This window comes from Bombus vosnesenskii, unplaced genomic scaffold (assembly GCF_011952255.1).
Source record: "Bombus vosnesenskii isolate JDL3184/JDL3185 unplaced genomic scaffold, Bvos_JDL3184-5_v1.1 scf7180000013621, whole genome shotgun sequence".
NCBI classification, from domain to species: domain Eukaryota; kingdom Metazoa; phylum Arthropoda; class Insecta; order Hymenoptera; family Apidae; genus Bombus; species Bombus vosnesenskii.
In genome coordinates this window covers 35,390-107,478 of record NW_022883152.1, presented here as the reverse complement: position 1 = coordinate 107,478, position 72,089 = coordinate 35,390, and the positions used below count along the sequence as shown (strand labels likewise).

At 41.0% G+C, this 72,089-nt stretch overlaps 2 protein-coding genes across 4 annotated transcripts; one reads left to right on the top strand and one right to left on the bottom strand.

Annotated features, from left to right (window-relative positions):
• The first annotated feature begins 35,453 nt into the window (after positions 1-35,453).
• Positions 35,454-36,452, top strand: LOC117238826. The gene is made up of 2 exons (XM_033504037.1): positions 35,454-35,758; positions 35,837-36,452. The coding sequence occupies exons 1-2, from the start codon at positions 35,472-35,474 to the stop codon at positions 35,901-35,903; spliced, it is 354 nt and encodes a 117-aa protein (XP_033359928.1). The 5' UTR covers positions 35,454-35,471; the 3' UTR covers positions 35,904-36,452.
• A 5,581-nt stretch (positions 36,453-42,033) lies between these two features.
• Positions 42,034-48,634, bottom strand: LOC117238823 (RRP12-like protein). 3 transcript variants are annotated; one of them, XM_033504033.1, is made up of 23 exons: positions 48,499-48,634; positions 48,234-48,411; positions 47,986-48,112; positions 47,113-47,295; positions 46,871-47,030; positions 46,613-46,785; positions 46,308-46,543; positions 46,057-46,224; positions 45,878-45,986; positions 45,644-45,808; positions 45,437-45,558; positions 45,239-45,353; positions 44,933-45,169; positions 44,641-44,867; positions 44,430-44,553; positions 44,054-44,342; positions 43,816-43,973; positions 43,461-43,723; positions 43,224-43,387; positions 42,968-43,153; positions 42,753-42,863; positions 42,524-42,683; positions 42,034-42,452 (listed from the first exon to the last, which is right to left on the bottom strand). In XM_033504033.1, the coding sequence occupies exons 1-23, from the start codon at positions 48,632-48,634 to the stop codon at positions 42,362-42,364; spliced, it is 3,882 nt and encodes a 1,293-aa protein (XP_033359924.1). In that variant the 3' UTR covers positions 42,034-42,361. The 3 variants fall into 3 exon arrangements, with proteins under 3 accessions (XP_033359924.1, XP_033359926.1, XP_033359927.1); XM_033504035.1 differs by having other exon boundaries at positions 42,524-42,680; XM_033504036.1 differs by having other exon boundaries at positions 42,816-42,863.
• Between the last annotated feature and the right edge of the window lie 23,455 nt (positions 48,635-72,089).

Sequence of the window (72,089 nt, the reverse complement as noted above, 5' to 3'; positions counted from 1 at the left end):
AGGCTCCCGAAACTCATCATGATCTCGAGCCGATGTAATTTTCACGACATGTCGAGTAGATACCCGCACTTTTGGCCGCTTGTACCGCTATTATCGCGCATCTACTTTCGAAATAGCTATTTCCGTATCGTTAAACAACACCCTCTCTTTATTTTCTAACCAGCCTCCCGGAGTCCCTATTTTCTTAAACTTCTAGGATCTCAATTTTCTCGCCACGATCCGAGTTATCGCAGCTTTACGTACGGAATCTGCAATTTTTTTGAAATCAAAATAAACCATATGGCCAGTCATTGGCCCCTTCTTCGTGTCTTTTAGCCTTTAATAGCATTAATAAATTTTCATTAAGTTTGAAAACTAATAAAGAGGAAGATCGATATCGAAATACTGTTTTTGTTTTTATTTAAAATTTTCACCTTTGGCATTTACCTCCATTCCCTCGTAACTTCAATTTCTCAATTACTTTCAAAACTGCCTGAACAAATACGAAGCAGAAAAAGAAGGGGGTCATTATATAACAGCTCCTAAACCTGGGGCGCCGGACCCGGACGGAATTCCGGACCGGATCTAGGGGGAAGTGATGGGCGTCATGGCTCCCAAACTTTGGCGCCTCTACACGAGATGTCTGAGAGAGGGAGTCTACCTCCGGGCATGGCGGGCGGCGAAGCTGGTCTTACTCCGTAAAGAGGGCCGACAGACGATTTCGCTGACAGACGATGAAGGCTGGCAAAGCCACGTTGCCGCAGCCAGGGAGGACCGTCGGGACAAGAGTCCCGCTTACGTGAGTCCTCTACGTACACCGCAGGGAAGGTCGCCGGGAGTGTAAGGCGTTTAAGTACAGTTACACTCTCTCTACGTGGCCTTGGGTAATAGCGCACCTACGATCCTGATGCCAAGGATGGGACCATCGGGATAAGTTCCCGGGTACTTTGTACCTTGAGGCCCCCGCTTACGTGAGTTCCACCTGTAACTGCCGAGCACAGCTAGCAGGACGCCGGCCGGCAGTGACCTGGCCGTACATCCACACGATAGACCCATCAATGACTAAGGATGGTACCACGGGGGTCGAGTAAAAGCCCGGAAGGAGTAACGACCCCTCAGCTCGACCAATTATGAGTTTGCAGTCGTGGTGCCGCTTCATCACCGTCCCAACGGACCACGACTAGTTTCTGTTTTAACCCGTTACGTTCATCCCTTTCTCCGACGATACATACAAACACTTGTCTTTTAACTTTTACTATCTGTTATATACATCGGCCAAAAAAAAGAACTACCACTACTACTACAAATAATAAAAGCGGGTGTAGTGACAAAGTAGTAACAAGAATGACTTTCCGTGCTCTGGATAGTCCAGAGAATGGCGAGTCATTGGTACTTGCCCTCTTCTATGGCAGTTTGCCGGGCCTCTTCGGCTCGGAACCTCTTCTTTCTTCGGGCGCAATGCCCGCTGAAACTTTCATGTAAGCTCCAGACTTTCAAAATCGCAAACCAAAAAATAAAGTATAAAGGTGAAATAAAAACATAAATCGCGGAAGCTGATCCAAGTGTACATGGATGAACAACGATCATATAGCGATCGCTGTCCTTTCGCATATGCATGCTCGAACAATATTAACGTTCGTTTCGAAAACCTGCGATCACGACCGCGAAATTAAAAAAATCGACGGGCAATGCCAGAGACGATGACATGTTCCATTCGTGCCAGCTTTACCGTCGATTATTCGAATGAAATTCCCCGAAACAGGTTGGTCACTCGAAAACACGTCTACCCGACCAGAGGTCCACCTCCACGGTTCTCACACATAACACCCGGGCGCAAGAGCCTACACTAGAGAGAACGTCCCGGGACGTCGCCGACACCCAAGCTGAACACACAGTATGCACACTCTAGGATACATACCTTTTTCCTGAAATCGACTGACGAAGGCTAGTAACCATAAAACGTGATAAAACACGTCTGAGGAAATGATATCGTTAAAATAAATATAAGTAAACTTGGAATTATAATTGTAATTTACAGCAATATTAACAGCGTGGTTACACTTAATCGTGTAGCTGATATTACCACGAATTGCGATTGTATTGATACATGATTTGAATTAATATATGTCTCCACATTTTTCGTATCTTAAGTTGTAGCGAATGAGAAAAACGACGCAATTCCACAGTGTTACGACCGTTCGCGGAGAGACGCGGTCGCAAGGAAAACGCGTCAGCGAGAGGCGTAAATTCTCGCTACGATTCGGTTAATCGACGCCGCGAAATAGTCGTTCCTCTGTTTCGGTCAAGATAACAGAGGTGGTTAAATGAATATGACACAGTATAGTAAGTTATATATCACCGTTTATTCTAACAACTCATAACGAAGGCAGTTACGCTGGTGCGTATGTACGAGATGAGTGAGTGACTGATCTACGGGTGTGTATACCCCGTCAAAAGATGTTGACTGTTCGAAGGATGTAAAATCAGTGATGTTCGGAGACGATGCCGTGGCGGAGGAAAGCTAAGGATGGGTGTGTCTAGCGCACGGGACCATCGGATTTGTTGGTGACGATTTTAGTTAAGAGAGTGAGGGAAATAGGCTTCGTTGTTAATTGGTTAAACGAAGGGTCTTAACCGCCCTCGAGAGATTATAGTCATTTATAGTCAATTATAGTCATCGTGCCCAATGTCTTTTTCCCATTCAAGTAGCACCTCGGCACGTGAACGAGATCCTGACAATGGGAACGGAAATTGTTAAATCGGGAAATCCTAATCTAAAAACATGATTAGTTCGTCTCATTTGTATTTAACGGACTAACGTTCTTTGATTTTACATTTTATTACTTCGTTTCGGATTATAATAACTCTGCTTTATTAATTTAATAAATTACTGAAATTTTAATATTAACAAAAAAAGTAGCATTAATTGAAAAAAAGACTAAGACTCGATGAAATAGAATAATTGTCTCTAAATGTATTACCAAGATAGAAATAATCTCCGGCAATCTCTTTGTCAAAACTCATTTCCGGAAATGCAGAAACAGTGTTCAAAATCATTGCTTTGTTTCAAATATCTGCCTGTCGCGAAATTTCTTCTTGCACATAAAATTTCACACATTCTAGTACGGAAAAAAAATGAATTTTAATTCATATTTTTAATTCTACTTACGTTTATTATATCTAAAGTCAAATAAAAGAATGTGACTTAATATTGTCACAAAATGTATGTATCGTGTATTGCATGTATCGTCATAATCATTGAGTGAAAATTGAATCTTTCATTCCAACGAAATCGGAGGACATCCGATTTCTCCGCTATAAAATGCTCAAACGAAATCGCTTCGGTATCTCTTATTTATACTAAAATTCATTGCTTAAGATTGAGTGTATTTATGTCATACAGGTATATTCGTCTAGATATTTGCCGTTTGCAAATATTTATGCCGAATACTATTCTGAATACTATCCTGAACTAATAAATAAAGATATGAAAAAAAATGTAACTACTCACGGATATAAAAAATACCCGCGGTCACTATGCACACAAAAAGTTCTAAATAATACAACCAGTCACCCGTGCCGATTCGGACCTTTCATCCTACGACATGATTGAGTGACCGGAGGAACAAAAATGCATGCGACTCACCATTAGAAGCGGAGAAACGGAATACGTTGCTGCACTATCTCAGCAAATATCATTTCAAAGACTAACATCAGGTAGGAACTGTCGAAAATCCAATGGTGGAAATGGAGGTTGTGAAAAATCTGTTACAAAACAAAATAGGATAAATGATCGCTGATTATTTGGAAAGTTGGAGATGAAAAATGGAAATTTATTACATTTGTAACTTTTGTAATAATAAAGATTGAAATTCTAATAAACATCCATAAATGTAAAAACTGAAACTCTAATAAAAAAAACTTTAAATCCAGAAATCAAGAATCTAATGATTTTTAAATATATTAGTCATTTGTTTTATAATTTGGTATTAAAACTCTTTTTATTTTAATAGAAGAATAATCTTAGGAAACCCTGACCTTTTTTTTATACGTGGAAAAATCCTCATGGACATCTCCCAGCTTGGATGCGGCGGGGTAGTGTTCGGGGTAGTGTACTTTACCGACTAAAACTCCACGGTGGACCGCCCTACGCTCAGCTGGAATGCCCAGGAACCAGAAAATTTTCGTTTTACTGCCGGAGCAGTCTACTGTCTTCTCCTTTCTAAGGGAGTCGTTCCTTGATTAGTTCGGGCATTGGGAGAGATTACCCCTCTCTACGCTGTCCCATGGGCCGTCGTGCAAGTCTGAGAATGTTCAGATTCTCCTCGGCGTGTCGGCCTGTATGACCACCTAGGAAGGCGTAGGGCCGTCCTCCGGCGCGGAACCCTGCAAAGGTGGTATGTTCTCACTCTCTTCCGCTCTGTTCGTTCCTTAACGAGTATTATGCTTTCGCAATATGAGCTATTGTCGCCCCCTCAGCATCGCTTTCACAACTGACGAGGGGTCTATCTTTCGCCAATCGTCAGCCGTAGGGTAAGACGTGGCGCCTCCCACGCCGGACAAAATTCTAACATGAGCTGGGCAGTGTCCTCGCCCTCGCCGCAGTGATGGCAGGGGCTCGTCACCTCTCTTACGATTTTCTTCAGGTATTCCCCGAACACTTCATGACCCGGGAGCACCTGCGTCATTCGGAAGGACAGTGGAAACCCTCCGCGGTCTCTCCAAGCCTCCCAGTTTCGCAGTGCCAATCTAGCGGCTCGGAGGCCCCAGATCTGGTCTTCGATGACTAGGTGGGAGCGCCACCGCTCCCACGCCTCTCGTCTAACTTCGCTCCGAACGACTCGGGCCGCCTGCTCGGCGGGAGCTTGAACGGAGGAGACGCCGCCAGGACAGTCGTCGGCGCATTTGACATCGTCCGGAATCCGCTTACGATTCTGATGGCGGTCGTCCTATGCAGCCTCCTCAGCAAAAGTAGACTGTGTCAACTTGTCATTAGATCCTCTGCCCACACCAGGGCCCTGTACAAGGCCCGAGAATGGACGACTCCCACATACAGTCGGCGCACTCCGATTTCTGCTCCACCGATGTTCGGCAGCAGGCCACATAGAGTGTTGGCTGTCGTCGTCATTTTGGAAAACAGGAGATTGAAGTGCGGCCTGGTCGTCCATTCTCTATCGATGATGAGGTCCAAGCATTTCATCTGAAGTCCTACTTCAACCTCCTCTCTTCTTATGTCCAAACACAGGCCAGGCAGAAGAGTCCCCTACGTCGGTAGTCATAAAACCATATGGCCTCCGACTTGGCTGCGGACACCCTCAGGCCCAGCCTGCGTATAGCCCGTATCACGCAATGGGCGGCAACCCATATCTGCCATCAGTTCATTATCACCATTATTACGGCCGCCCCCACGGGCCAGATCCGACTGACTGGACGAGGTCAATCCAGCGTCGGGTCGTAGCGATCTTGATCCTCCGCTGTAGGATGCGTCGCGTCTCTCTATATGTCTCGTAGCAGAGAGAGATCTTTTCCTCGTCATGAAACCACCGACGGCGGGCTCTCTACAACCGCCTGCGGGCCCGAATGCACTTCACTCGTATCTCTGTGATCTCCGGGGTCCACCAGTTCACATTCCCATTCTATCTAGCCCCAGACACAGAGCGCGGCATTGATGCATCACATGCCGCTTCCATGTCTCAGCGCAGGTTCTCCGCCTCCTCGTCCACGCTTGTCTCCTCTGTACGGGCGTCCCAGTTCCAGGTCGCGACAATGGCTGCTGCCTGGAGCATCTCGCTGTCTCTATCCTTGAGGCGCCATCTTAGTGGCGAGCGGGAGCACTCCCTTCACCTAATGCCGCGGGCCTCTCTCGCGGGCATTGTGTCCGGCCCGACCTTCATGAATATATACAGGTGGTCTGAGAGAGTTTCAACCCCTTTCGCTACTCTTCAGCCTAAGACCCGTCGGAAGACAATGGGGATACCTCATGTAATATCGACGACGGAACACTTTCTCCACGCCACACATGTGCTGGTCGAGCCTCTGTTCAGTAAGTGGAGCCCGTGTAGCGCATCCCAATCTGACAGCATCCGGCCACGAGCATCTGTCCTTATGTTCCCCCATTGCGACGAGGATCTTTTTTTTGTGCGAGGAGGTGAAAATGCTATTACACATACCCAGTGGCCCGTGTCACCAGGTTATGTGGGACTCGGCAAGATGACATCGCCATACCCACTGAAAACCCCTCCTCATTCTCCCTGTACTAAGGTACTCGAGGTACCAGCCCGATACAGTCATTCGACATTACTTCGGATTGGCCTCTACACAACGTACCCAATCTTTTATCTTCTCTCCTCGACAATGGTCCTTCTTCTCCTGACATTCATCTCCCTTTCTTTAAAAAGCATTTCTTCGCCTTTGTGCAGAAATCATACCACCTATTCCACAACCGCTCCTCCGCGGCCATCTTCTGAACGACTCGGTTCTCCAATCTAAAATCTTCACCGATCTCGACCTCCAACTCCGTTATCCCTTCCGTCCATCTAGGGCACCAAAAGAGCACATGCTCGGCGTTATCCAGCACCGCACCACAATCCTGACAACTGGTATGCGACTCTTTGCCGATCCTATGACGGTACCAGCTAAAAATACCGTGTCCCGTAAGGATCTGCACCGTGTGGTAGTTGATCATCTTCTTTCTTTTGTAGAAGATTAGCGGATCTTCTACCAGTCTCCTAGTCCAATTGTAGGGGATGTGGTGCGCCTACTCCAATCTCCACCTGTCCTCCGTCTCCGTCTCCAAATCCTTCATTTCTTCATGCCCAACGTGCCATTTCTTCAGGGCTCTCGTTGATCCGCTTCTTTACTCCATACTGCTTCCATCACAACCATGCCTTGATGTAAATCGGCATGCTACCGGTAAGCACACACAGAGCCCCATGTGACACCGTACGGTAGGCGGTAGACGTACGGATCAACGCCGCACTTTGCGCCCGTCTCATGATCATCCTATTTGTTTCTCTTCCCAGGGAGGAGGTCCATATCGGTGCGCCATATAGTACCACAGACTCGCAGACGCCATACTACAGTCTTCAGACTCAATCGTTGGGCCCGCCGACGTTTGGGAGTAGGCTCCGTATTGCGCCCAAAAACCGTTCCGCTTTATCACAAACTGCATTGAGGTGGGGGGAGAATCCCCTAGCACTATCCAACACTACCCCTAGGTACTTCACAACACGGCTAGTGGAAAACTCCCCTCCCCCTCATCCCCCACGACAAAGTTAAAAATCGTCGGTATCCTCGTCCTTGTTAAGAGGATAACCTCCGTCTTCTCCCTGGCCAGGTGCAATCCAGCCTCGCGGCACCACCTGGTGGCCAAGGCTATGACCGCCTTTATCTTCTCATTGATGCCGTGGGACCCTCTGACCTTGAGTAGAACCGCCAGATCGTCGGCGAACGCTACTGCTTCGGTATCCTTCTCCCGGTCCAGCGCATCCAGCACCCCGTCATACACAAGATTCCACAGTAACGGCCCTAAGACCGACACCTGCGGAACCACCGCGTAGACGTTCCTCCTTACGACACCGTCACGACAGTGTACCAGTATTCTCCTCTCAGCCAGATAGTCCGCTAACAACTCCTGTAGCCGTCCCGATAGCCGTCTCCTTCGAACCCAAGAGTCCCCCTCCTTCTCCTGAAGCCATACTGGTCCCTATGGAAGAGATCCTGACCAATGCTCCTCTCGATGAGCATTTTCAGCGTGTGCTCTCACACCTTGCTCAACGTCGGCAGTATACTAATCGGCCATCTTTGCCAGGCTTGGGTACTAGTACCACCCTAGCCTCTTTCCACACCGCCGATATTTTTCCATAGGTATTTATTCCGTTGAGCACTGTCAGGAGAACGCTAGGTCTTTGCTCCGCCAATAACCTCACTACAGTGCCAGGAACCCCATCCACTCCAGCCGCCTTCCTGTGATCGCATTTCCCAACGGCCATCCTGAGGTCTACTTCCTCGATGATTAACCCTCCTTCTTCGCCAGGTAGGATCGATGTCCCCTCCTGTGTAGGCAGTCGCAGTTCCTGCCTGGTGACAAGGAGGTCATCCAGGATTCCCTCCACTCTATCTCTTCCAAGGGGCTCCATTGGCGTCGACCGCATCATTTTCTTCCTTACTACACGATACGGCCTGTCCCATGGATCCTGATCTAAGGTAGCGCAGAACCCCTACCAACTCTCCTCCTTGCTACGCCCGATCGCCCTTTTCAGTCGCCTCTTAGCATCCTTGAATTCGGCCACCAGGACCTCGGCATCATCCTTGCGGGCCGCCACCGCTCGCTGGAGTCTTCTTCTAGCTCTTAGAGTTTCGCACCTTAACGTAGCGAACTCATCGCTCCACCAGTAGTTGGCGTACCTCTTCGCACTCGCCGGGTATCTCCTCTTCAAGTCCACGGCACACGTATGCTCCAGACACTCCTGCAGTCGTTTGCCGCATGCCGCCTCGTCAAATTTAAAACCACTTTCGTCATAGACTCCGTCAAATTTGTTTAAAAAACTCTCTACATTCATCTCTTTCGTCGAGTATTTAAGGGCACCACCCTTCACCCGCTTAATATTATCCCTAAACTTATGCTCAATATAAAAATGGTCAGAGGCTGAGTACCAATCTAGGACCCTACCCCCCTCCAACTTAGCCTCATTCATCTATTAACACTAAGTATATCCGGGAGACTAGTCTCTCCATTTCTCAGGAAGGAGTAGTTTCCCGTTGTCCTAATAGATATAAGCTCGTTCCTCGTTGTAACGTCCAGCAGGCATGTTACCCTACGTTCCCTCTTAGAGCCGCCCCCCCCCTCAGCACCGAGGATTTCGCATTAAAGTTACCGGCAACCATAATCGCCGGTGCTCTTTTCCTACCCTCCTTTATGACCCCTTCCAGTTCCTTCAAATAATCGTTGAACTGGTCCTTACTCTTATTAGGGGAACAATAACCACTGACGCAAAACACGTCACAATCCCTGACCTCTACATTTCTTATCAGGGTCTCAGGGTTATCAGGATCATTTCTTATCTCGCTCGCCGCATGTTTTCCATTAAACATCTCCCTTATCCCCTCATCCTTATTTTTGTCCAACTTCTATTTCTTCATCACCACGTTGAACATTTTAACCGCTCCTGCCAGGGCTTGCGTGAGCCCTTTCAACTCAGCCCTGGAAATCAAAACGTTCTCGTCATCAACGTCGCTCGTCTGCGTATCGTCTCTTGCACTATCTTCGGCTTCGCTAGCCATAGCTGATCTCGCAGATTTCGCGCTGACGTTCCTCCCAACCACCCTCCTGGCCAGCATTTTAGCGTAGGCCAGTCCTTTCCCTGCTAGCGGCGTACTGTGGTCGCTCCCTCTAATTCCAAAGGAACCCTCCGATTCCTCCACCACTCCTACCTCTGTCCTTTCACTAATCGTAGAACTCCTCCGAAGCCTCTTACTCGGTTTAAAGGAGTCTCTCATTCAGTCTTACATCAGAAACCATCCTCGGTTTCTCTCCTCCCACTATCGCCTTCTTTAACTGCCCTTCTCCTTCTCTTTTCCGTCTCCTTCTCCTTCTCCCCAGTAGCTCTTACCACACAAGAGGGTGCCCGGGGTTCACCTCCCCTCCGCCGTTCTTCCAGTAACATGATGACCGTCGGGTCGAGCCCGGTAAGCCACTCGTGTTCCCGACGGGGCCCGGAGGCTCCGAAACCCCCTGCGCTGTACGTTTATTTACTTTATTCACCTTGTCCATGTTATATATGTCGGGTTTACATTAGAATTAGGGTTAGGGGCGTGAAACGAATCTTCGTTTGGGTTACACGTTGTCGTTATGCAATAGAGAAGACATTGACTAGTGCAAATACGATTATTATAGAACCGGACAAGTAACCGTGGTAGTTAGGTACTCGAGAAACTAATAACAATGATCCTAGGTTCAATAACGAATCCGCGGTCGACGGGATGATAGATGAACCTACTCACAAAATCTAAGTCGGACGCGTAATGTTCACTGGTCGTAAAGGGTTACTCCTTTCATCAATGAGATCGCGAGCGAGAATGCCTTTCCCGTCCCGATGATGCCACAGAGGAAAACTATAATGGGGTGTGTCTAAGGATACGAGATCATCGGATTCGTCGAGAAAAGCCTTCGTTCAGAAAGTAAGGGAAATTGGCGTTGTTGCTAATTGGTCAATCTCCATATCGGTGGTTAGAAAAAGATGCTAGCCGCCCTCGAGGGAAAGTTGCTAGTGGGAGACGCCGCTCGTTGAAAAATATGTCTCCCCTATCTTCCCGTAGTTGGGACAAAGACTGTTTGTCTGTTTGAAGGACTTTAGTTAACTAAACCTTAAGATTTATAACGGGCCCTCGAGCTAGCCGAACATGTACTGCGGAGACGCATCGACATCTGGCAATCATCTTACTCGAAGAATAGGGTCTGCGTGTGGCGAGCCACGGGACAGAAACCGTTGGAATGTTTACTGTCGCGTGTCGCCACGAATATTTCTTTTAAGGAGAGCTATAGAATTACTCCATACCTTTGTTAGACAAAGCGTTCATCCCGTGACCGCGGCTACGTTCGGCGACTGACTGTCGCCTCGAGCCCAAGCTCATTATCACAACTCTCGAACAATTACAATCCGATTGAATAACTACAATTGTTCAATTACAGCTATAGTAGACTCTAGGTTACAATGTTGCGGGATTATCCAAAATTCCAAAGGCTCCGATGTTCTTTCATCTCCGACATATATAATTGAATAATCCATAGACATCGCCAAGTCGTCAACGTCCTGCCCATATACCATCCGGAAGTATGCAATCGTTGTCCATAAACTCGCCTGGCCGACGACGAGGACCTGACGTGAATGGTATAGTCTCACGCAATCGCCAATCCCGTCCAGTAACCCCTCAAACGCGACCAGGCCACTGTTCGGGGAGACACATAAGCCATCTACCACCATCCCAGTCAACTCAATCGCGACATACCCCTTGCCCTGCTAGAGCAGGATCTCTGCGGCGGGTGTGCCCGATGCTCACGTCCACGTTATAGCGACTAAGCCGTCCAGGTCTTCAACCTAGTTAGGGGTGTCTAGTATACGATAGGGCTAGTATAGATCGCCCCAAGTTAGTTTGGGGGAACCGCGTGAATCTACATTACCAAGTCCATATCAATGTCCTGCCCCGGGTCATCTGCCACACTCGTCATCCCTTCCTCTTCTTGCGGTGGATATCTCGCGTTGTCACCCTACCTTCTGTCCGTAGGAGGCTCCCGAATCCGGCAGCTCTTGGCCTGATGCCTCCGCACCTGTAGCATAACTGCTCCCGGTCTACCCCCCGGTCTAAGTGCGACGCTGCCGGCGAGCGTCCTTACCTGTCTTCCTTACTGCTTCGTCGACAAGGCTAAATTTTTTTTTTCTCGCTTTATTGTTTCATCCAGTCCTTTCCTCGCCAATTTTCTTGCGCACTTTGCACACACGCACTGGCACAACACTCTGGTCCACGTTTTTTGTCACCTTTCCTTATTTTCACTATAATTTATTCTGCAGAGTACGGAGCGACGTAAACAAGTTCTCTCTGCATGCCGCCATCTTTCCCACTCAGAAAACCCTAGCCTATGAAGGTTTCAATCAAATTGTATTTCTTAATCAATAGTATTCAAAGCAAAATATACAGAATACACATAATTCAAGTAAGATATGTAGAGTTACTTACATTCTTGGCTTTTGAGCCACCGTTGGAACATTCTCAAAGAAAACAAAGAAGTTCAAGCTGTGATATGTCTATAACAAAACAGAAAATATTATTAATATCGTTAATACACGATGACAAACATTGAACTTTAGCAATAATAAGGACTAAACTCTAATAAGTGTATAAATTGAAACTCTAATATAAAAGTTTGAGAATAATACATTCACTGATTTTTGATACGTATCAGATACGTACAGTTTTATTGTACTTTAATGTTAAGATTTTAAGACTTTATTTCAATTAAAAAGGACATTTACAGCTTTCTAAATTATCAATCATTTTTATTGTATAATTAACAATATTTCAAACAAAATATAATAAATAGAACAAATTGAAATACAATATATAAAACTACTTACATTCATGAGCTCCTGCAGAGGCTTTGTCCTCTTGATACACTGACTCTAGTATCGAAAAAGAATGTTCAAAATAATATAAAATAAGACCACATTACCGCGACCACTAAAATTATAACCGGCGAACAAGAGCTCTAATGTGGCGTACAAAATTGTTTGATAAAATTGTATTTGAATTTGTTTGTAAAATTGTATACTTTCGCTTGTGATTATTTAATTGGATTTAATCAAAACGACCGTGATTTGAAAATATCGAAAAATACTTTTGCGGAGCAAACACTGACTGTACAAACCGCATTACACGCGGTCACAAATATTCCCTAAAAATAGAGTTGTTTATGGGTGGGGTGGGATGAGGAGTTGAAAAGAAGCGAAATATTGTTTCGATGTTTTTCTTCTTTTCTCTATCGAACGTTTATTTAGAAAATACTGCTACTTTCCTTTTACATATGAAAAATATTAATTTAAAAAGATAAGATATTTCTCGATATCTGCTATAAACCCTTGCGATTGGAATGGACTCACTCTCCCAATGAAACTAACAGGGCGATAGGCCAATAACAAAAAGTGAAGAGAATAATACTCTTAACAATGCAGCTTGTTATATGGCTCTCGATACACCGTAGTACCCTCTCAGCTCCATAGGTGTCACTCGGTACTCGAATACCTAACTGTCGTGACTAGCAATAATCCGCAGAAGGCACGGCGTGTTCCGTATACTCGTCTAAGACTACATATCGTAACTTGTACGTACATCGTATTGGTGGCACCAGGCTGATGATTCTATAACTCTGCCCTGAGTAACCGGGCCCCCATACCAAGATGGCGACTGCCTGACAGACCCGTGAGCGTCTCTTCACGTCGATAGCGTTGGCTTTCGCGATAAGGAGACCTACTGTGCCAAGTAAGTGCTACCCCCCATCTACGAGATCCAAAAACTCAACACACCACCGAGCTTCCGACGCTCTTTATGCATCGTTCGACCGTGTCGAAACCAAACGAGTATAGAGCACGAAGAAAGAACCCGTAACCAAAAACAAGACTATTTGATATTGTAAACGGCACTCTCGTCCGACGCAAGCGCAGCAATTTCAGAATCGAACTCCACGGATCTTTTTCACAACATGGTGCCGAATGCCAGTCCCGGTAAACGTCGCCTCTGCTCGTGCCGATCAAATGCATTACAAGAGGTATTATAAAGTGGTAGAATCATATTACAACAGCCCAAACGTCAGCATTAGTCGTTCGACTTGTTGCCTGCACTCAAACCGGTACGTATCATAGGCCCTCGTGCAGCCATTAGTTAAAATCACCCAATACTATTTATTTAATTAGTTGATTTCAATTTAATTTAATTTAATTTAATTTAAGGACAGGCCCTGCAGTTCTTTTAATAAATATCTAGCTGGTATTGCCACCATGGCAATGTGAGCCAATATTTACATATACTATTATACTCGTAATAAAACTTTTCAAATCAAATTTCTGCATTATTAGATTAACTGTTTTAACTATAATCAAAATAATACTGTTACTATTTAGTTTAATATTACTGCATTCTTCTACAGATTTCTTCAAACATCAAATTTATTTAATGTTAGGGTCTACAAACCTGGCCCTGTCAGTGATAACGAAATTTATCCTCTTTCACGTTGTTAAGGTAAGATGAATAATATAAATAACTAATTTTTATTTACAATTCGCAAATCCTCCTACTGTTTTTCCAATTTTAACCATTACCAGCTCTTTATACCTAGTCAGCGACTACCACTTTATTTAGATATTATACTTTCTAACTCAATTTAATCATTAAATTGTTCTGACTTTTTGAACGGCGTAGTGAGCGCCATCGATACCAATCATTCAATCTCTTTGACATATCAGTACTGCTAACCAAAAATAAGAACACTACATCGTTTAATTACCAATTCTGGACCTACATATGCATTATATATGTCGGATCACGATTCGAATTTTGGGCGCGCGACGACTCTTCATGTGGACTAGCCATCGTTTCACAAAGCCGAGATTTTATTTACACGTATATACAGGTCTATCACTAAGCTTAACAAATAATAAGTACAACTAATAATAAGTCTAACAAACACTAAGCCTAATGAATAATACGATCTACGAATAATTAAATCAAATAATACTATTAGCAATGTTTGAGTTCAAACGAATCCACGGTCACCGGGATAACTCCTTACTAAGCGAAACTAACTTAGACGCAAATGCGATCGTCGAAAATGCTCGATGTATCACTCTCCAAGGCAATCGCAAGAATGCCAGCCTCGTGGAGATTTTTCTCCCTGTACGATTGCATTTTGTTTTCTATACCCGTTTGGAAGCATCGAGAAGGTTCCAAACGCCGTTGCTAGGCACACTCGTTGGAAGCATCGAGAAAGTTCCAAACGCCGTTGCTAGGCAGTTTCTGCCTGGAGTTTTGATTACTAATACAATGTATGTCCCATTGCATCGGCACCTCCGAGGCAACATCACACGTGGCTAGGCCCGCTCTCGAGGCCGCATGCCGCCACAACCACATTTCTCGGAAAACACATACAACCACTCCAGACCTCCGTTAGATAAAACATCCATCCCGTGACCGTGGCTACGTTCAGCGACCGATTGTCACCTCGAACCCAATCTCGCTTATTACAAATCTTAAGCAATTACAACTATAATAAAATCTAGGCTAAGGTACTAGAGGATGTTCCCAAAATTTCCAAGGAAAGGCTTCGGTTTTCCTTTCATCTCCGACATATATTAACGGTTATCACATGACCCAACCAAAACAAAACTAATATTTTTATAAAATTGAATTTTATAAAAAACCATATCTATTAAATATTTATGATATATTTTCCGGCTGGACATTGGATGTCTATATGCCATTGTTGGTCTATCATAAATATTTCCGTTGTTGTTTTTAGTACTAGATAAACCAATCATGACCGAATAGTCATTTATTATAATTCGGTATATCCTGTTTTTGTTTGTTAGTTTGTCTCCTTTATTCTAAGCTAAATTTATTTCGAATAACTTTAACCTTGATTTAGTTATAATTAACTTCCTGTGTATTTGTATTATGCGGCGATATGAACTATCTACCATATACCGCGGTTAATTTAATTCTTTTTATTACTTTTTAGGACGAACTCGCAGATGTTTATCTACACCTGGCTTTATGGTTCATCATACTATTGGTCAGTTAATCTCTTAGGGTAAGTACCAAATTTATTTATTGATTTCTACATAGATTAGTTTACTATTATCCTGTAATCTTACCATACTTTACTAGACCTTAATTACAGCTTTTCTACATCTATCAATTTATTATCTTTATTAAATATACTGTATTTACTTTATTTTTATTTTTATTTAGGCCCGGACCATCCCAATCGCGCCCAATGCTATCGTCTTTGCATTCTACATGTTCATACCCCACTTAAACCTAAATTAACAATGAACTACGATCACTTAAACTCTCAACTTCGGCATTTAACACAAGAAAATTCACACTCTACACAAAATTAATTTTGATGTTAACTAAATATTCATTTTATTATACAAATGACTATATTGTATACCCTATCTTTCAGTCTATGACCTACGTCCACCTTATCAAGAAACTCGTAGTTATTCCTTTGTTATTGTTCCTGAGCTGTGATTGTTCTTTATTTCAATTCCTATTTAGTAAAATCCTAATTTTCTTTGCTTTAATTTAGTCAATATATTAACCAAATCCACTAATCGCTTACTCTCCTAATGACAGCAAACAAAGATCACTGTACGCACTCATGACCCCCTCGCTCTTTCACGGAATCCGAACGATTCCCTTGGACATTGTACTTTTCCGCCATTTTGCCACCACAAAAAGGAATTATCCAGTACTACCTTGTTACGTCGCGTAACACTCTACCTAGCCCAGGCCACACACCGCGGGCAAGATGGCAACCAGATGTCTTCGGACACTCACTGCGTACCCTCAATAGTCACAAGTATCTTCCATAAATCTCAGGAATTTCCTAGTCGAGGTCCTTCAAACCAAACAAACGTCTGTTTCCGAAGCATTTCTAAAGACTATTGTCTACTACAGCTTGACAAGGGAAAGTTAGTTTTTCTCACGTATGATATAACTTTCCTCCCACTAACCACTTTCTCTCGAGCGCAGTTAAGACCCTTCGTTTAACCGATTAACAACGAAGCCTTTTTCCCTCACTCTCTTAGCCAAAATCGTCACCAACACATCCGATGGTCCTGTGCGCTAGACACACCCATCCTTAGCTTTCCTCCGCCACAGCATCGTCTCCGAACATCACTGATTTTACATCCTTCGAACAGTCAACATCCTTCGACCGGGTTTACACCCGAAGATCAGTCAGTCTCTATCAAGCATCTCGTCAAGCAGTCAACAATTCGAATACAGTGAGTCGACAAATCCATCATTATACGCGATAATCCGACTAGAGACTCAGGTCGCACGCATTCGTAGTCATCTCATAGCAAATATTCATTCTGTGTTACACCGAAGTTGTTGGTTTGTGAAAATATATAATAACCTTTTAGCAGCAGCGTTATCTTTCATTTAACTACCCTTATTATCCCAAAAGAAATAAGGGATCGAACGATTCGCGGCGTCGATTAGCAAATCGGGAATTTACGACTTCCGTTGGCGCGCTTCTTCGAGATCGTGTCTCCCCGCGAACGTGCGAAAACAACCTCGCTAGTTAACCATTGATACCTCTCAAAAATTTTAAGATTAATTCCACCCGCGTTATGTCAGGTCTACACCAAGCCATCTACTATTTCAACTAACCTGTGCTCACGAACGGAAGCTCGTGGCAAACACGTCCGCACGTAACGAAATCTCAAATCAAACTGAACTTAACCCAACCTAACCCAACCTTTTTTTGCGCGAGGAGGGGAAAATGCATTACGTATACTCAGTGACCCGCGTCAACGGGTTATGTGAGACTCGGCAGATGGTAGGGCCATACCCACTAAAAACCCATCCTCTTCCCAATTCTTCGTAGAGTGGTGAGTTTCGCTGGCACCACTAAATAAGCATTACTTCGGTGAGACACCATTCGATGCATCAACTTCTTGTGTAGTTAACTCACATCATTCTCTTCGATAGTTGCTCCTTGCAGTTACATTTGCTCTTCTCCTAACCCGATTATTTGCGATTTCCTGTGTTTGCATGGACTTCATCACCATCCCACAAAATTCCCGGAACTTTCCTCAGATATGGTCGTTAACCGAGACTAATGCGATTACATTATTCGCATTGAAGATATCCCCCAACATGTTCTCAATCGTGGTGCGCTGAACTGCCCAACTAGGACACCTTAATAACACATGTTCGGTGTCATCTGGGCTCGAATTACAATCCCAACACTTATTGTCAGTTTCTTTGTTAATCCTGACCCTATAATTGTTAAAGATCAATCTACATCTGCATGGTGAAGTGGTCGGAACTCCTCTTCCTCATCCGAAAGGTGGCTGCATCATCGATCAGCCTTCTCGTCCAGTTATTGGTGTTATAATTGGACCATACCGTTCTGCACTCATCCACAGCTTCCTCTTCATGCAGCTTGAGGTGATCGAGTATCACTTCCGGATCCTCGAGGTCAGGTCGGACTAATTCCTTGACCTCAAATACTTTACCATGCCACCGCGCCCTGATATGATTGGGCATGGTCCCCGTCAGCACGCACAGCGCCGCGTTCTAGACTGTCCTGTAGGCCGTCAAATTACTTATTAGGGCACTTCTCTGTGAGAGTTCTTTCACAAACTTTGTCTTTCCCAGCGTATCCACCCACACAGCGGAGGCGTATAGCATGACCAACTCCCATACCTGGTAGTACAGCTTCCTGCGGGCATTAGAGGGGTCATTTACATTCGGTAACAGCCCTCTGATGGCCACTACAATAGCATCCACTCTAGCACAAACTGCCTCTATGTGTTCATCAAAGTTCCTCCTGGTGTCCAACAGCACGCCTAGGTATTTCACCCTTTCGCGTGTAGCCAGCGACTTTCCTGCAAGAGTTACGTTAAAAATCTTAGGAACTCTCATCCTCGTCAATGATAAAATTTCAGTCTTCTGCATTGCTATCTGTAGACTCTAATTCTCACTCCAGTTGATGATCGTTCTCATGTGGAGATTCACAGTACTCTCCACACTTTCTTGTTTATTCAGGCCTACTACGATAGCAAGGTCGTCCGCGAACGCAATGACTCTCAAACTGATACGATTGTCAAATCTGGCCAACAGGCCATCGTAAACTATGTTCCATAATAACCACTGAGACCTGAGGAACTGCTGCAAAAATTTTCCTCTTGATCAGCCCACTCGGGTCGTCCAAAACAACGACTCAATCCTTCAAGTAGTTTGCGAGAACCCCCGTCAATTTATAAGAGAGGCTCCTACGTTTCGCCTCCTTAAAAATGACCTCCCATCGCAAGGTGTTAAAGGCATTCTTAATGTCAATGCATATCATTAAGCAAATTAGGCCCTTCTTCCTACCAGTATCGGCAAACTTGCTGACCTAAGATATGGCTTCGATGGTACCTTTCCTCTTGCGAAACCCGAATTGATTTCGGTGAAACGGATCCAAACCCAATTCATTTTCAATGGCCGACTTAAACGTATTCTCTCAGACATTACTAATCGCCGGTAGAATACTGATTGGTCGGTATGACGAAGTAAGCCTTGGATCCTTTCCAGGTTTATTTGCTAAGATCAACCGGGCCACCTTCTATTTAGCTGGTAATCTTCCGATCTCATATATAGAGTTGATCATGGTAAGCAAATCCTGCGCTCTATGCCTAAAGATCAACTTGATAGTTGGCCCCGGGACCCTGTCTATACCGACGTCTATTTCCTCTTCATCCGAAACACCCGTATCCTCTAATGAAAAGAAATTTGCAATGGTGCTTACGACCTGCTCCCTCCCAAGATTCTCGTTCGGCATACTCCTGCTCAGCCTAGTTATGACCCTCTTAAATGGCAGGCCCCACGGATCACGGTCGAGGGTGGCCGTGAACTCTTACCAGGCCAGCCTGTTACTCCTGAAAATAGCAAGCCTAAGCTCTTTCCTCTCTTCTTGTAACCAGCCCCCATCTGTTCGGCACACTTCTCGTTCCTTAGTCTTGATCTCTGCGCTAATATCCTCTTCTTAAGAGTCTCCCCCAGGAGTCGCGTGATCTCATTGTTCCACCAATAATGCGATTTCCTACTCCTCCTAGGGGGAATAACTTTCTTGAGCGATACCTCACAAGTTTCCTCGATGATTCTCTTCAGAGAATCCTGATTTTCTGTCACGTCTGTCCGAGCTCCTAATGACTTAAACTTCCTGTCGTCAAAGTTTTTAACAAACATCTAAGACACTATGTCCTTTGTCGAATACCTAAAACGCCCCCTACTCGCAGGCATAATCAAACCTTTAAATTTCTTTAGCACATAACTGTGATCCGAGGCGCTATAATCCCCCAGGACCACAGAACGTTTATGCCTCTTAAAGAGCCTAACCAGATCATAATCCAAGGAACTCCTCCTAGTACCTCTCCGATACGTGGAACCCTTACCGACCCTAATAGGAGCAAGGTAGTTCCTATTCAGAACCTTCTACAGCATCCTTCCCCTTCTGTCAGTCTTGGAGTCACCCCATGCCTTAAATTTTGCATTAAAGACTCCTGAGATGATAGCTTCCTTGCATCTCCTCACGGCTGCCCTAATGAACATGTCGAATCTCTCCACATATTCGTCAAAGATGTTCAGGCTGACGTTTGGCGAGCAGTAGCCACTCACGCAGTACGCTTCCCCTTTCTTGATCCCGACATATCCCTCCTCTTCAGCCAACGTACCTTCGCTGGGGTAGAAGCCATTAAATCTTGTTGCCCAGATGGACGCATCCCCTTCGTATCGTTATACGAGTTATACCGCTTTGAGATGATCACAACGTCGACCCGACGCTCCTAGGCAAACTGCTGCATCAGGTCCTGCGCAAGCTTACTCCTATTGAGCTTGATTTGCAAAACATTAGTCATTAGACATAGTCCGTGCCTCGGGCCCCTTACTACATATCGTGCACCTTGGATCATTACTGCAGTTTTGAATAGTGTGATCCATCGCGCCGCATTTGCGGCATCGCTCCTTGCCAGGACTAATCGTGCACTTATTAGATATATGTCCAATCTCGTGGGACCTAAAGCATCTAATTATTATAATTAGGTAGGACCCTCATTGTGGCTATAGTGAGGCCAGTTCTTATTTTCATGTGCACCTCCTTGCCTGTATAAGTTGCCGGCACCACTGCAGTCGCCGTCTGCGTGCCCCACGTTGCCGCTCTTAACGATTTAACCTTGTTCTCGCTGACATTCTTGATACTCAGCCCACTAACGATGTCCTATTTAAGATCCTCCCTACTTTCCAGCGGGTCGATGTCCCTAATTTCCGCCGATACCCTACTTTGAAGAGGGCAAACAAGGACCTTGTACCCTGTTGCTTCATTTATCTTGAGGGCAATGTGACCCCCATTGACTCCCGCTTTCAGTTCCACGAGGATATCCCCGCTACTCATGCATCTGACGCCCGTGCTCTCGCACATCGCCTCCTTCGCTAACATAAACCTTACCCTTATACCCTTATACGTCTGGAGCCATTCCTCACCCTCCCGGACTTTCACCAAGAGGGCCTCAGATCTGTTACGAGTTCTCGGCAACCTTTTCCTCTGCCCTACGTTAACCGATGGCCTCCTTTCCTTGTTCATACTCTTCTCTCTCTCTCTCCTTCTCCCATCTGCATTCTCTCCTACTCGCCTGTACCATTCACTCACCTCCAGAGTCGTAAGTTTCTCTATCCCTAAGGTAATCTTCGCCCCTTTTTCTCTCCTTACATACTCCCGCATGCAACGTATCCTCTCTCTTAGCCCTTTTCATCCTGTCAACATTCCTATCCTCCAGCAGCGACACGGTTTTTCTTTTATTGCTCTGTTGAACAAGCACCTTATTTCTCCAGTCACCATTTCCCAATCTCAAGCGTCAGAGGGCCTTTCCACCTGTCTCCTAACTTTACATCCCTTCATATTTCTTTGTTGCACCAGATTCTTCCAGAGACTTTCCGCTTTACTCATGGCCATAACGGCTAATTCTCTGATCTTCGTGTCCTTTTTGAAGATTAAATGAAGCCTATTAACAGCAGTCTTCACATGCTCAAAGGCATCATTAATGACACCTATCATCTCTTCCCATTCACTGGTCCTGACTATCATACAGTCTTCTCTGTTTCGCTCCGCTCTCGTATTACTCTTTTGCTTCTTCAGCGCCCATATGATAAGTGGTCCCTCGAACGCCTAGTTCTGCTTGCCGTCGGAATATTGTAGCAACTACTATCTAATATGGAATTTCGGATGCGCTAACCACCTCTTCTACGGCTTCACTAACCTGTTTGCTGGCTAAATTGACCAGGTTACAAGAGAGTTTTCCTCCACTCAACTAGTTCATTTCACTATCCCAAATATCCCTCCTTGACGGTGATGACAGAGACAATTCTCAGAGGTATTCTTCCGCCATTGCCACTTCTTCTTCTTCTTCGAGGTAGGAGGGGTACTCGGCGCCCCTACTTTTTTGTTCTTCTACGCCTTTCTTTGCCCCCTCCAACTTCGTCCTCGCTTTCTTCAACGCTCTGATCCCCGGTTGCATTTACCGATCGACATGGGGCCCCAAGAAGCACCCTCTTCTCGTTGTTTGTCTAATCTTAAGATGACCGTCGGGTCGAACCTGGAACGCCACTTGAAACACCGACGAGGCCTGAGGCCTTCGAAACCGTCTGTGCCGTAACTTTATTACTTTTGTTTGTGCTTTCCATAAAAATCTGACAAAAAGTATCGTAGTCCAGGGAGAGTTGTACCATTATCGTGTCCTTAAATCGTAGCCAAAGTCGTCGCGAATCAGTTCAACTTCTTCAATCTTCTTCAAGTGAATCCGTCGATACGCGCGGTCCTAGGCCCTGCATTCCCTTATTCCATCGTAATATCTCTAAGGGTTAAATTCAAGCTACAACCCTAACCTTGTCTTTAGGAAAATGGCTAAATACTACAATAGCTGAAGCTCATGAATTCGTATTCAATGTTTTACTATAATTGTGTTTCCGTTGGCAGTGTCTCTAAGTTCCGAAATCAGTGCGTCGGTGATCACCCAATGCTCAAACTCTACACGTATAGGGGAAATCTTCGCGCTATCATACTGCAGCAACATAGCTCGACCGTGAACGGCTCCTCTCATTTTATCAAATAAAAGGGCGACTGTCCACTAGAAGAGGCTAGTTATTCGACAACAATCCGGCTGATCCGAGCCTACCTCGACAACAGGTGGGTACGCTACGCCAGCAAGGAAGGGGAGGAATGGCGGCTCGTGGAGCGCGGCGTTCCGCAGGGCTCGGTGTTGGGACCGATCCTATGGAACGTCGCGTACGACGAGATACTGCGATGCCCGCTGCCCCCGGGCGCTATGCGGTGTGTGCTATGCGGACGACACTCTGGTCCTGGTCGGGCGTCATGGTAGGCACGAGACGCTACGCATCAGCAAAGTCGCAACGGCCTGCGCGGCTCGTGCTGTGAGCGGACTGAACCTGAGGGTCTCCCCTGCGAAGTCGGAGGCTATCTGGTTTTACGAGAAGAAAAGACGAGGGACTCCACCGCCCGAGCTAAGCATAAACATGACAGACGAAACTGTCAGGGTGGGATCGCAGATGAAATACCTGGGTCTCGTCGTCGACAGCTAGTGGACGTTCGAGCCGCACTTCGACTCCCTGATTCCGAAGGTGTCGGTTGCTGCCAATGCCTTGTGCGGCCTGCTGCCGAACATCGGCGGGAGTTGCTGTGCGCTGACTATACGAGGGCGTCGTTCGGACTCGAGTGATGCACGGGGCCCCGGTATGGGCGGACGATCTGATGGCGAGTCGTCGCAGCATCCTGCTCCTCAGGGGGCTGCACAGAGTAACCGCCATTAGAATGATTAGAGGATACCGGACGGTGTCCCATGCGTCAGCGACCGCTCTAGCCGCGTCCCCCCGTGGGAGCTTCGGGCGCTGGCGCTCAAAAGGAGATACGTCTGCCGGAGAGTATGGGATCCGGAAGAAGACTTGACCGAGCAGGCGGCCCCAAACGACCTAGGAACCGCCGAGGAGGATGCGTGGAACCAGTGGCGATCCCAGCTGATCAACGAGGGAGGCGAACATAGAGGCGCGGAGGCGCTCCTTCCAAACTGGGAGACACGGAGAAGCCGTCGCGGCCTCAGGTGCTCACTGGACACAACGTGTTCGACGAGTACCTGAGAAAAATCGGACGGGAGACGACAGACATTTGTCACCACTGCGGAGAGGACAGGGACACAGCGCTGCACACGCTAGAGCTCTATCCGGCGTGGGAGTTGCCCCGCTACGCTCTGCGGCACGCCAATTTAGCCATTATTTCTATGTCCTTTCGGCGTTGCTCCTCTACTTCTGTTTGTTTTTTATATAACTCGTCAAATTGCAATTCTAATTTCTGCACTTCCTCCTTTATGTCCTCAATGTGCTTCTCGAGCTCTTGTATCGTTCTGTCTTTGTTGGGACATTCTACTTAAAGATCTGCAAGTTGATGCTCGGAATCGTACTTCAATTTTTGGTCGTTAGCCGTAATGAGCCCACGTGACTTCACTTTTGAACTTGATCTTGTTTGGTCTCGATTATGTTTTCGCGGTGGTTGTGGCGCTCTAAAAGTAGTTGCCACATTGTTTACATTTTTAGTGCACACTGATACATTGCACTCTGCACTAGCAACGCTTTTGTTGTCGTGAAATCTCTCTGACTTTTCAATAACAAAATTTTTTACTTTACTATCTAATTTTGGGTCATACGCCCCTGGTGAAGGTACATCATATGTTCTCTTTTCCATTACTATGCACACGTTTTTCTTCTGTTCTCAATTTTTCTATCATCTTGTGCTGCTGTTCTATTGTCCTCATCTTCGCATATAAATCCTGTTCGAGTCGATTGATTTTATCTTTCAGTTGAGATACATGTTTCATTCTTTGCCTGTGATTATGATGACCAACAAAACAACTTCAGCGTATTTTTCATGAATTTCTTAATAATCTTTTAGAAGTTGCTCGTTATATTTGGAAAACTTTTTCACTTCATCTTCAACTGATTCTCGGCGGGATTTTTTTCTTCAAGTTTTCCTATAATCGTTTTTTTTCTAAACTTCTCCATTTATTTTGTTCTTCTTCGAGTAATTCATTACGTTTCGGTATCTGGCTATCCTCATCTTCAAGATATTTAATTTTATCAGAAACTTGAAATTTTCAGAATCAGAAATTTTCAAACTTGCTTCATTTAAGGTAACTTTATGAATTTCTCATTGATGCTCTAACAATTTATTTAAATCTTCTATTGCTGTTTCACGTCCTTTCAACTGTTCGTTAAATTTATTGTTTAGCATATCCATTCGGGAAATTTCGAGTTCTTGAGCATCGTTTCTTCTTCAGAAATTTGGTTTATTTTCTCTTGTATACTGCTACATGTTGCTGTTTTTTTTATCAACTTCTTTCAACATAGGTGCTTGTTCTTTTTTTTCAAGCAACATATCATTGCCCGTATCTTTGGATTTTACTCTTTTAATTGTATGTTTTTCACCTAAATTTATTACATCGTTTTCAGTTTCCATTCATGCTTGTTTTGTTACTAATTCGAACATATGCGCTGCATGTCCTTATGCTGAGTAGATTTTTTAATTTTGTCTGGCGTTTGATATTATTTTTAGGCTATGATAACTCAAGCAAGGATTTAAAGACTGATCGATCATTTACTTTTTGTACTTCAGATACACTATCGTTTTCATTATCACATAAATTGTTTTCGATAATAGGAGTTGAAGTCTTTGGTTCACTGATACTAATTTCATTGGTTTCTTCAAATTCCTTAACGTTATCTTTAGGAACTTCGATATTGTCGTTATCACAATCATTTGAAACAATTTTACCTACTTCCTCATCCTCAGCTGTAGCATCATAGCATTTCATCAAAGGAGAAATGTCGTCCACTTTATTAATTTTAATAAAACATTTGCTTTTCAGTACTTCTTTTAAATAATTCTGATGTTTCTTTGGAACTTTCTACTATATCTTCTGCATCATGTTGAGTTTGATTTTTTTTCTTCTATGGACTTAAGATCTTGATTTAAGCTTTGTGTTTCGCTATATGATTTATTATTATTAACTACTTCAACTTTATTTTCAGTAGATTCTTTTATAAAGTAAATCACATTTATCATCTGATATACTTTTTGAAGTAATTTCTGTCTGTACATTTTTTCTTTTCCCCTACTTCTTTTTCTGCCACTAATGAATTGTTTTTATTCTGTAAAATAGTTTTTGTGTCTTCAATTTTGTTAAGTTTAATTCTTATTTTTAATAATTTACTTTTATCTAATTTAGATAATGCTTATGAATCTTCTACTACATCTTCCATATCATTTTGAGTATGGCTTCTACATTCAGTAAATTTAATATTTTCAACGCTATCATTAATTTCAATAGCTCTTTTGGTATCAAGTAAATCGCATTTATTATTTGATATACCTTTTGAATTAACTTCTGTCTCTGCAGTTTCTTCTTTTGTATTTTCTTCGATTTGTCTTTGTTCTTCTAATCCACTCTTTTTATTTTGTAAGATCTTTCTTGGATCTTCACCTTTTTTAACTTCAACTTTATCCGTTCTCCTAGGTCTTCCTCTATGTTTCGCTTCTCTCTTTGCGATATTAGCACCTTTGTTTTCTTCTGGTTGCTTTTCATTATCACAACACTTTGATTGCCGACTACGTGATAGGGGACTGTCATATACCATATTTGTACGTAAACGAGATATTTCATTCCTAGAACGTTGGCTTAAATTCGCTTCATCAATTGCTATTACACTCGTTACTGCATTATCATTTTCTACAGATTTACACCTATCGCTATCACTAGCTGTGTCCGTTAAAAGAACTTTCCTTCGCTGACGCGGATTAGTTGTTTCGCTTTCACAATCTGAAATTGATTTTTGTTCAATACCTCTTTTTTCTTCTTTGGTCAATTTATTTTCTACATTTTCCGATGCTTTTTGTTTATTAATTATTTCAGGCTTGTCTTGGTTTTATTTTGGATTATTAAAATTTTTAGCGTTAGTAAAATACGCGAAGATATTTGTATGTATTTTTGTGACATCCGTATTCGAATACAAGAGGCATTTTTAAGTAAGAACACTAGTTTAGATTTCTAACAATACTTTTTACACTTTCAATATTTGTCTCGTCCCAATAGCCGAAAGTGTCATAAACCCGATCTTTAGAAACTGATCAGTACTAATTAGCGTAGCGAATAACAAACGAAATTTCGCAACCTTTTCCTAATCATTCAGCGCAGGTATCGCTCACACCCGCTAGAGGAATATTGTACGATCAATAGAAATCAATTCGGAATAATCAGAATGCATAATTTCAGGACCGCTCTTGTATGGTCTTTGTGAGATCGCCGCGTGGGTCTCACAAGATCAGAATTGATTCAGTCGTCGAATAAAGCAATCAGAATACCGCAAAGTACAATTTACCTGAATACATTAGAATTCAAAAAGTTAAGACCTGGGGAATTGAATATGCTAAGAAGAATACTGAACGTACAAGAAAGATGAAAATAATTAATGGTAATTGTGGCACAGGAGAATTTATTATTATTTAAACTTTCATAACATGATAAATCATATAGCATTAGAGAAATGCAGCGAAGATGTTTTTGATTAATTGGAGGGCAATAGGGAGAAAGAAGGCAACCTTGGATTCCTTACTGAGCCTAAAAGGCTCGGTTATTCCGAGCTGCATAACTGCTAAATGCACTATATGGCTGCAGAACAACTAAATGAAGGCCCACGGGAAAAGGGGAGAATATCAAGTTCTAATGCTAAGCATTTCTCGGAAAACGAAAATTTATCTTTCAATATATAGTATGTAGAGGATGAGTCGAGTCCGTGATGATTGTGGCTGGTGGCTGTAGATGTCGCTGCTATATTTTTCTTCCTATTTAGAATCGTGGAATAAAAATCGGACTTCGGTTGCCGGGATTCAAGATTTGATCCCGCGTTCCGAACGTTCGTAATCTAATGCGCTAACCACTGCGCTACCGTCGTCCGTTAGTTGCTTATGTCGAGTAGCGGTATTTGTGCTGTCGAGTGCCGCTACAAGTATAACGTCAAAACATCATATTTTCTCATATATCAAATTATAGGAAGAGCGCTTAATAGTTTCAAAAAAAAAAAAAAATAAAAAAAGGGTCACGTTCATTTACTTAGCTATTTAATGTGACGAAGGCTACCGGAATCTCGGATCTGGACCTTTTGACATTTGCTCGGCGACTGACCGAAATCGATCATTAACGGTTCGATGATGGAGAGTGATCAGATTATCGGCATCCGATCCGTCGCGAACGCCGATGACTGAAACGGGTCCTCAAGGGAGGTTTTCACGTTTTATCACCTACACTTCAACCAGTCCTACCACTCGTGACTGACCGCAAGCACGGACACATGATGACGAAATTTACGCAACACTTAAATTTACGCAACTTGCTTATTAATGCTTAAATCTAAATGTAACATATATCTTAATACGTACTGTAACGACTTGCAAGACAATTCGCGTAACGTTACCAATTGATACTTAATTCTGAATACACTAATTTGTTAATAACAGCTTTAAATTATATCATAAGACCAACGTTTTATTTGGTCAGGGCCGATAATTCCGGTAAGTACGCGCGCCTTTTGAAGGCCTTCAATATCGTTGACGACATATCAATCATTGTCGAGTACTTTTGTCATGATGTAAGGCGCTTTAAATTTTGGTAATAATTTCTTATTTACACCGGGTGCAACAACATGATTTGAAATGACGACGTGATCCCCAATTTGATATTTTAGCGCCGGTTTGCGTTTCCGATCATACAATTTCTCGTTTCCAATTTGTTAAAATGACGGAATGTACTCGAAAGTGTTTGATTTTATGATAAGGATACTGTCACAACGGCACAATGCGTCAACGTATGACATTTCCGTTCCGGTACAATGTTCGATATCGTGATCGCATAAAGATAAATATTAAACCTCTTATTAAACCAACTTAAATATTAAACCAACTGTCAAAAGAGATGTTGCACGGCATATCACGAAGAACTATCGGCCGCAGAAGGAACGGTATGACCAGAGTAAGGGAGACGCCTAGACGTATACCGCAGGAGAACTAGTGGTGGTACTGCGGACCAGTGAACTTACGAAAATTCAAGGAACCGTTCCGGATTCGGACTGTTTTGCTGAATAAACGCTATGACCTAGAGCATATGCGGGAAGTGGTAAGACGGTACTGGACAGTTGTCGCTGCTAATCGGATCAAGCCGTGGATCACGATACACGATGACGACCACGACGGCTCGGAGTAATCCGTTCCTTGCAAGAATTGATAACCGAAGAGACTTTCATGGTACATGGTACGAATATTCTTACATGTATGTTTTTTTCCTGTGTGCAGAAAAAAGTCTAAGGAGAGCACGGTGGGATCCAGGAGTGAGAGCCGGCTCAGATCACGGAACCGTCGAGCAGGACAAACGCCGTGTTGGGCCATAGCTTTGGGGATAGGGAGCTAATGATGATGGTATGGTGCTTACGGAAGCGCACGTGAGCGTGCGCGGTGTCGCGTAAAGATTAGTTCATTTCAATTCGTTACAATTATAGCAACGAACTTCCCTTGTACACGCTGGTGTATCCGCTGCGCGTACAGGCGCTTCCCTGATGCGTGTAAATGTTTTCTCCTTTTTCAAAGTTTCTAGGTGGCTCGGCAAACGAAATGTTTCTGTGCAAACGATGCGTTCGTGCCTGACCTCTTAACCGGATATCTGGGACTCCATTGATTATAAAATCAACGAGTCCTTCTTGGTCGATGGTGACTTCATTCGTCAACGTAACTTTGTCGAAATAATATTCGCAAAAAGATTGGTCTTTCGAACTCTTTGCGCAACGTTGCTTTACTTGGTCGATTATTAAAAACGCGTTGCAACTTGTCGAGGAAATCCGTAACCATCATTCTTAAATGGTCGGGCTTCGGATGAAACCATTTCGCCGCTTTTCCACGTAAACATAAACCCATTAAAATTCTGATATTATTGTCGTCCATACGGTATCTCGCAGTAATTTCAACTGTTACTTCCAATTACGAAAATTACCTTCAGGTCCGCCAGAAAATTCAATCAAAAGATCAGCGGTCGTCTTGATTCTGGTCGTCAGAAGCATGAAAAGAGTAATAGCATGCTCTGTAGGTTGTGTAAATTGCAACTTTTGCCCATGTTAAAAAATTCCTGTCTTGAAATATTTTCACCTGTTGTTTCTTTATACAAAATGCAGACATTTATTCCAGCTAGGTCCAAAATGTCGAAACATACCTGGAGGGGGCACCTACAAGATGTTGACATCTGGCCCACTACATCTATTCCAAATTTTGTATCATTATAAAATCTAATCATTTCCTGTATACGTTTATTGCTTTTTTCAATTTCTATCGCTTTATGCATGGAACTTATCACAAAACACTTTTTGTTGGTTTGCGTTTATACACCGTAAAAGAAATTTGATTCGAAATATAAAATTTGCTTGAAAACAGTCATTTTTTCCCTTCGATCTTTGACTATCTTTGGCAATTCCCGTTTATTTTCACGGATTGTTCCAACGATTGTAGTTTTTTGCGAGTAGATTTGTGGCCAGTGATGCACTCGTAAAAAATTATCTGTTGTTAGGTTCCTTCCACATCCTGTGAATGGTTCCATCAGCTTAGAGCAACGAATTCTCCAAATGGAATTGAATTTTCTCTCTTCTCATCCTTTCCCAAATAAGGAAACCCATTTATTGTATACTTGCTATTGACATCACACGCCAACCAGAATTTTATGCCGAATTTGTCTGGTTTGTTCGGCATATACTGGGTAAATCTACACCTAGTCTTCGACGGAAACAACTGCTCATCAACAGTGATATATGCACCAGGTTTATAACACTTTTGTGAATTCTCTATAAATCGCTCTCTCTCTATAAATCGTATACACTTCATAATTTCAGCAAAATCATTCCTGCTCATTGTTTTTGAAAAAAATGCAGGCCCCCAAATTTTACTCCACAAATATGAGACATCTAACTTCTTTCCCTGATATGCACCTCGGGCGTATAGCAGAACAATAAATGCATCTAGTTTTGTTGTATTTAGCTTCCACTTAGTCCCTAATACTCTAAATGCTTCTTCTTTCGTACATTTTATTATATGATCCCTTATATGGTGATAAGATAAAATGCTGTCTTTACTTGTCCTTTCACTATATGCCGTTTAGCATATCCTGTCGGACCTGACATACCCCTAAAAATATTATGAACTGGTGTCCTGCCAGGTTTAGAACTTGCATCTAGTTCTTTCCAAACTGTTCCATCGAGCCCAGTTTCGATACGTTGTTTCTTTACACCAGTCTTACATTCTGCTGTCAATGATAATTTCTTTCTTTTTTGTCCTGAACGTGAACGCTCATCGATAATATTCTCCTCTTCATTATTGCTCTCTAACTCTGATTTGGTTGTAAATAGCGTTTCATGTATTTCCATGTTGTTTTCAGTTGCTGAAGTTTCTTGTTCATCGCACACTGAACAGTCTTCTGCTATGTCCGTTATTCTTTTTAATAATTTTTTTTTGCAAAGTCTTGACATTTTTAGGGTAAATATTTACCACAGAATAACACTATGTACGGAATACAAAATTATTGTCGAATTTTATATGCTTTACTATTTCTTCTATAACCACTTTACACAAAACACTCCGGGATACTTTCTGTCTGAGTTATAGAGATAACAAGTTTAGATGTCGACTGATTCACTAAGAAACTGACACGTAATCTGGTCGAAAGAAAGATACCAAGTAAAAATATAGTCTCTGGCGGCGATATTTATATGAAAATATTGATGAATACTGGCCATTTTCCATCAATGGTTGTTCGAGGGTGGAATTGACCGTTGAACATGGGAAAAACCCACTTTCTCCGTGTTTTGCCGGAATGAGCAATAACCCTAAAGAACTTTTCGCGCTTTTAAAATGTTTGTATCAATTGACCATAAAAATTCTAAATTTTGTGGCGTTTCCTTAGGGTCATTATATGGGACTGAGTGGCCCTCTTGATTCAGGGATGAATTATGGTTTATGACAAGGTTACATGTATAACAGTTGTTATCATTTGTTATTACTAATTTTGTTTGTCATCTGACCTTGATATAGCCTTTTCTTTGCACTGATTGTATTTATTTTAAGAATAAATAGAATATTCCATCGAATGATCAAACTGACCTCCCACGGTAGGCAAGGCAAAGTACAAATTTTTCTTGGGAAAGAAAAAAGCAAACTAGAAATAAATACCGAAAAATATATTGTATGCATGTTTTAGGAAAAGTCACGAAATATGAAGCGATTTGATAACGTTTAAATATGGTTAAATTTGAGTAGAAGTTAAATGTGACGTTTATGGGACTATTACGACTTTCGAGCAGTGAGAGAAGTCGGCGAGGATATTTTAAACTGCAAAGGAGTATAATGTGTTAGCAAGTATAATGCTTATACATTGGACCAGTCCGAGAAATTCCTGCGATGCGAGAAATTCCAAGAGAGAACATGTCAAGTAAAACAAATGCAATGTCACACAGAGGGGCGACTCAATTAACTAGTGGCTTTAACTAACCTCACATAATCTTGTTTCGTCAGTTTGGTAGTTAGATGATTTGCGTAGTGTTCTACACTGTACATGGATTAAGAAAACATAGTTTCATCCTAGTGCAAGAGACAGTGAATATCTTTTAACACTTATTTTCCAAGCACCATTATAGTTATCTAGACATAGTTAATGTTACTAGTTAATAAATCAATAATCTCGCTATTCATTTCCGATGGAATCGATGGGTCAAAAACATAAGTGCGTTGCATCTCTTTTCGCAGGGATGAAATTTGACATACTAATCAATACTATCGTAAAACTCAGAAAAGAGCAGTCTGGCTAATTTCCGATTATGGAACTTGCAGTCTGGCAACATTCCTTAGATGTTCCCGATTTTTTAAAATTCGGGTTGATTCCAGAACAAGCTGCACTTATTTCCGCAATAATGAAAATTTTTGTACTAATTAATGTTATTATGAAAAAAGTAAAAAAGTTGTCTGATTGATGTACAACGTTGGACAATAATTCTAACAATATGTCAAAGGTTTGAAAAAAAAACTTAGTACAGTTATTTGATGATAATTTATGTTATCAAATCAGGAAAAGAGCAGCTTGGCTCTTGTTAGAAGTCATTAAAGTATTCCCAGGTTAACTGAAAGGCGCACAACCCGTAAATATCTAAAAATACAAAAAAATATTTTGATTTTGCATTTTTAAAGCCGTTAGTTTCAGAATGTAATTAAATGTACTTGAGTTCATTCTTAAATATTCATAAAACTTTCCAGAACAATTTGTTATTTTTTTGTATGTGACGGCTGTCACGTAAAATAACATACAAAAAAATAAAAAAACAAATTTAAGATGAAAAATAAAAAAAGAAACTTTATTTTTTTTCTAACACTTGGTTTTACAATTTGCTTCCGAGCTCTAAGCGTGACTTTTCAAGACTGACTCTTACAACTCGACTTTCGATCGGATTCGGTTAGTTTTCTTTTGTCACCCTTCAATATCCCCACGATCCGCGCGTTGGTTAGGCGTCCGCGACCGTTGCCACGCACGCCTTCTTCTAGAACATTCGACAAAAGGACCGTTGGGATATCGATGGCTCATTAGGTACTTTGGCGATATACATTGTCGCCGAGTGCCGCCACATCTTTATCTCCATCATCAGTCCATCGAGTTTGAAGTGTGCCGGTCGTGACACGACACTCGACGACGGAACTTTCCGACGGCTTTGCGACACAAAGCTTAAGACTGACATGTTTAATGTGTCATCGATATTCCTACGGTTCTTCCGCCGAATATTCGGAACGGCAACGGTCGCGGACGTCTAACGAATGCGTGTATAGTGGGGATATCGAGGGGCAACAAAAAAAAGAGAATCTGTAGAGGATGTTGATTGAGTTGCTGTTTAAATAACGAGATAACTCGAAGTTGAAACCCGTCAAGTATATTTTAAAATAATAAATAAATAAATACAGATAATGTTCGCTAAGACGTTCGTACTAACGGATTCACTAAAGACAGTGTATAAATCGTTAATAAGATTGCTCGAGACTGACTGATAAAAACTGATCGCCTAGCGATCGCGTACGTTCATTTATACTGGTCGGGGGAATACCGGAAAATTTCAATTCATCTTTGTTTGACAATTGCATGTAGCGGCGACATTGTTTTGCCCGGAGTTTATTATTACATTATATGTATCCTAAAGATATTGATACTCCAAGGCAAAACAACAACATGATCTGAATTACCCTCTAACTCATCTGCCACTACATTAAATTTATACGACATAAATTACCTAGAATTAGGAACTTGCTTCGAGCCGACTATACCATGGTCAGCAGCGACGCGAACCGTAAGGTAGCGATGTCTAGCTAATATGAAGCGAACTAAATACCATGCACGACATTCCAGACCAACGCATGCGCACTAGCTTCGAAATCTCGCATATCGATACGTTTTTTTTCTTTTTTTTTTCTTAATTTTACAATTTGTCCAGTAGGACATTTGGTAAAATATTGTAGCGGTATACTAATATAACATGTGGGTGGCTACCCCCCGCGGGGTACCATCATCGTGTTTGTTAGGTTATGTCCTTTATGAGATCTGCTGGGTGTTTCCTTTTTAGTCTTCTTTCTGTGCCTGATGTGTTGATCGTTTCCGCTGCCAGCCGGTTCGGGTGCGTTGCTATTCTTTCTCTGTTCCTTCTTGCGGATCTGCTAATCTCCTCCTTGACCGTTGGTATTCCAAGGTCTTTCCGTATGTCCTCGTTTCTAACGTACCATGGGGCGTTTACTGTTGTTCTAAGAATTTTAGCTTGGATTGTCTCTATTTTGCTTATATGGCTCATTGCTGCTGTTCCCCAAAGCGGTATTCTTTACGTCCAGATTGGTTTTATGATCTTTTTGTATATTTTTAGTTTGTTTTCTATGCTTAGTTTGGATTTTCAACCTGCTAACCAATACATTTGTCTCCTTGCTATCTGTATTTTGTCTATTATAGATTTACAATGCTGTTTCCATGTGAATCGTGTATCTAAGTGGAGTTCTAGGTATTTGGCTTGCCTTGTTTGTATTATGTGCATGCCGTTCAGTATAATGTTTGGTGGTATCTGTTTTCGCAGTGTGAATGTAATGTCGTTGCATTTATCGGGGCTTGCTTTAATTTGTTTAACTTAAAGCCACTTTTCTATTTTTGTGACATCTTCTTGTAGTAATGTAACTGCTGTTGCAGGGTTAGTGTGCCTGACTAGTACAGCTGTGTCATCCGCGAAATGTCAGTATTTTGCTATTGTTAGTTGTTGGTATGTTGGCCGTGTATAATGTGTATAAAATTGGTACTAGGATGCTTCCTTGCGGAACTCCTGCCTTGATTTCTTTAACTTCCGAGTGTGTGTCTTTGATTTTTACTATGAAGGTTCTGCTGCTTAAGTATGATTTGATTAATTGGTATATCTGCCCCGGGAACTGTTTCCTGATTGATTGAAGTAGGCTAGTGTGGTTTATTTTATCCAATGCTTTTTCGATGTCCATAAAGAGTGCCGTGCAGTATTGTTTTGTTTCCAGCGCCTGTAAGATTTCATTGACGAGCCTGTGCGTTTGTTCCATTGTGGAGTGTTTGTTTCTGAATCCGAATTGGTGATCCGGTATTAGATGGTTCTTCTCTATTATTGGTTTTATCCGTTCGTAGATTATTTTTTCTAGTATCTTAGAGAACACCGGAAGTAGTGAGATTGGTCGGTAGGACTTAGTTTCGTGTGGGTCCTTGCCTGGTTTGGATATCATTATGATTTGTGCCAGTTTCCAAGCTTTTGGAAAGTATTGTATTCTTAGTATTGCGTTTACTATTATTGTGATTTGTCTTATCGCTTTTGGCGGAAGACTTTTCAAGATTTTGCCGTTAATTAGGTCGATTCCTGGTGCTTTATTATTTTTTGTTTTCTCAATTATATTTCTGATTTCTTGTGCTGTTGCTTTGGGTATGGTGTAGTGATTGTCAGTTGGTGTACTAGTAGTTAGCGCATCCTCGTCCGTATGATTATTGTGGTTGCTGTTGTTGATGTTATGTGGGGTGAATGTATTGCGTAGGTGGTTGGAAAATTCTTCAGCTTGCTCTTCGTTGCGTCTTGCCCAGGTAAAGATCCAAACAAACACACCAGAAAATTACAGAAAAGTTATAAAAGAATTAAGGGGAAAATATGCAATATACCACACGTACCAGCTCAAAACGAAAAGGAGCTACAAAGTAGTTATAAGAGGACTGCACCCAAAAATTAACACAAAAAAACGAAGTGACGAATTAGCAAAGATGGGCCACCAAACAAGAACTATAAACAATATTACAAGGTACGATACGAAGCAACCACTACCGCTATTCTTAATAGAATTAGAACCTAAAAATAATAACAAGGAAATTTTCGACAGTCGACCCACCCAGGCACAAAAAAGACATACCGCAATGTATGCGGTGTCAACAATATGGACACACTAAAAATTACTGCAACAGGAACCCGGCGTGTGTCAAATGCGCAGGAAAGCACCTAACAGCGAACTGCCCACACACAGGAAAAATAAACGACATAAAATGTTACAATTGCGGTGGAAATCACCCAGCGAGTTACAAAGGCTGTCTAGTAAGAAAGCAACTTCAAGATAAACTTTTTCCACCGCTTCGTAACAGGACACACAACAATTTCCACACGCAACATGACAACACAGAATCTACGTTAACACCAAATACACAGCATGTAAGGAACAATAACCACACTAACACCAACACCGCTAGAAACCGAAGCTACGCGCAAGTAGTCAAACGGTCGTCACCCTTAGGTAATCAAGAACAGAACAACCACAGCAATGACGCTACAGAAATCAAAGAGTTAATAAAACATTCCATAAAAAACACCGGAATACTCACAAAAATGATAAGCGAACAAAACGAACTCCTCAGACAGCAAACACAGCAGATAACAGTCATGTTACAATTACTTACTAACATGATGAGCAAAAAATAAAAATAGACACGCTTAAAATAGCAGCCTGGAACTCTAACAGCATACAACAAAGGGCCCTAGAAACTAAAACATTCCTGTATAGCAACAACATCGATATACTACTCGTCTCAGAAACACACCTCACAATAAAAAGCTACATAAAAATACCGCACTACACCATATACGACACCAAGCATCCCTCAGGGAAAGCACACGGAGGGACGGCAGTAGTAATAAAAAACGACATTAAACATCACCTACACAGCCAGGTCAGTAAGGAACATATACAAGCAACCACCGTTACCGTACAGACTAACAGCAACCAACTGCAGTTGTCAGCAGTATACGTACCGCCGCGACACAAAATCACAACGCAAATGTGGGAAGAGTACTTCCGACACTTAGGTGACAAGTATATTGCAGCGGCAGACTATAACTCAAAGCACACACTATGGGCATCAAGAATCACCACACCTCGAGGCAGAACCTTGGAAAAATACATTAGAAATAATAACCTCAATATATTATCCACAGGAAGACCGACATACCGGCCGACAGACCGGAGCAAAATACTTGACCTGCTAGACTTCGCAGTTACAAAGGGACTAAACGCAAATAAACTAAACATAGCACACAGCCTCGAGCTTACCTCCTACCATACGCCCATAATAATTACATACAGAAACAAACCAATACTTTACAGCAGCACAGAGAAGCTATGCAATAAAACCACCAAATGGCAAATATTCGAAGAAATAATAGAGAGCAAAATCAGCTGCAACATCCCACTGAAAACACCTAAACACATCGATCAAGCACTAACAACACTCACAGAAACTATCTAAGAAGCAGCAAGGCCAACCACTATACCTGAAACAACCAACAGACAAACAACAACAGTTCCACTAGACATCCCCGAAAAAATTAGAGAAAAGGAAGAGCGAAAGCAAAATGGCAAAAACATAGATCAATAGAAAATAAAAAAACACCTAAATAAAGTTGCAAAAGAAACAAAAAACAAAATAAAAGAGCACAACAACAACGAGTTCACAAAGTTCATCGAGTCACTATCTGCTCACGAGAACTACAACTACTCCCTATGGAAAGCCACAAAAAGAAATAAAGAAGACAACAAAAATGGTACCAGCAATCAGAAGAGCAGACAACACATGGGCAAGACGCAACGAAGAGCAAGCTGAAGAATTTTCCAACCACCTACGCAATACATTCACCCCACATAACATCAACAACAGCAACCACAATAATCATACGGACGAGGATGCGCTAACTACTAGTACACCAACTGACAATCACTACACCATACCCAAAGCAACAGCACAAGAAATCAGAAATATAATTGAGAAAACAAAAAATAATAAAGCACCAGGAATCGACCTAATTAACGGCAAAATCTTGAAAAGTCTTCCGCCAAAAGCGATAAGACAAATCACAATAATAGTAAACGCAATACTAAGAATACAATACTTTCCAAAAGCTTGGAAACTGGCACAAATCATAATGATATCCAAACCAGGCAAGGACCCACACGAAACTAAGTCCTACCGACCAATCTCACTACTTCCGGTGTTCTCTAAGATACTAGAAAAAATAATCTACGAACGGATAAAACCAATAATAGAGAAGAACCATCTAATACCGGATCACCAATTCGGATTCAGAAACAAACACTCCACAATGGAACAAACGCACAGGCTCGTCAATGAAATCTTACAGGCGCTGGAAACAAAACAATACTGCACGGCACTCTTCATGGACATCGAAAAAGCATTCGATAAAATAAACCACACTAGCCTACTTCAATCAATCAGGAAACAGTTTCCGGGGCAGATATACCAATTAATCAAATCATACTTAAGCAGCAGAAGCTTCATAGTAAAAATCAAAGGCACACACTCGCAAGTTAAAGAAATCAAGGCAGGAGTTCCGCAAGGAAACGTCCTAGGACCAATTTTATACACATTATACACGGCCAACATACCAACAACTAACAATAGCAAAATACTGACATTCACGGATGACACAGCTGTACTGGTCAGGCACACTAACCCTGCAACAGCAGTTACATTACTACAAGAACATATCACAAAAATAGAAAAGTGGCTTCAAGTTAAACAAATTAAAGCAAACCCCGATAAATGCAACCACATTACATTCACACTGCGAAAACAGATACCACCAAACATTATACTGAACGGCACGCACATAATACAAACAAGGCAAGTCAAATTCCTAGGACTCCACTTAGATAAACGATTCACATGGAAACAGCGTATTAAATCTATAATAGACAAAATACAGATAGCAAGGAGACAAATGTATTGGTTAACAAGTCGAAAATCCAAACTAAGCATAGAAAACAAACTAAAAATATACAAAACGATCATAAAACCAATCTGGACGTACGGAATAGCACTATGGGGAACAGCAGCAATGAGCCATACAAGCGAAATAGAGACAATTCAAGATAAAATTCTCAGAACAATAGTAAACGTCCCATGGTACGTTAGAAACGAGGACATACGGAAAGACCTTGGAATACCAACGGTCAAGGAGGAGATTAGCAGATCCGCAAGAAGGAACAGAGAAAGAATAGCAACGCACCCGAACCGGCTGGCAGCGGAAACGATCAACACATCAGGCACAGAAAGAAGACTAAAAAGGAAACACCCAGCAGATCTCATAAAGGACATAACCTAACAAACACGATGATGGTACCCCGCGGGGGGTAGCCACCCACACGATAATCAAACAGCTAAAAAATTCTACCAAATGTCCAAATTGGACAAATTGTGAATGTGAAATATTAAATAAAAAAAAAAATTTATCATAGTACGTTCTTCAATATCGTTGCATAGCTTCTGTGCAGGTTATTACAGTTAACATCTTAGAAAGATACATTCATTGGGGAATTAATGTTTGGTAAAATAACTTTCCATTTTATATGTGTTACAAACTATGAATTGAATTTTGGTTTCCCCTAAATTTTGAGATTTTATGTACCTCTTCCGACTCATCCCATTGGATAAACCATGATTATATAAATAGATCTGCACACTCATTAGGGAAAACCGCCCGAAAACTGAGTCGTATCTAGCTGTGAAAAATCAACATTGAAAAATCAACAAAGTCCGCGTTCTTGCGAGACTGACAGAGATAAGTAAAACGTCTTTGTCTCCATTTAAGGCATTCATAGCATGTCACGCATGCACAGAACTTCTTCTTGTTTTCCACGTTGATTTTTTATAACTAGTCGAGACTCAATTTCCAGATTTTCCCTAGGCTTCGGTATATGAGTCTCGAGATCTTATATGACCGTGGAATAAATTATAGAATAAATTCTTGTTTACGTTACCTTTCGATTGAGAATCAGTGACTTAAAGTCAAGTTCACGATGTGTAATACATTTGTCTTTTCGTTCCATTCTCATTAAAAAAATGTTATATCTTTTACATTGGATTAAATGTTTTCTAAATTGTTTAAATTTAAATAATACGTGCTTTTTTTTATTGAAGATTCAAACAAAAATTAGTGTACATACATATAATTTCCTTAACAACATTTCAATTTATTTGTCGGAGTCAGATTGGCATTTTGTGGCGTTCGATGAACCTTTACTTACTTTACCGTCGCGGATGTAGCTAATATTTATCGGTACAAATGTGGACACTACAAGAGGCTATGAGTAATGGCGATAGGATGGTCGAGATAATGGTGACAACGAATTCAGGTTCAATAACGAATCCGCGGTCCACGGGATAACGAGTACCAACGTAATACACGATTCGGATAACTCAATCAGCAATTCGTCCAACGACTACCTAACTAACTAACTCACACTTAATCCAAATGAAACTGCCCTTATATATTCCTGTCCGCACTTCTCGGCTCAATCTTTGTTTTTAAGGAGAGCCATATAATCATTTCATACCTCTGTCAGGTACACGTCCCTCCCGTGACCGTGACTACCTCTAGTGACCCGCTATGTCACTTCGAGCCCGAACCCATTGTCATAAAGTCAGGTTGGAACATTAAAAATTATTTCTTATTTTTATTACTTAAATGTAGCTATAGTAAAAGTCTGGACCAACATTCCGGATGGGAAACCAAGATGTTCTTTCATCTCCGACATATTTTATTCGTCAAATAACAGAAAAATAGTAACGATAATTAAGCCATAAATTAGTATTGTTCACAAATTATTAAATTAATTTAATGAAGTTTGTTGTAGAATACCATGTGTAGTAGAACTATTCTACTATAAAATGTAGGGGATTGGCGAACTACTGCACAGCCGCGGTATTTTCGCATTTGTGAATATAGAACGTTTATAAGAGCGATGTTAAAAGTTGCGTAGAAGATGTCGTAGTGAATAAACGAATTTGCAAAATATTTCTTGATATTATCGCGTGTTTATCAATTACACAAAGTAAAGTGACAGGATATCTATCATTAATATTAATTCTGAACAAGAATAGAAGAATTACGTCAAGTGAGTAATTCTAAATAATAAGTAATTCAGTTTCTTTATTTTTTTATATGTCGGAGATGAAAAGAACACCGGAGCCTTTGGAATTTTGGATAATCCCGCAATATTGTAATCTAGAGTCTATTATAGCTGTAATTAAACAATTTTAGTTATTCAATCCGATTGTAATTGTTCGCGAGTTGTGATAATGAGCTTGGGCTCGAGGCGACAGTCAGTCGCCGAACGTAGCCGCGGTCACGGGATGAACGCTTTGCCTAACAAAGGTATGGAGTAATTCTATAGCTCTCCTTAAAAGAAATATTCGTGGCGACACGCGACAGTAAACATTCCAACGGTTTCTGTCTCGTAGCTCGCCACACGCAGACCCTATTCTTCGAGTAAGATGATTGCCAGATGTCGATGCGTCTCCGCAGTACATGTTCAGCTAGCCCGAGGACCCGTTATAAATCTTAAGATTTAGCTAACTAAAGTCCTTCAAACAGACAAACAGTCTTTGTCTCAACTACGGGAAAATAGGGGAGACCTATTTTTCAACGTGCGGCGTCTCCCACTAGCAACTTTCCCTCGAGGGCGGCTAGCATCTTTTTCTAACCACCGATATGGAGATTGACCAATTAGCAGCAACGCCAATTTCCCTTACTTTCTGAACGAAGGCTTTTCTCGACGAATCCGATGATCTCGTGTCCTTAGACACACCCCAATATAGTTTTCCTCTGTGGCATCATCGGGACGGGAAAGTCATTCTCACTCGCGATCTCATCGATGAAAAGAGTAACCCTTTACGACCAGTGAATATTACGCGTCCGACTTAGATTTTGTGAGCACGTTCATCTATCATCCCGTCAACCGCGGATTCGTTATTGAACCTAGGATCATTGTCGTTAGTTTCTCGAGTACCTAACTACCACGGTTACTTGTCCGGTTCTATAATAATCGTATTTGCACTAGTCGATGTCTTCTCTATTGCATAACGACAACGTGTAACGCAACGAAGATTCGTTTCACGCCCCTAACCCTAATTCTAATGTAAACCCGACAAATATAATTATTTGTAAGTTATTTTGTATCAATTGTAAGGATTTCAATATTTGTTCTATGGAAATATGCAATAAATTAAACCATCTGTGTAAAAGGTCTTTTTGTAAGCGCTAATTTGTAGCCAACAGATTGCACAAGACAAATAAATAGTAATATAAGAATTCTTTTGCTCTATAACGAAGTCACTTTGTTTTCAAACAATATGTCAATTTCTCAAGTGTTTATTTGTTAATATTAATCCACATATGTCATAAATCGTCACGGATTTTTAATTCAATGTCAATTCTTGCACAACTTTATATCATGTATTTTATGTATGTACAAATCTATAGCCAATGAAACCTACTCATAATTAGAGACTCATACCACAAAAGCATAGTTTTTGAAAATTTTTTTATGGTATATTATACTTTAGTTGTTCCGTTGCTTCATTCCAATTTTCGCACCTTTCTTCGCTCCTTTAATAATGTTCTGAAATTTACTCGCATTTTTCTTCTTTTTTCTGAAGATAAAAACGAATCAATTCAATGCGTATCTTCTACTTAAATCAAAATTCATGGTATCATCATTTACCTCTTGTTTAATGCTGCTCTTGACAGAGGTACATAAGCATATGGATCTGGTTTTCCTTTCCTTTTAATATCACCTCCAGCCTTTGATGCTTTATATTCTGCTCCTGGTACATATTCTGTTCTTGATCTTTTCAATGGTCGATGTATTCCAGACCCTCCTGCTATGGATACCAAAATTGTTATTAAACAACAGACCAAAATTTACTATAGATTATATATTACTATTATACCTTGATACTTCAATGTGGATCCACTCCTTACGCTAATGTTATCATAACTATCGCTATATTTACGTTTTTTATCCATTGCTTGCGACATGGCTACAGACTGAACATTGTCTTCTGATCATGTAACATAAAAATTCATTGACTTCATTCACTTGTTTCTTTGAATTACTTTACATTTTTCTACAATTCCTAACATCAAATCTAACCCCAATTCTTACCATAATCGTCTTCTGAATCACTGTGCAACAAAAGTGCAGATTTCTTCTTTCTCTTGGGTTCTGGTTCGTTATCTTTCTCATTATCTACTGTGATAATAAGACGGCCATCAGACGTAGTCTTAAATTCACTATCTTTCCGTTTTATAGCCGCTATTTTTGAATTTATAGCGACTGTAGGTTGTGTTGCTACAAAAATTATTTTGTAAATTTAATTCCAACTTCGACTAATCGAATTTTGAAAAATATCTAGACTTACTTGATATATTTCGAGCAGCCGCAGGATCAACGAGATCAACAATCTCTTCATTCTCATGAATCCAGGCTTCCTTTCGCGATGTTCTTTTCTTCCTTTTCCTTGACTCTTCATTGTCCATATCTACATCGAACTCATCATCGCTATCCGCCAATATTTCTTCTATACTGAATTTTAATAAAGATTATAGAGTTGTTTCTGTTTAAGAAAAATTTCGTTTAAAGTAAAATACGAAGTTACCTTTTAGGTTTTCTCTTTGCATTGAATTCGGTATTCTCGTCATTTTCTTGTTTTTTCAATTTCCTCAATTCTTTTTTCTTTTTCTTCGCTTCTTCTGCCTTATTCATATTTTTTAATCTCTTATGTAACATCGCATTAGAAGCTGGAATCATGCCAGAAATTGTTTCCATTCCGTATCTTCTTATTAATTTTACGAGAATATCTCGTACTTTTTGTCTGAAATGCCTATGGCAGTCATCGTTCATTGCACATAAAGCGTCTATCTGCAAATTCATTAATTTGTTTTTTTATTGAGCTATATGGGATTTTGTTACTAACCTTTTATTGTTATTAATTAAACGCCTTTGTTACTAACCAACAATTTTAAATTCGAAGCAGCAATATGAGATGGCATCACAGTAATATATACTTTGATATATGCCAATGCAGCTTCTGCAATTTCTCTTGTCGGACTTGTAACAAAAATACAAGCTTGCCCCAAGATTTCTTTAACTGTCTCTATACCTAAAGATCCTGTTGTAATATTTTTAATATGCTATTATTTATTTTTATACGAAATATTTATTTTAACTTTAGTTTGAAATATATTGTACCATTGTAATGATATGTAACGGATGAAAGCGCCAGCAAGGATGCGGTACAATACTTTTCTATCGCACCACTCAAACCAACTATGAGCATATTAACAAAGTCATTAAAATGTGTAGGATTTCCTACAAATTTCTCCGCAATAGTATTTAAAAGTTGGTATGCAGAAGTTCGACATTTCGCATTTAACTCTTTTAAACACATTATTGCTTCGGGCACAATGGCTTCTAAGAACTTAGTTTTCTCAAGTTGTGGATGAATTTTTATGAGATGAATTAAGCATCTTAATCGTGCCTAATTAAAAAAATGAGTAAGGCTTATTTGTTAAAATTTTCATAAGAAACTGATATTATAGAACAATGTATGTAAGTTAGCACTTACTCCTCTGCTTGGTTTTGCGACTTCAGTAGCCGAGGATATTAATAATTTTTGTATCTCGCGTCTGTATTGAACTACAAACTCCTTACACGTTTCCTTCTCACTGCCACATATCTCTTCAAAAAACCTGAAAGAACACACAAGTAAAAACTAATTTTTGTTTTTGCAGAAAAGATAATTAAAATATTTAATTCCAAATATATTAAGAAGTTACCTATATGCTTTCTTCTGTTCCTTGGTTTTAGAAATTTCTTTAAGAAGTGGTACACACATATCGTAAAACGTCTTTAATCTATTAATGTCAGTATAATTAATAAATAATCTTATTATATCGTGAATACTTTCTTTGAAAAAATTGTCGATATCAGATTCTTTCAACTTAAATAACGCACGATCGAATAATTCGTGTATCAATTCCTTATCCGCAATTGTAAGATACACCTGTAATTGTACAAAATATTAGTTAATCTCTTTAAAGAAAATTACTCCTTCTATGCACAAATTACTCTTATTGTATCATATGTAGCAAAGCGTTGTCCTTCTTCGTCAGTTCCAAGTGGCTTAGTAGTGTATAGATTTAAAAACAATGGTAAATAATTCTTTGCAAATCTAGCTAGTTCGTGTATATCTTCTTTTTTGTCGTCTTCGAGTGCTTTCGTTATTAATCTTCGTAAGGCAGACATTATCGACATCCTTAAATTCTTTTTCTCATTTAAATTTGTTCCTAACAGTTTAGCTATATTCTAAACAAAATAAAAGTTATCTCATGGACACTTGATACTATATCTTTTATATTTATCTCTGATATATACCTTGAAATTATCTTTCACATCGGTAGCATTGTTGCATATACTTGGTAAAATAGCCCAGACTTGGCAAACGAGAAATTCGTAAGTTTTCCCACCTACAGGTTCGGTTGCTTTTTTTCTAAAATTAGGTATAATTATCATTAAAAATATCAATATAAAATAATTTATACTCTTATAATAAAGATAGATTACAATACTTACTCGCACAATGCAACGATAGGTAGCAATTTTTCCGTGAAGAAAGTAAGTGACCCACCTAGCACACAATCTTTCAATAATGGTAGTAGCCAAGTTCTTTTTAAATTAATCGCATTGTCCGACACCTATAGAATAGAGATTTATATTACTGTAGTTATAAAATAAAGTTTTTCTTTCTAAGTATAATCTGGTTCATATAGAATTACTTGCTTTCAATGGAATCAAATTTAATATTGTCTCTGGGCCTAGCACTCTTATCGCAGCTCCAATAGCATACTCAGCGTCATTTTTCGACGCAAAATTATAAGAATCACGTAACTCAGCAAGACTTTTTAATATCTCTATTAATTGCGGACTTCTTGCTTTACCAGTTACCTGTAATAAAAGGGAACGTTGAATTGTACAACAATGACAAAAGGGTAAGAAGCAGAAAATCGATATTACCTGAAATAGTAAGGCTATTAAATGAAGAATATGATACCAAGCTTCCAAATATTGATAACCTAATGCTTGATGGATCATAAAAGTTATCTGATTGATAGTGTCCTTATATCTAAAAGTATGATATAAATGATGAAATATAAATTATAGATACGAAGAATAATAATTAAATCTAATCTTACGTTTTCATTGATTCTTCGGTTTCACATATTTTACCGACACAATCTTGTAATAAAATTTTTATCGTGTGCGAAGAACCAGATATAACTTCCGATTTGTCCGAAAGCCACAATTCCATGCATTTATCCAAAATTCTTGGTAAAAGAACTGCGCATAAATTTAATGAATTGCTATAAAGGAAAAATATATTCAGCAATTACTATCTCTCCAATAAAATTGGATATAAGGAGTTTAAATATAAAAGTTTCTTTACTGTGCTAAATTTAAATACGCTTCTTGCATTACAGCTAGCCACGCTAAGGTTGGTTGTGTATCAGTTGCTGGAGGTTGATAATCATATAAGGCAGTAATGATTTGCCCATTTCTTTGTACTGGTAAAATAGCTTCTGATGGTCGAGAAACGAACAAATCATGAAAGGTTTGTAAACAACATGAAGTTACTAACACATTTTTCATAGTCATAAGCTTCAATAAAGATTCACTGATAGTCTGGAAAACAAAAGTTCGTAATTGTATAATATAAATATATGTATTTCCTTAACAAATGTTAACAAATACCTTCACATGAATCTTTGGTAAATGATGGAAAATGTCTTTTAGTAGTGTAAGGACATGAAGAATATTTGTAATACCATCGTGCTCGGAGTCAAGTTGACCAATACAGAATTTTGCAATGTATGGAGTAGCTGGATGATATTGCGGTGGGTTTTCACCTTTCATGATATCAACTCCTATAATTATTAACATTGTAATATTAAAGTTTATCAAAAATTGTCCAATTTATTTGAATAATTTCTTTATTCAAATTTGTGCTACCGTTTAATATGGCACATATTCCATGTTGTGCTGATTTTCTTAATTTTGGTTTATAGTGTATGGTAAATGATAAAATAACATCCAACACTTGCATCGTAGATGAACTAGACCATGTGGCTGCTTCTTGTGCTCGAAGGAGCACAGATAAACAATGAATACACTGTGAAAAATGAAAAATATAGATAGTATGCCTTGGTGTAATATTTAAAATCATATAAAGAAATAGAATGAAAAAGATTTACATGTCGAAGTATTAAGTACTCTTCCGATGATGCATATTTAACAAGGATACGTAAGAAAATTCCACTTGCAGCTCCAAATTGGATATTTAAAACATCTTTTGGGACAGTTTTTAGGCCCATGCCTAATAACGAGAGTGTGGCTGCGATTGACGTATCCGATTCAATCGCTTCCAAAGTGCTCATCTAAGATATTAATATTTATAATTAGTTTGCCCATACCTTTCTTAACCCTTTGCGAACGAGTATCGGTATATAGCCGCCAGAGTCTGTTCACAGTTCCGGGTACTTGTTTTGAGATGTCTGACGTACGTCTATTTTCCTGAGCGATAATCTTATGTGTACTTATGGATAGGTATAGTAAACTAAACAGTGCTATATTTTTGATGGGAGAAAATTATAGATCTTTAGAAATCTTATGTTCCGTTTAACATAAACTCGCGATGCAGGATGGTGGCCGAGTGACAACGAATTTCAGTCTTTCAATGGCATTACCAGACAAATCGGCAGGCTTTTTATAAATTTCGTATATTTCTTATAATACCTTATATGTACACAATGCCTAAAAGATTCAGAAAAGGTTCGATAGTGACAGTAGTGATGACGAATATTATTTTGAACCTGATAAGATAGAAGACAACAACAGTGCTTCAGACACTGGAAATGAACTCTGTTCAATAAGGACATAGCTCAGACATTTCAATATTTCTAGTGATAGTCACGGCGATGATGAACTAAATATAAACCCTCAACAACGCAATCGTTCAACGTATATATTTTCTCAACTGTGTGTGCCAATACGTCTTATCCACAGCGACATCCGCTTGTCGAGCAGCCCCGTCAGCAAAGGGTTAAAAAATATTTTGTAATACATACCAATGCAGCAAAATATTCTGTGCTAGATTCATTACCACCATGCTGTTTTATAATCTCCGTTACAGCAGACAACACAGCTAACATTTCCTTATGCAACAGTGATTTCGATTGAAAATGATTTAAAAACCTGTAAAATCATTATTCAATAATATTCAATTAATCGGTCAATTTAATATTTAATAATATCTTCGAGTACATATTGCTGATATTTAAAATTAAGTTTGATTTAAGTATGACTATGTACTAACCTACTAAATGATATATTTGAACAATTACTATAATTGGTAGCAAAGGTATCAGCAGTGTTTTCTGTACATGTTTCCCAAGAGTTATCTTCGCTATCAGGTGTTTCTACCTGTGATTCAATCCCTTGAATAGCATTGTGTTTTTTCAAACTTTCTTCTGTTATACCAGGCTTCGCAGAGGCTAAGAGAATTACAAAAATTAATATAATATCAAAGACAAAAGAAAATTCATAAAAAATTCTAATCATTGATATTTGTAAGTTTATACCTGTTGAATCTTTAAAAAACATCCACGATGCCTGTTCCCGATGCTTTTTAGTTTGTGGATTAGAACTGGAGCTCTGACCCTTTGGCCAACGTTTCGCCTTTTTCCGGCTATTTAACCGCGGTCCCAATTTACCCATCTTCTCCTACCTAATTTTTGAGTAATATATACTTGAAAAGTACGAAATTTATCAAGACAGATATTTTTTCTTTTATCCACAACGATAGAGAGAGGTTAAATCCATACTGCACGTGCTGCAAGTATTGTTACGACGCTATTGATGGCGTTGTATGGCAAAATGCTACGATATTCTAATGGCCGTCGAAAGATGGCAGCATATATCCACCATTGTGTAGCTTAAATATATGTCGGAGATGAAAGGATACCGGAACCTTCCCTCTGAAACTTCAGGAAAATCCGTAAAATTGTAATTAAAGCTTACAGTTGTAATTAAACAATTTGCCGTCATTCTACCCAATTGTACTTGTTTGCGATTTATGATAATAAACTTGGACTCAAGGCGACCATCAGCCGCCGAACGTAGCCGCGGTCAACGGGACGGGCGTTTCATCTAACAAAGATATGGAGCGATAGTATGATTAAAGAAATCATTAAAAGAAATACCCATAGAGGTACCTGACAGTAAAACATTCCAACGGTTCCTTCGGACAATGAATACCAGATGTTGAGGCACCTACACGGCACAAGTGCAGTTACGCTGAGGATCCGCTATAAAACCTGGGGTTTTTGGTAATTAAGATTGTTCAAACGGACAGGCAGCCGTTGTCCCAAACTGACCAATTGACAACAACGTCAATTTCCCTTACTTTCGAAACGAGGGCTATACTCGACTGTGTATACTCGATTATGAACTGACTTTATCTGATGAGTCATTATAATTCCAAACATATTTATCGTAAGCTATTGTATTTAGATTACTTAAGATTGAAGATAAATTTCTTCTTAAAACTTTATATTTATATAGTTCTTCAATTATATTACGTAGAATACTCCTCCATTATATTACCACTCTTTATTATATTTTATTTAACTCTGGCTTCTTCTAATTCAATTCTAATTTTATTTCCTTTTAAAGTTTTATCATTTAAATTGAGATTCGTAATTGCATTTTCTATAGATACTCGACTTTACCAACTCCTCTCCATATTTTAATTCAATAATTCAATAATTTATTGCTTTATATTCTTTGTTATTGTTCGCCTATGACTGATCACGCCACAGTTATCGAGCATTACACTTCTTGTTTCTCTCACATTTAACATTAGATCCTCCAATTATTCCAGTTATTTTTGTTCAGCGAGGATATTACCATTTAATTATACCCAAACATATTGTAACTCACTCACTCGATCATAATCCACGTCGACTGTAATACACCCTGTAACATACACCCTGATATTCACTTAATACTATTCCACTCACAACAATTCTCCTATCACCTCATCCCACTTCACACCCCTTACAATTTATCGTAATAATTCATTGCACTTCCCTCCTCCTTTGTAGTCCATTGTAACCCACTGCAATTTTGTTGAAATTCGTACAAGCATACTGTATTTTCGATCAGTCGCGGGGAGACGCTTTCGCTAGGAAATGCGTCAACGGTCGCGGCGGAGGCGCGGGGACGCGTCCGCGGGGGATCCGGACTGCGCGCTACTGCCGACTCCCGATAAAAGGGAGATGGGGACGGATACCGACACCGAAATCGACGCCGAGGCTGCTGTCACGTAATTTTTTGGGTTGGTTGGTGGAAATAAAATATAGTTGAATCGTAACACAACAATTAACTTTGTTTTAATCAACCTTTATTGTGAATTCACCAATCACAATGTAACACGCACTGAATTTCATAAACCACAATTCACTCCAACCACGTTATGTAAGACTTAGTTACAACAATACATTAAGTACGCGACTTATAAGGGTAGAGACCGATATAGATATGTTGACTATTCTAAGGATACAGAATAAGTGAAGTTTTACTGACGATACTGTGTCTGAGGAAAGCTAGGGGTGAGTGTGTCTAAGGATACGGGACTATCGGATTTGTTGATGACAATTTTGGTTAAGGAAGTGAGGGCAGTAGACACCGTCTCCGATTGGATAATAAGACGGTTGGTGGACCAGGAAGGGTTTTAGCCGCCCTCGCGAGAAAGTTGCCAACGGAACATACCAGATGTGGAGAAAACCAACTTTCTAAGCTAACACGTGGTAGACAATAAACGTAAAGGGAAATCTAAGACAGGATATACTCGCTTGGTCCGAAGGACCTTAACTATAAAAATGCCAAGGCCCCTGGTGGGCACTTAAGACTATTGAGGGTGCGCGCCAAGGATATGCAGACATCTGGGTGCCATCCTATCCGTGGTGTGTGGCCTGGTCTCTGATATGAATTGACGTTACACTGCCACCGTGGCCGCCGCCGCCTCTAAAATCTGCGACGGTGCCGACGGCGGCGACGACACGCGGAGTGACGAAACGAGAATCAGACCGGTCGACAAGCAAGCGACCGTGAAGGACGCGGACCGACCCACGATCAGGAAGAGGAGGACGTCGCATACCTGCGAAGGTATTCTGGAGAGAGAGGTCAGTCGTCTCCAAGAGACGGTGGAACGGCTGACCAAGCAATGCACGGAGGGGGCAGCCAAAGATGATAACAACGACGGTGAAGGACAAGAGGTGGGCATCACCTCTACGAGGGGGACGAAAGAAAATGCTCCCGGGGCCCCAACGGGAACGATTATGGGTCCTCCTCCCCCACCACCCCCACACCCCTGGTCAGCATCGCGCCGTTTCCGCTGTCCCGACGGGTCGGGGAGTAATACACAAACCAAGAAAACGGATAGATTTGGTGGTCCAGAACCTCGAGATCCACTAGAGGATCTCGAGATCCTGTTCCTCCGCAAGTTGGAGGAGTGTTGGCGAGAAATAATGCTAGGGGAATCCCCCGGCTACGGACGCTGGCGTCGCCACAAGAACCGTATAAGCACGATTGCGGTCGGCGAGAGACATCTCGCGGTCGACCGTGGAGTCGTCGGCCGACGAGGCAGGATTTACTACTGTCATAGGAGGAGGAGGAGGAGGGAAAGCGAGGCGAAAGAACAGGAAGCCCACGGCGCAACCTCTTCCAACGGTCCATGCGCAGACCGAGGACGCAAGAACCAAGGGACGGGTATCGTCGTCTTTTCCGTCGTCGACATTGCGAACAGGGACCTTGGCGCCCGAGACGGCTACCAGAAGTGGCGTAACGAGGGCGAGGACTTTCGCGGAAGTGGCCACTTGGTCTTCGGTGCGTCCCCGCACGGGAAGGGAATCCATGCGAGGAGCGGACAGTGGCGATGGATCCGGAGCTATCGGGGCAGGAAAGAGGCGTAACACTAATGGGCGGGACGTGCACAGCGAGAAAGTGCCGGGCCTTCCCTGACCCCACCGAATCGCAGTGGCGTGGCGCGGTGTGACGTGGCCGCACATCGCTCCAATAGGGGACGTATTGATCGCGGGGGGCGTTGTGTCGTTCACACCGGTTCCCCGGCCCCTCTTGATCGCAGTCGGGACGTTCATCGTGGAGGTTTTAGTCGGTTGGAGTCCGGCACTACCAAACCGTTTCTCCCCAGAAGCGACCTGGTGTCCGTGCAGATTTCCTCCACGTTAATAAAAAACAAAAAAAAAAGGACACTTAGGTGTACACCGCACCGTGAAACGAATACAAGGGCACCATCAGTGGACCTAATCCCAAATCTAGAACAACGCGTCACAGAATTAATAGAAAACTGCGAAACTTGCCAACGAGAGAAATTGAACCGTATCAGAGCAAAATAGCAACCCGTAATAACTGACACACTCGTTAACCCTAATGACAAAATCGCAATGCATATATTCAGATCTCTCACAAAAACCAAACGAGGTAACCAATTTATCCTGTCTATTCAAGACTAATTGACCAAATACCACGTTCTCATCCTTTTAAAGGACCAAACAGCCAACTCGATCATCAACGAATTTTTGGATCGTATGTATACATATTTTCCGCACCTAAAAGTATCCTGACGGATATGGGACGAAATTTCGTGTGTAAACTGATACATTTGAAAAGGCTCTCAAGATTTGACACATAAAAGCTACTTCTTTCCACGCGTAATTTAACGGATCCCTCGAACGAAGATATGCTGTGGTAAAAAATCTTATTCGAACTTGAATGAGATGAAAACCTAAAACTAGTATGTATGGGATATAGTACTTCTGTACACGAAACGACCGGATATACTCCTTTCGAACTGACATTTGGACGACAAGCTAACATGTCATCCTCAATATCAAACAGCCCCAGCGTAACTAAAGAACAATTATTTAGCCTCTGGAAAAATCGATATAACGCCTATATAGTCAAAGCAAGACAAATCACTGATCAAACAAAAAGCAATATCGGAGAGATTAGATATGAAAAGTCATTAAAACACAAACGATATTCCAAGTGAAAGGTAAAGTATGGGTACATAACGATGACAAAACCAACAAACTAGACTACGAAATCCTCTCGTCCAATCCATATTGAATCCAATCCAATATCTTATTGAATATTGCAATGATTAAACGCAAAGAATCCACGGTAACAGATTAAAACCTTATTTTTCACGAAGGCGACCATAACATGGATAATTCTAACTCTCGAATACATTCAAAGACCACTAAGTTATGCCAACGTTTTCTTAGAACATATCGACGATTGCTGTCTGTATAATGAATCAGTAGATATCACTCTTATAGTGGACCTTAATGACCCAATCGATCGAACCAATAGATTATAACATTGAGCTAAACCGTTAATGCAAACCACCTTGCGCTTACATACCAAAGATAAACAATCTAAAAATCAAGTATAGAAATCTCGAAAACCTAACGCATCAACTTAAAATTGTTATAACACTATAGAAGCAAACGCGGACTGCTCAACGTCATAAGCTCAGTATCTAAAACTCTATTCGGAACTCTCCTCGAAAAAGACTAGAACTCATTAATGAAAATATTGATACATTATTTGACTCCAACAGCAAAATAAAAACGATCCGATTAGTAATCAAACCGCACTTATCAAATATGTACTAGACCATGCTAAGACGAATCAACTCGAAAACGTTACCAACGTCATACGCAAGATTGAAAACCATAACGAGAAAAACGAAACATTGATCTCTTTACTAATTCAGACTGAATCTACCATATCGGAGCTCCATATTAACATCGACGAAATTTTTAACACTATCGTATCAGGAAAACAAGGAATCATAAACCCGCAAATTATGGAATCTAAACAATTCTTAACAATACTCGAGCAAATAACGAAACAAAACTTTATGAGTAATCATATCGATCTTTCAGTTCAAAACTTTCTACTAATTCTAGATCTATGTAAACTAAAATTGTGGACAAATGATAACAAACTTATATATACGATAACTGTACCATTTTCAGAAGACAACGAATGGAAAATAACAAAAATTTATCCGATACCTTTCAAGCAAAACTCTGTATTTATCGCACCTGTAGTAGAAACTGATACTAATCAACTTAGAACGATACATCTTTGTCGATAGCCACTACTTAAACAAATATAAACGAACGGCAATCATCGACATTTGTAAGGGAACTTAACTAAGTCACAATAGAATCAATTCACCTGAATGTAGAATCGAATTAACTAATAATCAACAGACAGTCAAAACCTGCCCAACTGCTGTATTCAAGTTGGAAGAATTGACGTTCGTACCCTTACAGACTGAAAATCATTATATCATTATCATTAGGAAAAATGTGCAGATCGACGTATCGTGTAAAACACATAAAATCTTAGAAATCAGACAACCGAGTTTAATTAGCAGCAAAACTGATGTTCGACTCGAGACGCCATTGCTTGCGGACGTGTCTGCCGCGAGCTCCCGCTCGTGAGCACAAGGCTAGTTATAATAGTAGTTGGTTAGGGGTAGATGTGTCATATCGTGGGTGGAAATAGTTTAAAGGAAACATGAGAAATACCAATTTTTAACGAGCTAGATAGTGATGGATAATTCCCATTTGAGATGAATTAGGGTGTCGTGGGTACATACAGTGATTTTAGTTTATTGTTGTCTTGAATAAGATGAGAGGGTTTAACGGATGCGAGAAGTCACAGGCTAAATTGGAAGGCGTAGCGGGGCTAAAATCGACATAACAATTAATGTTATTGAGTGAGTAAGTGTTTAGTGGATTTTAATTAAAGTTAAAGATGAGCTAAATTAATATTAAGTCAATCTATTGGCTAAATTAAAGGAAATAGAAATTAGAATTTGACTAGGATAGGAATTGAAATAAAGTGCAATTACGGTTCGGGAACTATAACGAATGAATAACTGTCACATGTTAAGGTGGACGTAGGTCATAGACAGAAGTCTGGTTCGTGACGCGGTTGAGAGAGGACGTGTTGGCGGGTCGTTCTCGCTAGCTAGGTGTTTGACAATATACGATGATACATGCGTGTAAAAATGCAAGCAGGATTGCTAAGGATTGTGGTGAATTACAAGGGAGTGTGAGTGGAATAGTATTGAGATGATATCAGAGTGTATGTATATGGAGGCGACAAAGATTATAATCATATGATATTTTGAGTGCAATTAAAGTGCGAGAAACATGAAGTGTGGCGGTCAATATTGGCATGACAAGTCGTAGGGGAATAGCTGTTAAATTAACTTGAGTACAGCAGCTTGTGTGGAGCATTAACGGCTCATTGGTAATGGTGTTTATAATGGATAGCGGTGAATAAGTAAGAGGAGGAGTAATATAATATGTGAGTGTTAGCATACGCTGGTGGCCTTCAAACCTAACAAGGAAAAAAGAACGAGTAGCATACATTATATGGATAAATAGATAACATGAAATTCTCATACCTATTGAACAAGCATATAGGTATAATTCATAAATTAAAGGTTTGGGCAAGGATTCACACAGTTTAAATTTAAATTAAACTTTATATTTGTTTACTTAAGCTAAGTTATAGAGGACGAAATACAGATAGTCAATCATACCAAGACTGTTTGTTTATTATGTTTTGTTTTTATGTTAGTCGTTGTTTATTTTGCCTTTATCGGAATGACGTAATTAACGTTTGTATTATTGGACAACACAATAAAATTTAATATAACTGATTTGATGGGCGGGATTTATAAAGTCGTCATATCTGAACCGAATAGACAGCTCCCCTTTTGGTACAACCTCGTGGAAAAATAGGTCTCTCCTGTCTTCCTGTAACTGGGACAAAGACTGTGAATCTGTTGAAGGATTTTAGGTAACTAGATATTAGTGTTTATAACGGTCCTCGGGCTAGTCGATCACGTACTGCGGAGACGCGTTGGCATCTGGTAAACATCCTGCCCGGAGAATAGGATCTGCGTGTGGCGAGCTACGGGACAGAAACCGTTGGAATGTTTACTGTCACGTGTCGCTACAAATCTTTCTTTTAAGGAGAGCTATAGGGTTACTCAACGCCTTTGTTAGATGGAGAGTTCGTTCCGTTGACCGCGGTTACGTTCGGCGACTAATTGTCGCCTTGAGCCCAAGCTCATTGTCACAAGTCTCAAACAAATACAATTGGGTAGAATGACGGCAAACCGTTTAATTACAACTGTAGGTTTTAATTACAATGTTTTTATGGATTTTCCCGAGGTTTCAGAGGGAAGGCACCAGTGTCCTCTTATCTCCGACATATATAATAAATATAATAAAGATAATAAATTGATAGTTGTAGAAAGAAGCTGTAGTTAAAGTATAGTAAGGTATTGTAAGATTAATGGGATCACAATAAATTGATCGCTATATAGAAAATTAATAAATAAGTTTGGTACTTATTCTAATAGATTAGCTTGCCAATGGTATGAGGAACCAGAAAGTTCGGTGTAGATAATCATACCCTCATAGCTGTAATTGTTCGAGATTTGTGATAGCAAGATTGGGTTCGAGGTGATAATTGGTCGCCGAACGTAGCCACGGTCACGGGATGAACGTTTTGCCTAACGAAGGTCTGGAGTGGTTGTATGGTTTTTCCGAGAAATGTGGTTGTGGCGGCATGCGGCCTCGGGTGCGGGCCTAGCCACGTGTGATGTCGCCACGGAAGTGCCGATACAATGGGACATACATTGTATTAATAATCAAACTCCAGGCAGAAACTGCCTAGCAACGGCGTTTGGAACTTTCTTGATGCTTCCAACGAGTGTGTATCAAACTTCAGGCAGAGACTGCCAAGCAACGGGCATTTCGAACCTTCCCGATGCTTCCAAACGTGTATAGAAAACAAATGCAATCGTACAGCGAGAAAAATTTCCACGAGGCTGGTGTCACGACCGGCATACTTCAAATCCGACGAACTGACGATAGAGATAAAGATGTGGCGACACTCGGCGACAATGTATATCGCTGAAGTGCCTAATGAACCATCAACATCCCAACGGTCCTTCCACCGAAGGTTCTAGAAGAAAGAGCACGTGGCAACGATCGCAGACGCCTAGCAAATGCATGGACGGTGGGGATGTTGAGGGACGACAAAAGAAAGTAATCGGATCCGATCGAAAGTAAAATCATAAGAGTCAGTCTTAGAAAGTCACGCCTAGAGTTCGGAAGTAGATTGTAAAGTGTATTGATGTTAGAAAAAAAATAAAGTTTTCTTTTTTTATTTTTTACCTCAAATTCCTTTTTTATTTTGTTATTTTACATGACATTTTGGCGATCCTGCCAGGATAGTGAAAAGTGTTTGTTCGGAAACCAAAAGACATTCATCATCTACGGAAGATCGAATTATTTGGGACTACGGTCATCTGCAACAACAAAGTAACTATCACGAACCAAGTGAAGTAACAATAAAAGGTAAACTGAATTCCTTTGTACGTTACCGTGAAAGAAAATTTAGCTTCAGTAGCCAAGACTCGTCTTCTTCTGAAAATTATAAATCAGCGCAATAATGTCTAAGGCAAACGAATCTCAAACTTCAACCTCAACTGACCCAATGTTGCGAGCAATATGAGACAGTATTCAAAAACAGAAGAAGAACAGACACAGGGCAGCAGAAATCGAGAATCTCAGAAAAACCGTCGCAGCGCTGCGGACTGGGTTCGGATCCCCTGCGACCGATGAATTTGCTTCCATTATCACCGAAGACAATGAAAGTGCATCGACAGCAATCAATCGCACCGTGAATATGGCAAAAGCACGCAAACTCCCAGGGTTAGCAGCTCCAGACACCCCACCTGTCCACCTCGACATCGAACAACCCGAGGTGGAAGAAAGAGGCTATTTTCCGCCCGCTCCTCCCACTCTACGAGCTAAGGATGCAATACGCTACATCCCAACGCTCAACGGAGATGATGATGTAGGAGTTGAAGACTTCATCAAAGAAGTGAGAAGTATGAAGGATCGCTGTATGGAGCAAGATCTATTGCTAAAAGCAATAAAAGTGGAAAAAATCGTGGGGAAAGCAGCCCAAAGTATTCGCAACATTCCTATTGAGTGTTACAGTGATCTGTACGACGCACTGAGAAATAACTTAGCAGCACAAGTGACTTCGGATGAGTACCAAGAACAATTACGAGAGTTGAGACAGGGACGCGAGGAATCAGTGCAAAGTTTTAATATTCGGTTTAGAAGAATACTCAACCGTTTGCTGTACGCAGTAACCAATGAGTACCCACAACCACTAACACGTAAAACTATGACTGAAGAAATCACGAAGAAGACTGTTCGTGTGTACCTAAAGGGACTCAGACGCGACATAGGGCGAATACTATTAAGCAGTGAACCCCTGAATCTTCCGGAAGCTGAAAAAAAGGCAGCCGATGTAGAACGCTACTTGCGAGAAGAACGACAACCTAATTGGTCATGTAATCGCTTACCTTCGGTTAGTAATCGCCCCGACAACCAGCATATGCAGGTAAGACGATCTAATGTACCATCAAGATCGCCTAACACGCCAGTAGCTCAGAAACCTGCTACATTTAATCAAGTAGAAAATAGATCACCTGCTGAACACGCGCAGATGAAGTGCTTCAAGTGCGGAAAGCTGGGACACATTGCCAACAAGTGTCAAAATTTTCTACCACCGAGCCAGCGCGATCGACCACCCGCAAGGATTCAGGCAGTCCAGGAATGGGACGAAATACAAGAAACAACATGGAACCAGGAGATGGACGAACCGTACGAGACATACGAGTCAACATCGCCACGGGAAGATTACTCGCAATACCTTTGTCAATCCGAACCGAAGAGCGAGTATTTCTGGTCGACACAGGAGCAGGGATAAACCTGGTGAAACGTAACAAAACTGTCAACGCGATACAAATAGGGCCTAAACAAAAATTTTCTATGGGACGAGACAAATACGAAACTAACGAATACGTAACGAAACGAATTTTTGGACAAAATCACATTTTTCACATAGTACCGAACAATTTCCCTATTATCGAAGACGGAATCATTGGGCTACCATGTTTAGAGAAGTACAACTATTCAATATCCAATGACAAAATCCGATTAAACGACAAAACCATTTTATTTTAGAAACCAATACATTTGACTCCTGGAGAAAACAGAGTTCAAACAATCTATTTGGAAGGCAAACCAACTAAAGTATGTTTTATCAACACTGGTGAGCAAAACGTTGAAATTTCTAGCAATATTCAAAATTCTCATGACTTTTCCAACGTATCAAAACTAAAAAGCCTAGTGAGAACAGATCACATTGAAAAACCAATCCGTGAATCCATCGAAAAGATTATCCTTCATTATATTGACATCTTTAATTTAGAAACCGATCTTTTACCCTGTACTAATTTAACTCAGCACACAATTTCGTTAACCAAAGACAAAATTATTAACACACGATCGTATAGACCACCGGAATGTCACCGTGACGAGATTTCGCGACAAATAGGAGACATGTTGAAGAAGAATATTATAGAAGAATCCGAATCCCCTTATAACTCTCCGGTATGGGTAGTTCCGAAAAAATTAGACGCCTCAGGAAAACAGAAATGGAGGATAGTTATCGATTTCAGGAAACTAAATGAACTCACAGAACAAGACGCTTACCCTTTACTTGATATAGACGACATTTTAACACAACTAGGAAACGCAAAATTCTTTTCGGCACTTGATTTATCCTCAGGATTCCATCAAATTCCAATGAACGAGAAATCTAAAAAATATACCGCTTTTTCGACACCGCAAGGGCATTTTCATTTCAATCGAATGCCATTCGGACTTAAAAACGCACCCGCTACCTTTCAAAGATTAATGGACAGAGCCTTAGCTGGACTTGTAGGAAAATACTGCTTTGTTTATTTGGATGACATAGTGATATTCGGAAAAACGATTCAAGAACATAACGAAAACCTCACGATAGTATTTCAGAGACTCAGAGAATTAGGACTTAAATTGCAACCGGACAAATGTGAATTCGTACAACCGGAATTAGAATACTTAGGCCATGTAGTTTCATCCTAAGGAGTCAAACCAAACCCCAAGAAATTAGACGCTGTAAAAAACTTTCGATTACCCCGCAATGCCACGGACGTGAAATCATTCTTAGGTTTAGCAGGTTATTATCGCAAATTTATTCGAAACTTTTCCAAAATCGCGAAAAGCCTTACAGACTTAACAAAAAAGGACACACCATTCCATTGGACTGACAAACACCAGATTAGCTTTGATACTTTAAAAGACAAACTCTGTAATTTCCCAATATTAGCTTATCCAGACTTTAACAAAACCTTTACCTTAACTACCGACGCAAGTAACGAAGGACTAGGAGCAATACTGTCGCAAGACGGTCATCCTTGTTGTTACATTTCAAGAACACTGAATCCACCCGAACGAAACTATACCACGACAGAAAAGGAACTCTTAGCCATCGTATGGGCCGTGAAAAGATTAAGACAATATTTGTTAGGACCGTTTTTCATTATTTGTTCATTATTCGAACCGACCACCAAGCTCTTAAGTGGCTACACAATTGCAAAGACCCTTCTAGCAGACTGATTCGTTGGAGACTTAGACTCGAAGAATATGACTATGAAATCGAATATACAAAGGGTAAAGATAACACAGCTGCAGACGCTTTATCTAGAGTTCACGCAGTAACTCGCGACGAAGTAGTTAACCTCGACCTAGTAATTGATCACACTAATTCATTCAACGCATGGAAAGACAACAACGAGAATCCGAAACTCTTAGAAATTAAACCAAATGACCAAACATTTTACCAATTAACTCGAAACGACTTAGGAGAATACGACGAGACACTTTGGATCAGAAGACTTTACAAAATTCTTAAAGATACAACAAAAATCGGCATAGGAAATAACGATTTCACTGAATTAGAGAAAACACAGATTAAACTCATGCTAATATATTTTAACGACACGTACAAGAAAATTACTTATGCACCTAATCCCATCTTAAAACTAGACGAAAACGAAATAATACAAGCAATAAAGGAAAACCATAACGACACCGTAGGACATTTAGGGATACAGAAAACGTATCAACGGATCAAGGATAAATTCAAAATTTCCGGACTTTTAGAAAGAGTAGAAAACTTTGTGAAAACATGCGACACATGTCAAAAGGAGAAACTAACACGTATCAGACCCAAAGAATCCCCACAAATCTCAGACACGCCACTTAACCCTAACGACAAAATCGCTATGGACATCATAGGACCGATGACGAAAACCAAACGCGGAAACCAATACATACTTTCAATACACGATGAACTTACGAAATATCTGATACTAGTTCCCCTTAAAACGCAACGAACTGAATCCATAATTAACGCGCAGTTCGCTGTGGAGCGCCGAAGCGTGCAGACGTGTCTCTAGTGCCCAGCGTAGTTCGAAAACAACACGTGTCGCCCAAACGTCGAAAGAGAACACAGCTAAGTGCCCCTTACCCCCTAGGGAGAAGAAAATCCCACGCACCTAACCCCAACACGAGTACTAGCCTCACAGCCTCACGACTAGTTGTTCATTCCGAATTAACTAGCTCGATGATGGCCCAGCAACCGCGACCAGGCTCTCCGGAGCAGACTCGCAGCTATCCCGAGCTACCCCCCCCCGTGGCAGAAGTGTAGCAGAACTTTCCGCACTAACGACGCTAACACTACAAAGAAGAGGAAAATAGAACCAGCAACGCAAATAAACACACACAACAGGTTCGCCGTATTGGAATCCTCAAACGACGCCATGGAAATCGTAGAACCGCCATCAAACCAGCACTCACAGAGAATCCCCCCTCCCCCACCAATTTTTGTGGACGACGTCATTGACATACAGACAATGACCAAGTCCCTAGAGAGAGATACCAGCAAGGAGGAATATAACCTCAAGATAAGCAACAACAAGGTGAAAATACTACCGACGAACCCAGAAGCTTACAGAAAACTCACCAAGACACTCAGGACCCTGAACGCCAACTTCCACACCTACCAACTTAAACAGGAAAGGCCTTTCCGGGTGGTCCTACGAAACATACACCACTCAGCAGATATAGACGAACTAAAATACGAACTCTCAAAACTCGGCCACGAAGTCGTCAACGTAAGTAATATAAGGCATAGAGTCTCGAAAGACCCGTTATCCTTATTCTTCCTAGACATTAAACAAAAACCGAACAATAAGGAAATATATAACATCAGTCGCCTAATGAACGCGATAGTAAAGATCGAACCACCGCTCGTGAAAAAAGAAATAGTGCAGTGCAAAAGGTGCCAAAGGTACGGTCATACGCAGAAATACTGCAACCATACTTTCCGCTGCGTTAAATGCGCAGGCTCTCACTCCACTGACCAGTGCGCCAAATCACCGGAAACCCCAGCGAAATGCATCCACTGCCAAGGGGACCACCCTGCCAACTACAAAGGCTGCCCAGCATATAAAACACTATACACGAACAGGTACCCTAAGCCCAGAGCAAAAGAGGTATCCAACCAAACACCCAGCCCGCCGAAATTCACGACTACCCCAACCCCCTCAAGCAACCAAACGCACAGTCCTACCAAATTCATCTCCACCTCAACCTCCTTTGCCCAAGCAGTACAAGGCATCCAAAACAACCCGAACAGCCAAAGGAACCTTCCCCAAAACAGTGACCCCAACCCACCAAACACAGACAACTCCTCAAGGCTTGAAAAGCTAATAGAGAAACAATCTGAGCAAATAAATCACTTGCTATCGCTACTAACACTCATCGTGGAAAAATTAGCACGCCCCGACTCAAAATAAAATCAAGGCGCATAGCACTCTGGAACGCCAACGGTCTAGCGCAACACAAATTTGAACTAGAACTCTTCTTAAAACACCAGCAAATCGACGTAATGCTCGTGTCGGAAACCCACTTCACCGACAAGAGCTACCTGAAAATAAATGGTTACAAATTCTACCATACCCAACACCCCAGCGGAAAGGCCCACGGTGGCACCGGAATAATAATCAAAGCAAGTATTAAGCACTACGAACTCCCATCATTCCAGAAAGACTACCTCCAAGCAACAAACGTGGCAATAGAAGACTGTCATGGCTCAATCACCACCTCAGCAGTATACTGCCCTCCCAGACACTCCATCGCCAAAGAAGACTTTGATAACTTCCTGGACACCCTGGGCAACAGATTCATAGTTGGAGGAGACTATAACGCCAAGCACATCCAATGGGGCAGCAGACTGGTTACAGCAAGAGGCAAAAACCTCTTAAACAGCATAACAAACAACAACCTCAACTACCTCACCACATACGAACCCACATACTGGCCCACTGACACCAACAAAATACCCGACCTTCTCGACTTCTTCATAACAAAAAATATCCCATCAAGACACGTCCAGATCAACTCCTCGGCTGATCTCTCCTCTGATCATTCTCCCGTGATAGCAACAGTCAGTTCAACAATCATCGAGAATACACCTAATGGCACCATTCACAACCAACACACCAACTGGCAGCTCTTCAGAGAAGTCTTTACACACTCAACCTCAGCCTTCACCCCACTAAAAACAAAGGAAGATATCGAAGCAGCCACGGAATACTTAAACACGAGCATAATAAACGCAATCCGCCTCTCCACACCGACAAAGCCATCTAACAGCAAACAAGAATATCCCCATTACATACTAAAAAAATAGCAGAAAAACGAAGACTAAGAAGAGTATGGCAGACCCATAGAACACCGGAGGACAAACGCAAACTTAACAACGCAACTAGAAAGCTATCCAGAACCCTAAGAAACTATAAAAACGACTGTTTCCATAAATACCTCGCCAGCTTGTCCCCCACAGCCGACGCCAACTACTCACTATGGAAGGCCTCCAGGAAACTCACACGCCCCCCACAAATAATCCCACCTATCCGCCGTCCGCAAGGTGGATGGGCGCGAAGCCCCATAGAAAAAGCCGACCTGTTTGCAAATCACTTGTCAAAAGTATTCAAACCCCATTCCCCCCAAACCGCCGCGGACGTTACTGAATACCTGCACACCCCCTTCCAAATGTCCCCTCCTATCGAACCCTTCTCCTCTGCGGAGACTCTAGAAACAATCAGTCGCCTAAACCCCAAGAAAGCAGCAGGACACGACCTAATAGGCAATAGAGCAATCAAGGAACTTCCCACAAAAGGGATAGCACTCATCACATCGATTTTTAATGCTATCCTTCGCCTGGAACACTATCCTAAGGCTTGGAAAATCTCATTGATTACCCTCATCCCCAAACCCGGTAAACCGATATACGAAACCTGCTCCTATCGCCCAATCAGTCTTTTACCTACCCTGTCCAAACTATTCGAGAAGATGCTCACGAACCGACTCCTTCCAATCCTGGAGAACTTGAAAACACTCCCAGATCACCAATTCGGCTTCCGAAAACATCATTCTACAGTAGAGCAAATCCACCGCCTAACACATACGATCAGCCAAACACTCGAAAAGAAAAAATATTGCTCAGCGGTCTTCCTAGACATCCAACAGGCATTCGATAAAGTATGGCATGAAGGGCTACTATACAAACTTAAAAAGATCCTACCCCACCCCTACTACTCCATCCTAAAATCTTACCTAACCAATAGGCAATTCATGGTTAAATACCTAGACGCCACTTCCGCAACATTCCCAATAGAAGCCGGCATACCCCAAGGTAGTGTCCTCGGACCCCTACTGTACTCCATCTACACTGCCGACCTACCTATATCAAATGACATAACAATAGCGACATTTGCAGACGACACAGCGCTATTAGCTTCCCACGCTGACCCGGTAATAGCCTCATCCACTCTCCAGCGAAGTCTCGACTCCATGGAAAAGTGGTTTCACAAATGGGGCTTCAAAGTCAACGAAAAGAAATCCACACATGTAACCTTCACGCTCCGAAAACAAACCTGCCCCCAGGTCACCATCAACAATGCAACAGTTCCTAGCAGGGACACAGTCCGATACCTGGGCATGACCCTGGACAGGAGACTAACGTGGAAGACACACATCTCAGATAAAAGGAAGCAACTAAAGGACAAACTAAAAAAACTCTATTGGCTCACGGGCCGACGCTCCAAACTAAATATACAGAATAAAATTACCCTCTACAAGACCGTAATAAAACCTGTCTGGACCTACGGAATCCAACTATGGGGAACAGCAAGCAACTCCAACATTGAAATACTCCAACGCTTTCAATCGAAAACGCTAAGATCCCTAATTGACGCACCTTGGTATGTAACCAATGAAACTATACACCGCGACCTCAAGATACCCACCGTCAAAGAGGAAATAGCAAAATATAGCAACAGATACAGCAAAAGAATCAACAAACACCAAAACCCACTAATCACTGGACTACTCCATACGACGGACCAGACTCGCAGGCTGAAGAGGCACTACCCGCTAGATCTAAACGACAGATTCACTTAATTATACAAATTAAGCATATGCGCTTACTTATAATACTTATAAATTATACCTAGCTATAATAGTATTAACTTATTGTAAATAAATAGCCATGTCACTGCGCCACGCCAGAAAAATTACTGAAAATTCTCAACGCGAGAATTGATTGTAATTTCAACAAATAAATAAAAAAAAAAAAAAATAATTAACGCGCTCATTGAACACTATATTTACATATTTTCGGCACCAAAAACGATCCTAACAGATCAGGGACAAAATTTTGTTAGTGATTTAATGACGAAATTTGAAGAAGCTTTTAAAATCAAACACATCAAAACAACTTCATTTCACCCACAAAGTAACGAATCCCTCGAAAGAACGCATGCCTCAGTTAAAGATTTAATTCGTACTGCATTACACGACAATGACAAAGAATGGGATGAAGTACTTAATTTCATTTGTTTAGGGTACAACACCGCGAAACATGAAGGAACAGGATTCTCTCCCTTTGAATTGACCTTTGGGCGAAAAGCTAACTTACCTTCCGCAATATCCAAATTCCCCACACTTACCTATGGTATGTACTCACTTTGGCAGAAATAGTTGAATAAATATTGGGAAACAGCTCGCAAAACGCTCATTCAGAATAAGCAACGATACAAGCGAGACTAAGAGAGAAAGATTGTTAAAACTCGGGCCGTGTTTAGGAAAGGAGACTTTGTTTTAATTCACAACGGCCATAAAAGAGATAAGTTGGATATTGAATGGTTAGAACCCTACAGAATCAACGATGTGAAAACTTCTTATTACTTTATTTCTATCGACAATGTTAAGAAAAAGATAGATGGTGACCGATTGAAAACGTACTTTTTTCAGGATACTGCTAATAATAATACTAATAATAATACTCTAAAATAATACTAGTAATAATACTCTTAGTTGCCTTAAATTCACGGGATAGGAATTACGCTTTGTAAACAAACCCAGCCAATTCACGATCGAAAACTACAACATGATTGCTCCTCTAAAATCATTAGCTTTTTGAACACTATCAAATATTGTAAAATTGTTATATTTAAGATTAACGAAATAACTTTTGTACCATTACATGCAGAAAATCGGTTCATAGCGATCCCTGAAAAAAAAAGCGTAAACATATCCTTTGATCTACATTTAAATAATTCCATTCTACTACGATCTTAGAGGACCAAGATCAATCTAACCAGGGGGGTATGTCACGACCGGCATACTTCAAATCCGACGGACTGACGATAGAGATAAAGATGTGGCGACACTCGGCGACAATGTATATCGCTGAAGTGCCTAATGAACCATCAACATCCCAACGGTCCTTCCACCGAAGGTTCTAGAAGAAAGAGCACGTGGCAACGATCGCGTACGCCTAGCAAATGTATGGACGGTGGGGATGTTGAGGGATGACAAAAGAAAGTAATCGGATCCGATCGAAAGTAAAATCATAAGAGTCAGTCTTAGAAAGTCACGCCTAGAGTTCGGAAGTAGATTGTAAAGTGTATTGATGTTAGAAAAAAATAAAGTTTTCTTTTTTTATTTTTTACCTCAAATTCCTTTTTTATTTTGTTATTTTACGTGACACTCTCGTCGATACATTGTATATGATCCGGCGGGCAGATAAGACGGTCTGCCTGCGACGTTGTAGGACCGCGAGCGACGGTTAGAAAATACAGCCTGTGGTAGGCCTCGTGGCGTAACACCTATTTTAACTTTATTATCTCTTATTTGCCCTCTTATACTAATTCTCTATATATGACTACATTTAATTAAACATTTATTTAAACAATTTCCATTTTCGTTGTATCGTGTGTTCGTTTTGGATATTCGAATTGTCCCTCGCGTTTTTGTTATATTGCGGTTTTCCGTTTTTTCGTTACGGCACGTGCGTAGCTCGGGACGTGACACCCCCCCCCTCTCTTGGGGTTCAAATTTCCTTCGGAAATTTGACTGATCGCATCCCTGAGCTCGTTCGGAGCGGATGTAGTGACTGTTGGTAGTTGCTTTATTGTACCGGTCGGTGTGATTGATATTCCTCGTAATCCTTATAATATAGAATTCATCAATCGTTGGAACGCGCTGGTGCGTTTTTCAATATATCTGTTCCCTCCAGCGTCTCGCCTGGAAGATGAAATCTGTCTTGATTTTTCTGTATCAGTGCTTCAACGTTTCTTCTTTCTTCTATGTTTAAATGTTCCAGTCGCAACAATTACATTATTTTGTCGAACCTTGTTTCTTTAGATACTGAAATATTGTTGCACGTAGTATGAGAGAGCGAAGTGGGAATTGTAAATTCTTTAATTACCATTGTAGGTATGGTCAATTCGTAATCCCTCAATGTGGTATTAATTACTTTTAGATAACCCCGTCCCTTATGATTTCTCACAAACGCGTTTCCGAAATAGACTCCCTTAATCTGTTCAATTTTAGGAATAAATCCCTCGTTTGCCTCCGGATTTTCAATATTTATTGCACGTGGTACCGAACTTCGTTTCGGCACAATTATTGTATCGAACGGGCTGTAAATACTTTCCCATTTAATGTGTTTTTGCTCGTTATGCAGACGAGCTTTGCGTCCTGCAAAAATTCGGATCCTAAGATTCCGTCTTGATCGATCAGCAATGATTTATCAACTACATGAAAAGTAACTGAATGGCCCGCAACCTGTATTATTGTCTGCCCTAGGGTGACCAGGCTCGTTGCCGAAATTCCTCGAAATTCAATTGATTCTTGCTCGTTGATGGTGGCTGAATCGGGTAAGGCAGGCTTCTTGATGATATTGATTTCTGATCCGGAGTCAAAAAGTAAATTTGTTTTAGTTTTAAAATCTGGGGAGACTATTCGTGCAGTTGGAGTATTTGGGGAATCGTTTGGGTTTATATATATTCGTTTCCCTTGCAAGCTACTAAAGCTTGCTTCCCTTTCGCCCTCGAGTTCACTTATTTCCGAACATTGCGAGACGCATTCCTTCCAATCTGGATCGCCATCGCCTACATCTTACGATAGCGTTTGTCATAAACCGTATTATGTTAATCGCCCGAACGAGTAAAAATTAGCTTTCGCCATTAATCCTATCGACACAAATAAATCTTACCCTATTAGACATTTGTAAAACTTATCCGATTAGAAGCTCGAGTATTTACTATATCTACATATATATATTTATTGTACACGACCATATACTATTTCTATATTTGTATCCGACGATACTTGTAACCGACATTGTAACACCTTTAATCGACAAAATCGAATAAATTATAACATATTTACATCAATATAACTCAATCGGACGAAATAAATATATTTGTCAATATCAATTGTCTATTCCGAATAACTTTAATCCTCTCCCGTGCCAGTACTCCTGCGCATAGCAGGTTAGCCGAAAAGTGGAATTCATTTGCCAGTTGCATTAAACGTTAGTTAACGCTACCCATTATACGTAAATTACCGGATAAAACTCTTACGAGGTTCAGGAAATACGCGACAGACGAAGGTACAAAGATTTGTCTTCCTACAGCCAAGAACGTGCTACAGATGCACTTCCAGACTGGGAATTCAATCTAGTTACCAAAGACACTATAGACGAACAATACCCATCAGAGACTAATACTCTTAACTTCAAGAGAAACAATAATAATAGTAATAATAAAAAAAAAATTTTTCTGAAATAGTCCTTAGACTATTTCTGGTGGCAGCAACTACCGTATTAATCAGAAATCTAAATCAATATTTCATACACAATAATATCATTTCAATATTTCCCTTCCGATTAAACTCAATTCAAACAGAAAATAAATTCAATGAAATTAAAATTTAAAATTTGATCGATTTAAACAAATAAATACGTAACATGGGCATGTTTCGACTCTGAAACTGGCGTACAGTACATTAGGCGTGTATGACGGAGTGAAATGAGCGCTTAAACGTCGAAACATCTCCAAAGAGAGGGAAATGACGGTTAGTTCTCGTCAAAATCGACGAAATCATTGCGATTTGCGGGGTGTTGGGCTTGCTCGACGCTGAAACACGCGTGCAGTAAATTTGGCGTGTAAAATGGAGTGAAATGAGTGCTTAAATGTCGAAATATCACCAACGGGACGGAAATGACAGTTAGTTTTCGTCAAAATCGACGAAATCATCGCGATTTGGGAGCTGTTGGGCTTATTTCGACGCTGAAACGGTAGTGCATTACACTTGCAGTGTAAAATGGAGTTCAACGAGCGTTTAAACTTCGAAACATCTCCAACGGGAAGGGAATGACGGCTACTTTTCGTCAAAATCGACGAAATCATCGCGATTTACAAGGGGGGAATATAAAATTAAATACACATATATTTAACAAACATAAAATAGATAACCTTACACTATCACATTTAAAATATATATATATGTCGGAGATGAAAGGAAAGCCGAAGCCTTTCCTTGGAAATCTTGGGAACATCCTCTAGTACCTTAGCCTAGATTTTATTATAGTTGTAATTGCTTAAGATTTGTAATAAGCGAGATTGGGTTCGAGGTGACAATAGGTAGCCACGGTCACGGGATGGATGTTTTATCTAACGGAGGTCTGGAGTGGTTGTATGCATTTTCCGAGAAATGTGGTTGTGGCGGCATGCGGCCTCGAGAGCGGGCCGAGCCACGTGTGATGTTGCCACGGAGGTGCCGATGCAATGGGACATACATTGTATTAGTAATCAAAACTCCAGGCAGAAACTGCCTAGCAACGGCGTTTGGAACTTTCTCGATGCTTCCAACGAGTGTGCCTAGCAACGGCGTTTGGAACCTTCTCGATGCTTCCAAACGGGTATAGAAAACAAAATGCAATCGTACAGGGAGAAAAATCTCCACGAGGCTGGCATTCTTGCGATTGCCTTGGAGAGTGATACATCGAGCATTTTCGACGATCGCATTTGCGTCTAAGTTAGTTTCGCTTAGTAAGGAGTTATCCCGGTGACCGTGGATTCGTTTGAACTCAAACATTGCTAATAGTATTATTTGATTTAATTATTCGTAGATCGTATTATTCATTAGGCTTAGTGTTTGTTAGACTTATTATTAGTTGTACTTATTATTTGTTAAGCTTAGTGATAGACCTGTATATACGTGTAAATAAAATCTCGGCTTTGTGAAACGATGGCTAGTCCACATGAAGAGTCGTCGCGCGCCCAAAATTCGAATCGTGATCCGACATATATATATATATATCGTACATAAAAACAAAATACATCTAAAAATAATAATAATAAGGAACCTCTGATGGAAATGCCTCCGCAAACATTGTTCGAACGTCGATCACCGAAGCCTAGGGAAACAACAAAAAGGAAAAAGCATCAAAATCACAAAAACAACCATAATATGCGAATATCCAAACTTACGCAAAATAACTCGAAGAAGGAGGTCCTTGTTGTGGGAGAGCAGCGGAATTGCGCGTGTTGCCCGAGCAAACATCAAAATGATAATGATGCTGCAGCCGCCAGTCCTTGCACGCGCCGAAGAAACACGGGTAATTCCCACGGTACAAAACATAGAAGTTTCTCGCGGAAAAGACTAGATCAGCCTGGAATGCTTCAAGCCTCCTAGACGCTAGCACAGCAGAAACACAGGACCGATAAAAACTAAGTCGAAATATGGAATTTACATTTTGTCACGTACGATTCCAAGAAACCCAAACTGCAACATCCCGATTCCCACGGAAGCGTATCCCCAGTGGACCACCACCCCGTGGGGGATGGCATTATAAATAAGCGTAGCAACATAGCGCAGCGCTCATTATTCTTTGTTCATTATTATTGCGATCTTCGTTATTACGGTTCATAATTATTTTGTTCACTCTTTGTGTTCATTGTTACTACGTTCGTTATTGCGCTCATCATTACGTTTAGAAATTTTATATGGTATTTTGTGTTTCGGGGTCTTTAGTTTTTCGGTCAAGAAAAGAGAGCCGCGACTAAGTAAAAAGAAAATTTTATCTTTGAAGTCCTCATTTCATCGCTTAGAAAAAAAAACGCATTGTAACTGCGGTATTAATTTGATTAGTAAATTGTTCAGCCTGTATCGAAATAGATAAATAAAGTAAAAGTTGATAATAAACTATATCCGAGTTCAAGTAATAAACCCAACAAAACACCGACGACCACCGGAGCAGCTGAGGTAATGGCACCAGACAGCACCTACTCCTCAAGGTAAGAAAATTAATTTTGAAAATTTCCTTCTTCTCTGGTAATTTCGTTGCCCTCGAGAATCGAATTAAAACTTCCTATCATCGATCTCGTTTTATTTCCGTGAACGGTTTTGAAGATAGAATCATTGTTTAAACTTTAAACAAAAGGGTTGTCCGCTGTGTCGGCTTGTGCGAACGGTGTTTTCAGCTACTGAAACACCCACTGATCTTCGCATTCCTCCTCCCATTGTTGGCAAATTATTGCCCGTCTTTGGGCAAGGCTTGCGAAATCACACAAGTCCCACACAGAAAGGACTATTAAATACATCGTCGGGGTCAATCGAAAATTAAGAGCAATACCGGCATTGCTATTAGTCGATATTCTTGCCATCATTGCATGCGATTGTAAGAGAGATATAGCAGAACAATTTCCCTTCGAAAATTT

Bases quoted from the DNA above. Each gene is read 5' to 3' on its own strand.
- LOC117238823 (XM_033504033.1), bottom strand. From the start codon at position 48,634: ATGGGTAAATTGGGACCGCGGTTAAATAGCCGGAAAAAGGCGAAACGT. The intron at 45,354-45,436 runs GTAAGTATTGTA...ACCTAATTTTAG, and splicing joins CCTATCGTTGCATTGTGCGA to AAAAAAAGCAACCGAACCTG. The intron at 43,974-44,053 runs GTACAATATATT...ATATTACAACAG, and splicing joins CGTTACATATCATTACAATG to GATCTTTAGGTATAGAGACA.
- LOC117238826 (XM_033504037.1), top strand. From the start codon at position 35,472: ATGTTATGTGGGGTGAATGTATTGCGTAGGTGGTTGGAAAATTCTTCA. The intron at 35,759-35,836 runs GTACGATACGAA...AATTTTCGACAG, and splicing joins ACTATAAACAATATTACAAG to TCGACCCACCCAGGCACAAA.